General features: G+C 42.8%; 2 protein-coding genes across 19 annotated transcripts; one reads left to right on the top strand and one right to left on the bottom strand.

The window, feature by feature from the left end:
• Positions 1–7,663: 7,663 nt before the first annotated feature.
• Positions 7,664–27,947, bottom strand: ZNF26 (zinc finger protein 26). 5 transcript variants are annotated; one of them, XM_043487942.1, is made up of 7 exons: positions 27,736–27,947; positions 27,495–27,547; positions 26,810–27,054; positions 14,876–15,022; positions 11,949–12,075; positions 11,620–11,715; positions 7,664–9,714 (listed from the first exon to the last, which is right to left on the bottom strand). In XM_043487942.1, the coding sequence occupies exons 4-7, from the start codon at positions 14,927–14,929 to the stop codon at positions 8,363–8,365; spliced, it is 1,629 nt and encodes a 542-aa protein (XP_043343877.1). In that variant the 5' UTR covers positions 14,930–15,022; positions 26,810–27,054; positions 27,495–27,547; positions 27,736–27,947; the 3' UTR covers positions 7,664–8,362. The 5 variants fall into 5 exon arrangements, with proteins under 5 accessions (XP_043343877.1, XP_043343870.1, XP_043343902.1 ...); XM_043487935.1 differs by having other exon boundaries at positions 27,495–27,947; XM_043487967.1 differs by lacking the exon at positions 14,876–15,022 and having other exon boundaries at positions 27,495–27,947.
• A 7,903-nt stretch (positions 27,948–35,850) lies between these two features.
• ZNF605 (zinc finger protein 605) lies at positions 35,851–60,123 on the top strand. 14 transcript variants are annotated; one of them, XM_043487914.1, is made up of 9 exons: positions 35,959–36,138; positions 38,820–38,852; positions 40,450–40,524; positions 40,626–40,747; positions 42,637–42,801; positions 42,902–43,004; positions 51,299–51,419; positions 51,657–51,749; positions 55,089–60,123. In XM_043487914.1, exons 7-9 carry the CDS (start codon positions 51,386–51,388, stop codon positions 56,882–56,884), a joined length of 1,923 nt encoding a protein of 640 aa, XP_043343849.1. In that variant the 5' UTR covers positions 35,959–36,138; positions 38,820–38,852; positions 40,450–40,524; positions 40,626–40,747; positions 42,637–42,801; positions 42,902–43,004; positions 51,299–51,385; the 3' UTR covers positions 56,885–60,123. The 14 variants fall into 14 exon arrangements, with proteins under 14 accessions (XP_043343841.1, XP_043343761.1, XP_043343802.1 ...); XM_043487826.1 differs by lacking the exons at positions 35,959–36,138; positions 42,902–43,004 and adding an exon at positions 35,903–35,952; XM_043487809.1 differs by lacking the exon at positions 42,902–43,004.
• Positions 60,124–71,494: the final 11,371 nt, after the last annotated feature.

Raw genomic sequence — 71,494 nt, 5'->3', positions numbered from 1 at the left:
ATGGACTTTTCCAGGCAAGAATACTGGAGTGGGTTGCCATTTCCTTCTCTACCTCATATCCCTTTAAGCCTCCACCGACAACCTCCTTGAGGATCTTCAGGCTCTTCTAACACCCTTCCAAAGGGCCCTTCAGTCTTTCACTAATATTTGCCTCAGAAGTCTGCCACATTCTTCTCACCACCCAGAGCCAAAGTCAGTGGCAGATGTTTTAAGATTTTGTTTCAGTAGTATCCCACTTCAAAGACCAAACTTCTATTCCAGTCAGTACTGCTGCCTAAAGTATCACCCCAAACTGTAGCATAGATAAGAACAAAGGTGTTACATCTCTTGTAGTTTCTGTGGGTCAGGCTTCCTCATGCATTTGCTGTCCTTATGTAGCTGGAGCTGGAATGTGTGGTGCTGGAGGATGTGCGGGCTGAACGAGCATCTTTTCCTCTCCATGGAGCCTGAGCCCATTCTCTCTCCCGGGATTCTCTGAGGTTTCTCCTGATCAGCTGCTCACAGGGCCACAGAAGCTTCAAGAACACGTGTTCCAGTGAGGAAAGCAGAAGAACTTTCTCCACATTCTTTTAGTTACAGACTAATCACCAGCCAGCAAGACTCTCAGTGGGAGGACTGGCACAATCACACTGTAGAAGAAGATGCAAGATGGGACATATTGTTACAGTCAACTTTGGAAAATAAAATTTGCCACATATGTCAAAAACGGTTCATTTTTGGTAATTTCATATAGTTCAACATAATATAGACATGTACAAACATGTGGGGAAAGAAACCCAGATTCCATTTTATTCAGAAGTTTTTCATCTATTAGGTTGTCCTCTAATTTTTTTCTATTGTGTCTATCCAAGAGACACAATTTTCTATTTGTCTGTCTTTTGGTATGAAGGTTATAGAGGATTGTAAGATGAATTTGAGAGTAATCTATCCTTTAAAAAATTTCTAGTACTGCTTGTATAACATAATGGTGATCAAGTCTTTCAATGTTTGGTAACAGTTTACTGTTCAATAATCTAGGCTTGATGAAAAATTTAATCTAAATTTTCATATTTAGTGGCCTGTGATTATCCTTAGTATTTCCCAATTATTTTTCAAAATCTAAATTACCTGTATTTATGTCCCTTTTAATCTAATATTAGTTAAAAGTACCTTCTCATGAATGTTCATGAATCTATCTGAGAAACAGAAAATTACAAATTACTAATATTTGGAATCTTTGTTTGCTGTTTTTCCTTTCCAACTCACCTCTTCCTTACAGAGGCAGACACTATCCTAAATATTTTGGTTATCATGATCTTGCTTTTTATTTCATCATCTTATCACTTACATATGTGTCTAAGTAATATATAATTCCACTTCACTATACTGGCCTTTAACTGTGGTATTATGTTATACACAGCCATCTGAGAATGACTTTTCTCAATACTGTATATCTAAGACATAAACATATTGTTTACTCAATTGTAGTTTATTTCATAGTTATATAATATCCCATTGACTATTCCATTGACTGTACATAATAGTTTATTCATTCTTCTTTTACATCTCTATTTTAATTGAAAATTTTATTGAGATAATTGCAAATTCACCTGCTGTGTAAAAAACAAAAAGAGAGCTCTTATATAATTTCCCAGTTTACTCCAGTGTTAACATTTTGCAAAACTATAGTATAACATCACAGCCAGAGTGTTGACAGTGATACAATCCACAAGACTTAACTGTTTTCCCCAGTTTTACTTAACACTCATTTGTGTGTGTATTAAGTTCTATTTTATCACCTGTGTGCTTATGTAGGGCTTCACAGGGGGCATGAGTGATAAAGAATCCACCTGCAAGACGCAGGAGATGCAGGTTTGATCTCTGAGTTGGGAAAATCCCCTGAAGTAGGAAATGTTTATGTATTAATGACTACAGTCAAGATACAGAGCAGCTCCAACAGTGCAAAACTTATTTTGTATTCTGATACTTTTGAAAATTAATTCACTTTATTAAATCCTATTTTATGAAAGTTTTGTGGTGTGTAGAAGTATTAATAGAATTGACTTGGATAATCTGATGTGACATCCAAAGACCTTGCTAAAATCATTCTAACTGTATCATTTACAAATAATTTCATGCTATTAAAAAGTTGAATAAATGCTACAGAAACACAGAATTTAAAAAATGGTAAAGAATTCCTAAATACCTTTTATCTATATTTACCCAGTATTTACATTTGACTGCATCTGCTTTCTCTATGCACGCATGCATGCTAAGTTGCTTCAGTCGTGACCAACTCTGTGCGACTCCATGGAGAGCAGCCCACCAGGTTCCTCTGGCCATAGGACTCTCCAGGCAAGAATACTGGAGTGGGTTGCCATGTCCTTCTCCAGCTTTCTCTATAAAAGAACATATTTTTCTTGAACGGTACTAGCATGAGTTGCAGGTGTGAGTCCTCTACACTTCCCAAAACTTCAGTGAGTGTCTTCAACAAGGTCGTTCTATTATCTAATGACAGGAAAGTTATAAAATTGAGGAAATTAATGCAAACACAGTACTATTATCTAACCTACAAAACTTATCCAGCTTCCATCAGTTGCCCAGAAAATGTCAAAGAAACAATGTGGGTTCAGTGTGCAGCACCTTTAACTGTTTAAACTGGAGAAGCCTTTCAGTCCCTGTCTTTTACATCCTCAATATTTAAAAAATTGCATGTCATTGTCATGGTAAATGGCCCAAACTTAGTGTTGGCTAGATATTTCCTCATAATTTAGATTGAGGTTATGCATTTTGGGCTGGAATGATGTATAAATGCTGTTGTGCCCTCCTCTGAGAATCACAGCAACCAGTTCCCTGATATTTGATTGTACCAAAAGTTGCAATATTAGCTTTGTTTAATTAAGGTGGTAAATGCCAGATTTCTTGTTTTCCAAATATAAGCAGTAAGCATTTTGTGTAAAGATGTTCTGAAACTAATGAAACTATCTGTCACCTAGTTTTAACATTCATGGATGACTCTTGCCTTAAAGAATCACTGTGCTGGCTACCAAGCTGTGAGTTTCTAATATGTCATTTCCTTTTGTATGTATTGATACTCAACTTTAAAAAAAAGTTTTCCCTTCTTTCCTAGTTGTTTATACATATACAAATATATATCAATACAGATGCAGAGTACATCATGAGAAACGCTGGGCTGGAGGAAGCACAAGCTGGAATCAAGATTGCCAGGAGAAATATCAATAACCTCAGATATACAGATAACACCACCCTTATTATAGAAAGTGAAGAACTAGAGAGCCTCTTGATGTAAGTGAAAGAGGAGAGTGAAAAAGTTGGCTTAAAGCTCAACATTCAGAAAACTAATACCATGGCATCTGGTCCCATCACTTCATGGCAAATAGATGGGGAAACAGTGTCAGACTTTATTTTCTTGGGCTCCAAAATCACTGCAGATGGTGATTGCAGTCATTAAATTAAAAGACACTTACTCCTTGGAGGGAAAGTTATGACCCACCTAGATAGCATATTAAAAAACAGAGACATACTTTGTCAACAAAGGTCCATCCAGTCAAGGCTATGGTTTTTCCAGTGGTCATGTATGGATGTGAGAGTTGGACTATAAAGAAAGCTGAACACCGAAGAATCGATGCTTTTGAACTGTGGTGTTGGAGAAGACTCTTGACAGTCCCTTGGACTGCAAGGAGATCCAACCAGTCCATCCTAAAGGAGATCAGTCCTGAGTGTTCATTGGAAGGACTGATGTTGAAGCCAAAACTCCATTATTTTGGCCACCTGATGCAAAGAGCTGACTTATTTGAAAAGACCTTGATGCTGGGAAAGACTGAGGGCAGGAGGAGAAGGGGACGACAGAGGATGAGATGGTTGGATGGCATCACCGACTCAATGGACATGGGTTAGGGTAGACTCTGGGAGTTGGTGATGGACAGGGAGGCCTGGCATGCTGCGGTTCATGGGATGGCAAAGAGTTGGACATGACTGAGTGACTGAACTGGAACAGATATATGAATTCTTACTTTATTCTTTGAATTGTAACCTGTTATCATTATTTGGTCCCAGTTTTGACCAAAGCCTTAGAGCTGTTTGTGGTGTCCTTTGGGGCTTGTTCTGTGGCCTAATGTGTAATCTGTGCTGCACAATATTCCACAGTGCTTGGAGAGTATGCATTCTGCTGCAGTGGAGCAGAGTGGCTCACATGTCTGTTAGGTCCAGCTGGTTTGGAGTATTGTTCAAGTTGCCTGTTTCCTTGTAAAGTGTTATAGGTTCAGTTATTTCCCCACAAAAGAGATATGTTGGAGTCCTCACCCCCCACCTCAGAATGTGACCTTAGAGACAGGGTCTTTATAGAGATAATCAAGTTCAAATGGTCATTAGGGTGGGCTCTAAACCAATAAGACTGGTGCATGTTTGTGTGTGTTTTTGTTCAGTTGTGTCCGACTCTGCAACCCCATGGGCTGTAGCCCACCAGGCTCCTCTGTTCATGGAATTTTCCAGGCAGGATCTGGAGTGGGTTGCCATTTCCTTCTCTAATATGACTGATATCCTTATAAAGAGAAAAAATTTGAACACAAATTAGACACACATAGGAGAAAATGATGTGGAGAGACAAAGGGAGAAGATCAATATCTAGAAGTCAAAGAGAGGCCTGGAATGGATTCTTCCCTCAGAATATGCCAACTCTGTTGGCACCTTGACTTCATATTTCTGGCCCCCAGAACTATGAAATATATGAAAAATAAATTTTTGTTGCTTAAACCACTTGTTTTGCAGTACCTTGTTACAGTAGTCTAGCAAATGTATAAAGATTTTGGCTGGAGAATAGGGTGCTGCTTTAGCAAATATGTAAAAATTTGGAAGTGGCTTTGGAATTGGTAACTGATGGAAGTTTTGAGGTACTTCATAGAAAAAGCCCAGATTGCTTTGAAGGCATTACTGGTAGTAATATGAGAATGTTAAGGTACTACTGGTGAGGTGTCAGATAAAAATGAAGGACATGTTATTGGAACTCGGAGAAAAGTGGCAGATAGCTTGACTGACATGTGTTTCAGCGTTTACCAGAGGACAGAACTTGTGAGTGATAAATTGGGATATTTAGCTGGAGAGATTTCTAATCTAGGTGTTGAAGACATGACTTAATTTTTCCTTGATGCTGATATACTAAAATATGAGGACAAAGATAAACTAAGACTGTATTGTTTAGCATAAAGAACTAGATTGCAAAGGTTTGGAAGACTCTCCGCTTACTCATATTGCAAAAGCAAGAAAGCTAGCTCCAGAGATAACATCAAGCATCTGGCCAGACATTGTTTGCTCAAGAGATTATGGGTATGTGACTTATGAATCCAATCAATCATTTCGGCTGAAATGCTACCAACTTGGACTCAAGGGAACAGAGAAAGGTTAAAATGAAGGAACTTTGTCAAACCCCTGAGATTCTACAGGCAGGAAACAGGTTGATAGAGCTATCTAGCTGTGGACACGGACTGAGGGTGGGGCCGCTTTCTTAGTTCCAGAGGGTGAAGCCTCCTTTTCAATTCTAGAGAGCTGCCCCACTATTCAGGATTGAAGAGGCAGGGCCACCATCCTACTGGACTTAAGAGGACAGAGCATTTAGCCACAGAGGATTATTCTCAAACCTTAATGTCTAATGGAATTTACCCTGCTAGTTTTGGTACTTGATTGGGACTCATAATACCCCTTATCCTGACAATTTCTTCCTTTTGGAATGGGAATGTCTATCCCATGCCTATCTGATTATTGTATTTTCGTAGCAGATAACTTTTTTTGGTTTCATAGGTTCACAAATGGAGAGGAATATTGCCCCAGGATGAATCATATCTGAGATTTCACCCATATCTGATTTAGATGAGATTCTGGATTTAGAGTTGATGCTGGAGTAGATTAAGATTTGGGTCAGGGGGAATGTTGGGCAGGGATGAATGCACTTTGCACGTGAGAAGGACATGAATTTGGTGGGGTTGGGGGGAAGGAGGGCAGACTGTTATGGATTGAATTGTATCCTGTCAAAAATATGTTGAATTCCTAACCCCCAGTATCTCAGAATGTGCATTAGAGACAGGGCCTCTACAGAGATAATTAAATTAAAATTAGATCAATAGAATGAAACCTAAGTCAATATGATCAATGTCTTCATAAAAAAGAGTACATTTGGACACAGCTGGTAACTGAGGCATGGGGTACTGGAAGAATAAGCTTCCTCCTACAAAGCATGGTCCACTTTTTTCTGGGAAGGAAGGGCATCTACATCAGGAGTTAGCAGGTTCTGGGGGCAATACTGTCTGCCACAACCACTCAACTCTGCCACTGTAGTGTATAAGCAACGCACAGCCAGATTATGGCTGGCTGTGTTCCAATGAAACTCGACTGATGGACACTGAAATTTTAATTTCAAATAATTTTGTCACTTCATAAAGTAGTTTGGAGCTTTTTAAAACCATTTTAAAATGTTAAAGCTTCTTAGCTTGCCATCCATAAAAGTATCAATAATCTGTATTTGGCCTGTGGTCTGCAGTTTGCAAACATCTAGGCTGTATCCCTGAGTGACAAGCATACAAAGTGTATCATGAGTTTGCTAGGTTGAGTCCTCAGATTCTTCACAAATCTCTCTATTCAAATGATCAATTATCAAGAGACACTTTTTCTAACATGTTTATGTAAGGGATTGGTGCACATTTAAGGTAGATGACTTTGTACTTCAGCAACTGTTTCTTTGATTTCCATCATCTCAACCCTACAACTCTTGAGTAAGCAATTATTTCCACAATGTCAGAGAGCTGCTGACAACACTTCCCTGAGATGAGATTCAGGCCTTCAAGTCTGGCCTTGTGTTTAAGAGCTGACGGAACCAGAACTAGCCATTTCATCTGATGTCCCAGATTTCCTCTTAAGTTTAAAACTTTCTAGGACAATAGATCCTGAGTTTTGCCAGAATCTTACCAATAGAGTCCACAAGGTTCTTGGTGTACATAAGTAAGAACACTATTTCACACTATCAGCTAAAAAGTATCCACTTTGGAATATAAACAGGAATCTGAAAGATTTTCTTCTTGTCTTAGGAATAAACCTAAACCATACACCCCACTTTTCTTTAACAGTTTTCTATCCAACAGTTTACTCCAGCAAAACAACTTACCAATTAAAGCCCTTCAGTTACAAGAAATAGAACTCATTCTTCTTAACATTAGCAGAAAATAATATTTTTATTGCAAATATGAGGCAGCACAGAGAACACCAGACAACCAGGTTCAGAATATCCAAAGTTATTCTGAGAAATTGAAATAGCAGGAACTAATTGATGGTCTTAGTAAAACTGTGGGACAAGAATGAATTCTGATTATTTCCCTTCTGGTTCATGTGAGACTGAATTAGAGACTCAAACTACTGGAAAAGAGGTTACTATGACTCAACCATGACAGAATGCTCACCTATGGCTGGTGGGAAGGACACCCTGAGGGACACACCACAAGGATATGCACAACATAGGAGGGGTATTTCTCCAGAGAATTCCAAGCCACTCTTATCAATCAATGGGGAGCAAACACTGAATTATTAAATACAATCAATCTTCATTACCATGAGCACTCTTGGAAAAGAGTGCTGTAATAACTGACAGACCCATTTACTGAATAAGTAAACTCATTTGGAGTAAGAACAAATCCTTTCATTTATTGAAAGTCACATTATTTTGGTTATATTGCTAAGAAATAAAGAGACAATACTGATACTTAGCATTTAATATGGAGAATATTGGAGGATGTTATTCCACAAATTATCAAATATAACAAGTTACATTTAAAAATAAAATACCAAAATTTTAAAAACTGCTATGCAGTGTTGCTCAGGAAAGTCAAACTCCATGCCCTTGAACCTTCAGAATATGTTCTTTGCTATTTTCCTATTAGTTACATACTAAAAACAAACAAACAAAACCCAACTACTTTATCCTCCACCAAGAAGGACTTTCCTCACTCCAAAACCGCATCAAATTTGGAACATGACTCCCCATGTAACACATCTTCTATGGGAAACTGCTTTCCTGATTTATTAAATTCATACAGACTTAATATGCATTCCCCAAATTAAATCTAATTATGCTACTGTTTATACCATTACTGCTCTTTACTCCTTCAACCATTCTCTTGCGAATAAAAATCTGCATGACTTACTTCTGAAAGTTTTTGCATATTCATTCCAAATATAATTGGTTCCCCTCCCACGTAACTAATTTGATTAGAATGTATTTTTAGGTTTTCCTGCTTATATATCCTGCTTCCATTATCATCTGAAGTCTCCTGAGGATCAACTTCTGTGAGAATGCAACCAACATCTACTCTGTTCTGATTTCTCACTTGTGAGTTTTTCGATGTATACGAAGCCCTGAATTCCAACAGAAGGATTTCCCACACTCAGAGCATTTCCATGGTTTCTCTCCTGTATGAACTCTTTGATGTTCACTGAGAGATGACTTCTGAGTGAATGCTTTCCCACACTCACTGCATTTAAACGGCTTTTCTCCTGAATGAGTTTTCTGGTGTATCTGAAGTGATGCCTTCCTGGGATAGGCTTTTTCACATTCGCTGCATTCATAGGGCTTCTCTGTTGAGTGAGTTCTTTGATGTATAATTAGCTGTGATTTCCCACAAAAGGCTCTTTCACAAAAACTACATTCATAGGGTCTTTCTCCTGTGTGTGTTCTCCTGTGTATAACGAGGTATGATTTGCTGCTGAAAGCCTTCCCGCACTCACTGCATCCATAAGGTTTCTCTCCTGCATGCGCTCTCAGATGTGCAGTGAGCTGTTCCTTCCTGCCAAAGGCTTTCCCACATTCACTGCATTGATAAGGATTATTTCCTGTATGAATTCCCTGATGCACAACAAGTTGTGTCTTCATATTGAAGGCTTTGCCACAGTCACTGCATTGATAGGGTTTTTCTCCTGTGTGCATCCTAATGTGAACAAGGAGGTATGACTTACTCCTAAAGGCTTTCCCACATTCACTGCATTTATGGGGTTTCACTCCTGTATGAGTTCTCTGGTGCACAACGAATGGTGACTTCAAACTAAAGGCTTTCCCACATTCACTGCATTCATATGGTTTCACTCCTGTATGGCTTCTCTGGTGTAAAATCAGTTGTGATTTCCAGCTGTAGGCTTTCCCACATTCACTGCAACCGTAAGGTTTCCCTCCTGTGTGAATTTCCTGGTGGACAATGAGTTGTGACCTGAAAGAAAAGACTTTCCCACACTCAATACAGGAGTAGGGCTTTTCTCCTGTATGGACTCTCTGATGAGCATTGAGGTTTGACTTGGCACTGAAGGCTCTTTCACATTTAGTACACTCATATGGTCTCTCTCCTGTATGAATTCTGAGATGTACAATGAGCTGTGATTTACAACGAAAAGCTTTCCCACATTCATTACATATACAGTTTTTTTCTATACTATGAGTTCTTTGATGCTTAATAAAATATGATTCTTCATACCCATGAAACTGATCAGCATTCTTTCTTAGGCAGCTTGTGGCTGAAGTTAAATTTTGTGTCAAACTTCTTCCATGTGTGTTATATTTAAGGAATCTTTGTCTTGAAGAAATGTGGCTTTTGCTCAGATGAAGTTTTCCAAATGCATTACAAGCATAGCTTCTCTCAACACTTTCAAGTTCATCATGATTTTTCTGGTACCATTCTTCCCAACCATCTAAGAAAAAAAAAAACACACTGTAACTTAAAAATCATAAATAAACCTGATACAGAGCTAAAGTGCTTTAGAACTGCTATGTAATGAGTCTTTTTATTCTGGTCCAGGCCTCTGACACTGGTTCAAAAGAAATACTGGCCAAGTGCATACACACCATATAACCAAGTGAGGGGGCAAAGGGAAGTGAATCAAACCAAAATAAATCCCTCTACAGAAATGGGTAGCTGGTTAGCAGTAATCAGAAGTGTTTTTTAAATAGAAGTTTAAAAAATTTAGCCTGCACTTATTAATAGAAGCCATTGCCAACTATTTATGCCAATTTTATAATTTCAGGAGTTTACTACAAAGGTGAATTAACAGGCACGTAAAAATGTACAACGTTTAGGATGGTACAATGAGATATTAAAACAGGGATTGAGTCATAAGAAAATTAAGGCAAAACATTTTAGACAGAAGCAAGAGAAACTCCTAGATTTGAGACTTGAGAAGCAGGAGGTACTGCTCTTTGAGACTGAAAACACTGGGAGAGAGACATGTTTGGAGAAAGACAAAGGACTTTGTTTTGGATCTTATTATACTGGAGATCTTCATTAAATATTCAAACAGAGAAACAGGTAGACAGTTACACCTAAATTCAGTGCTCAGTAAAAAGCAGGAATCAACAGCACATACAAGGTATTGAATGACATGAGGGATGAGGTCTTCCAGGGCACATGTGTGAATTAAAAGGGATGCCAAAACAGCCCTGGAGAAGGCCACATTTCAGGTCGGACAAGAGATGTAGAGAGAATGGGAAAGTCCATCTGTGAGGCCTGAACAGTGTGATGATGAGAGTGATAGAAAGGCAAGGTTAAAGGAAAGCAGCAACAGCAGGGCAAGGTCTCGACAGCCCTCATCAGACACAAGCCTCAGTCACCCTAGGACATGACTGCTGTACTGGGGACCTCAGTTGCTGTCCTGCTTCCTCAGAACTGCTTGCTAAAAACATTTTCTTCCCCAAAGAAGAAAGTGGTGGGAAAACTGAAGAGGAAGAGCAATTTCAGAAGGGTCTTCCAATTTCTGCCACTAAGAAAGCAGAGGAAAGCAGAGTGGCAGACCAAGACCTCTGTCCTGAAGCATATAAAGCTGGGACCAGAGTGCAGGAAGAAGGAGATGGGGAGGTTGGCAGCTCTGCTGTTACAACACTGGGAGGGAAAAGTTTCAATTTTCAGGATGGAAGAGGTCTTCCAGAGTTACAATATAGACAAGAAGCCCAAACTTGGACAACTTGAAAGGGAAGGGAAAGAGGAGTCAGGGAAACAAATTTAAGGTGATAAAAACCACTTACGGCTAGGTTGCAGAGTTCTTTTCTGAAAAGTGCCCAAGGGACTTTCTCAGTGCCCAGGGCTTAAGACTCCATGTTTCCACTGCAGGGGGCATGGGTTCTATCCCTGGTTGAGGAACTAAGATCCCGCAAGCCATGAAGTGTGGCAAAAAAAAAAAAGAAAGAAAAGCGCCCAAGAAGGTAGCAGTTGTAGTTTCCAAATGACTAGTTGAGAAGAGTGAAGGAAGCAATGAAACTTCCTAAGACGGTCAAGAGAAGAGAAGGAAAAGACTGCAGGTAAAGTTGAGGGAATTAACTGCAGAGGCAAAAGGGAAAATAAGGCCCATGACCACAGTAAGGAATGTGTTCAAGGGAAGGAAACTAACCCAGAAAGCAACCTTTGAGCAGTGTGCAGAGAATGGCCCACCAACCTCTTGCAGTCATGGGAGGAAAGTGATAGCCCTCATTTGAGGACTCTTAGGCTCATGCCAAGCTGCTCCAATGGTGCAAGGGGTTAGAGAACAGTTCCCACACATGAAACTGCCTGAATGCCAACCCAGTTTACTCCCCACCTCCCAGCTTCATGGTATCTGCTCACCCACCTGGACAGCTCTGATGGGAAACTTTCGAGTTTATGATCCATGGCTCTTTTCCTTGCTCCAACTTGAAGATTAAATCAGGTTTGTTACCATGATACCCTGTTAAGGGAAAGTCAAAGAGGATGTAGTCAGACTGCTGGAGATTAACGAAGGGGTCAGGAGGGAAGCAGCTTGTTTGCACTTGGGGAAGACGACAGCGAGGAGCTGAGGATTAAGTAGGGGCTAAGAACATGTGATCTCCAGAGGCTTCAGGATAGATAAACAAAAGAAAAGGCAATGGTGACTTATGACTCAGGATCTGGGCTCATACAGGCTCACTAAGCTGTACTTACCTATAGCCACCAGGTTACTATAGTTTTCCAGAGTCACATCCCGGTACAGGTGTTTCTGCACAGAATCCAGCAGCTGCCACTCTTCCCAGCTGAACTGCATAGATATATCCGTGAATGACAACAACCCCTGTAACAACACACACATTACTCAACAGGCTGCAATTACAGTTGGAGACATGGAAAAGACGTAGAGGACCCAGGAAAGGAGAATATCCTCCACAGTCTGCCTCCTGTGCCCAGGCCGCCACTTCTTTTGAGAGAGAATTAAAAACATTACTAATAATTGAGCCTCCATATGCCACACATTGTTTTGGGTTCGGAAGATTTCAGGATGAGTGAAACCCATTCTGGCCTCAAGAAGGTTTTAGTTTTGTAGAGGGAAACAAACATCTACGTTAGGGCTGTGGGGGGTGGGCAGTCAACCAGCAGCCCTATTTTAAGCCTTTTACTATTTTTAAGCTTGATAAGAATAAAAATAAAATACAAAAGAACTATTAAAGTTTTTTAATTGGATAAGCATAATCAAGAAATGAGGAAAAGAAAACTATTACGACCAAGACAGGGTGCATAACTCTACGATAGAGAAGCAATCTTAAAATCTGTAAGTGATCACTATACACAGGCAGTTCTGCTGTAATGTGATATGGATTTACAAAAAAAAAAAAAAAATCACCACTATGAAAAGTCTCAGGCTTATAGGAAGAACAGGGCTGGGATGTAACACCTTTATCACCACACATGAAAAAAAGAAAATAAAAAATCTTAATAAAAACAGTAGAGTTTTATACATGCTTAATGGTTAAGAAATATACAAATACCACCATAAATATGGCACTGTACCTTATAAAAGACCCAATGTTTGTGTCAGAAGCACTCTAGTTTATTATAAAATGGTGAAAAGAGGCCTGCCTGAAATCAGAAAGCTCACAACATTCCCTAACATATTGAAACAAATTTACATTTTTAAAGCAAACATGACAGCAGAATTGTATTTATACATTTGTTCCAATAAATATGAAAACTTAGAAGAAATAGAAACTTTCCTAGGAAAATGAAAGTAGCCAAAATTTTCCCAGAAAGGATTAGGAAGACAAGATTGATTAGTCCATGATCATAAAATAGTAATGAGAGGTATACCCTCTCCATAAAGTAAACCGCCCCACACTATCTATAAAAGTAAGTTTTATCAATATCTGAGAAACAGAAAATTTCTTCAATTAGATGTAGAGCCAGGAAATGATGAGAAACTCATCATACAAACGTATAATCTCACAGAGAAGGCAGGACAGCACAACTTGCACAATTTCATTGCTTAAAAATACCTAGGGCTACTCTAGGCGACCACTGGTTAAGACTCTGCCTGCCAAAGTAGGGGACACAAGTTTGATCCCTGGTTTGGGAAGACTGACATGCTACAGGGCAACAACTACCGAACCCATACCCTAGAGTCTGTGCTCTGCAACAAGAGAAGCCACCTCAGTGAGAAGTCCAAGCACTGCAATTAAAGAATAGCCTCCAATTGCTGCAACTAGAGAAAGCCCAAGAGCAGCCATGAAGACCTAGCACAGCTAAAAATAAATGAAAAAATAAATCCTAAAAAAAAATCCAAAACCTAGCGGGGACCTCCCTGGTGATCTAGTGGTTACGACTGCACTCCCAATGCAGGGGGCCTTGGTTTGACTCCTGTTCAGGGAACTAGATCCCAGTGGTGCAGGACTTCAGAGAACAGTTACCACACATAACACTGCCTGAGTGCCAGTGCAGTCAAATAAATAAAATGAATATTTTTAAAAAACCTAGATAAAAATACTAATGAATATTTAGATAAAAACATTAAAATGAATCCTATATGTGCATAAACAATACTCTATGAAGGAAATAGATCTAAAAAATTAAAGAACAGCCCAAATTCTTAAAAAACAAAACTGTAACAAAGAAATAAGTAACATTAGTACATTAATGGAGAACAATCATCTCTATAGATGAAACAAAGTACTATGATGAAATTTAACACTTTCAAAAATCAGAATTCAGTTTGTTACAGGTAAAAGTAATTTCCCTAAGCCTATAAAAAATATCATACTTTGTGTGAAACATTAGAAGTGTTCCCTCTAAAATCAGGAACAATTTGAAATTGTTCTTCAGAAACAAGTTGAAATCTTCGTATCAACTCTACTAGTCAGCGCTGTCCCAAAAGGCCTGGAACAGTGGGAACAAAGCAAAATACCAGTGGTAAACACTAAGCAAGGAGGAAAAACTACTCTCGTTATCTAAAAACATGTGATTTTCTGACTAAAAATCCTAAGAGAAACAGCTGGCATAACATGAGAATCAAAAAGGTTCTACAGGGCAGCAATTTTTTTTTTTTTAACAAAATCAATATGCAATAGCTCTTTGATACATCAACAATAACCAACTTGAAAATGTAATAAGAAAAACCACAACACAAATTGACATAGAGTACTCAGGAATAAAGGTTAAAAATAGAGAAAAACCAAACCAAAAATACATTTGATAAAATACATAAATGTAAAGGAAAAGAAAACACAATAGGGAACAAGATAGCAGAGGAGTAGGTGGATGTGGAGTACATCTCTTTCCACAGATACATCAGGAATACACCTTCAGACACAGAAGTGCTTGCAGAACACCAGCTGAAAGTGGACAGGAGTACCTGACCACCAGAAAAGAATATAGAGAACCACGCAAAACTTGGTAGGACAAAAGAACTAGGGGGAGAAACAGGTGTATTAGTAGGATGGGACCTGCCCTCTGTGGGTGGGGGAACTGAAGCAGAGATCCAATCCCCACATCGGGGCAATTGTCTGAGTCAGAGGAGAAACATTTAAAGCTGAAAGTGAAACAGCTGATCTGCGGCAGCTTAAATGAAATGAGAATCAGACAGTCCTTGCCACATCCATACCTACCCCGGACAGGGAAACAGGTCCCCTAGAAGGCACAGTGGCTGGGAGCTGGTGCATAGGATTGTGGAGCAATCCCAGGGCAAGGGCTGCTGTTGACTGCAGAGAGACAGACTGCGGGGACGTGAGGGATGAGATTGCGGTGGGAAATACCTGTGGAAGAAAGCCAGGCAGCCATGGAAGCAAGGCGATACTGCTGAATCATGTGTAGGGGGTGGAGTCATCGCCATAGCCTCTCTCTCCCCACATGCCAGCATTGGCAGCTGAACAATAGAGAGGCTGGCCCATCAAGTGCCTGACGCACTGAACTACAGAGTAGGACCTCACCCAGGGTGCTCCTATAAGGGACTGATGCACCAAACTACAGAGTAGGACCCCAGGCAGGGGGGCCCCTCTATGTGCCTGATGTGCCCAACAACAGAGAAGGACCCCAGGCACGGGAGTCCTGTAAGTGCCTGAACAGGCAGAGCTATGGAGAAAGACTGGCCAAAGAGGCCTTCTGATCACCAGCTATCAGAGGCTCGAAAAAAGACTCTGTAGGGCCAATAACTGCTGCTGCTGAGGCAGTCCGTGTCCCTGCACACTTGGCACCACCAGGGTCCCCATGACCCAAGCAGCTGCGCCACCTTCACGTTCAACCCTCACTGGGGCAGAGCTGCCACAAGCAAAAAGAGTCTTGCATCTATGCATGTGAGATCGCTTTGGCCATGTCCAACTCTTTATGACCCTGTGGACTGTGGCCTGCCAGGCTTCTCTGTCAGAGGCAAGAATATTGGAGTGTATTGGCCAATACTGGTTGCCATACCCTTCTAGAGCACTATATTTCCTGTTGCTCTAGCCGCCAACCCCCCCTGAGTACCTGGTGCTTCCAGAACCCCTGTGACCCAAGCACCTGCACCATCTCCACACCTGGCCCTCACTGGGGCAGACCCAAGCCCCCCAGGGCAGCTTCAGGAGCAAATCCCAGTGGACAACCCACATGCAGAGGTGGAAATAAAACCACAACTGAAACCCAGGAGCAGTGTAGCTAAGGAAGAGGACCCAAACCCCTCCCATCAGCTATACAAGCTGCAGATTAAATCCACATGATCAGCTAGGCAGACACTGTGTCTATGGAATATATAAAAGGACATTGAGAGTTCCCACAAAGAAAACACACTAGTTCTGATAGCTGTGGACATTGGAGACAACAGTACACAGGAGTAGGACCAGATTAGAATCTGAGCTGCCCCCACATCAGGTCCAGAAACCAGTGCAGTGTTGGAAGGCACCCTAGTGGGGTGAGGTGGACTGTTACTCCCAGCAAGGTAAAGAATGCTGGCAGCACTGACTCAAGAAAAATATTTACTATTCTTATGTTTTGACTTGTTCTGTAGTTTCTTTTGTATTTCTTTCTTTTTTTTCCTTCTGTTGTAGCTGTCAATTTTATTAGCACTATGAAATCTAATTAAGCTTTTGAGATTTTTTTTTAATCATACTTTTTATTGTTGTTGTAAAACTGCCTTTACGTTGGTTTTTTGCAGTTCTGCGGTGCTTTCCTTTTATTCTTTTCTTCTTCTTCTTTCTCATTTTAATTTTAAAAGATTTTTAAGCCTATTATTATTTTTTCCACATTTATTCACTATTTGCTTTCCCTATTGTTCTTTTCCCCTTGCAGTTAATCTTTAATGTATATAAATCTTCCTTATCTACCCCTATTTAACTTTACATATCTATTCTTTCTTTTCTTTCCTTTTCTCTTTTCATATTTGTAAGTTTTGGTTTCATTGTTTTATTTCCTACTTGGCACCTTGCTTTAGTTTCGTTTTCAAGTTTGTGCTTTAGTTAGTTTTGCTCTTAACTGGTAGATATCATTTTTGGTTTTCTTTGTTCACTAGGTCAATCTATTGTACTTAATTTTTGTTGGATTGTTTTGATTGTGCTTATGGGTGTATAGGTATGTGTGTATATTCCATTATTTTAATTATTATTTGCCTGATTTTGTAACTGCCATTTGTCTGGGGTTCATCTTTGGTTTCTTGTTTTTGGGTATTTGTTTTAATCTCACTTAATGCCACAACAGGGCTTCCCTGGTGGCTCAGAGGTTAAAGTGTCTGCCCGCAATGCGGGAGACCTGGGTTCGATCCCTGGGTCGGGAAGATCCCCTGGAGAAGGAAATGGCAACCCACTCCAGTATTCTTGCCTGGAGAATCCCATGGACGGAGGAGCCTGGTGGGCTACAGTCCACGGGGTCGCGAAGAGTCAGACACGACTGAGAGACTTCACTTTACTTCACTTAAATGCCATAACAAACCACCTATGGAATCTTCATTCCTGGCCAGAGATCAAACCCCGAGCCTTTGGAGTGGAGCACTGACTCTAAGACACTAGACTACCAGAGAACTCCTAACCCTAGGGAGTATCAAATAGTGAGGACTCACACAAAGGAAACCACTTGAATACAAGACCCAGCATCACCCAACAACCAGTAGCATCCTGTGTGGGATGCCTCATCCAAACAAACAAGACAAAAATACAAACCAAGTCATCAGCAGATAGGATTACCACCTCACTCAGCCCTGGCAAGCAGAGGAAAAAAAAAAACAAAACTGCACAAATGTCACCCTATACGAAGCTTACACATGCCACTGGACCAACCTTAGGAGGGCAGAAACCAAAAGGAAAAAAAAATTCAACCTTGAAGCCTGGAAAAAGGAGAACTCAAGCACAGTAAGTTAAAAAAAAAATAATGAAAAGGCAAAGAAATACTACACAAATAAAGGAATAAACTAGAAACACAGAAGTCCAAACAAATAAAGAGGAAAGAGGAAAACTACCTGAAAAAGAATTCAGAAAAATGATAGTAAAGATTATCAAAACTCTGGAAAATAGAGTTGAGAAAATGCAAGAATCAATTAACAAAGACCTAGAAGAATTAAAAAATAAACATACAGAGACAAACACAATTACTGAAATTAAAAATACTCCATAAGGAATCAATAGCAGAATATCTGAAGCAGAAGAACAAATCAGTGAGCTGCAAGATAAAATGGTGGAAATAACTTCTGAAGAACAGAGTAAAGTAATAAAAAAAATGAAAAGAGCTGAGGGTAGTCTCAGAGACCTCTGGGACAATATCAAATGCACTAACATTTGAATTATAGGGCTCCCAGAAGAAGAAGAGAAAAAGAAAGGGTATGAGAAAATTTTTGAAGAAATTATAGCTAAAAATTTCTCCAACATGGAAAAGGAGATAGTCAATCAAGTCCAAGAGGTGCAAAGAGTTCCTTACAGGATAAACCCAAGGAGAAACATGCCAAGACACATACTAATCAAACTAGCAAAGATTAAACACAAAGAAAGAATATTAAAGGCAGCAAGAGAAAAGCAACAAGTAACATACAAGGGAAGCCCTGTACGTTTTAACAGCTGATCTTTCAGCAGTAATTCTGCAGGCCAGAAGGAAATGGCAGGATTTATTTAAAGTACTGAAAGGGAAATACCTACAACCATGACTACTCAACCTGGCAAGTATCTCATTCAAAGTTGATGGAGAAATCAAAAGCTTTTCAGACAAGCAAAAGTTGAGAGAATTCAGTACCACCAAACCAGCTTTACAACAAACGTTAAACAGACTTATACAGTCAAGAAATACAACAGAAGAAAAAAGACCTACAAAATCAACCCCAAACAATTATAAAATGGCAGTAGGAACATATGTATCAATAATTACTTTAAATGTAAACGGATTAAATGCTCCAACCAAAAGACACAGACTGGCTGAATGGATAAAAAAACAAGACCCCATATATATGCTGTCTACAAGAAACCCACTTCAGACCTAAAGACACACATAGACTGAAAGTAAGAGGATGGAAAAATATATTCCATGCAAATGGAAAGCAAAATAAAGTTGGAGTAGCAATCCTCATATGAGACAAAATAGACCTTAAAATAAAGAAGATTACAGGAAATAAGAAAGGTCACTATATAATAACCAAGGGATCAATCCAAGAGGAAGACATAACAATTGTAAATATCTATGCACCCAACACAGGAGCACCTCAATACATAAGACAAACACTAACAGACATAAAAGGAGAAACTGATGGTAACACAATAATAGTAGGAGACCTTAACACCCCACTCACACCAATGGGCAGATTATCAAAACAGAAAATTAATAAGGAAACAAAAGTCTTAAATGATATATTAGATGAGATCGATCTCACTGATATCTTCAGGGCATTCCATCCAAATGCAGAATAATACACCTTCTTCTCAGGTGCACATGGAACATTCTCCAGGATAGACCACATCTTGGGTCACAAATCAAACCTCAGTAAATTTAAGAAAACTGAAATCGTATCATGCATCTTTTCTGACCACAATGCTATGAGAATAGGTATCAATTACAAGAAAAAAACTAACAAACACAAGGACATGGAGATTAAATGATATGTTTCTAAGTAATGAACAGGCTACTGAAGAAACCAAAGGGGAAACAAAAAAGTTCCTAGAAACAAATAACAATGAAAACATGACAACTCAAAACCTATGGGATGTAGCAAAAGCAGTTCTAAGAGGGAAGTTTATAGCAATACAATGTTACCTCAAGAAACAAGAAAAACATCAAATAAACCACCTAAATTTATTCCTAAAACAACTGGAAAAAGAAGAACAACCCCCCCAAAAAAATTAGAAGGAAAGAAATCATAAATATCCGAGCAAAAATAAATGAAAAGGAAATGAAAGAAACAATAGTAAATATTAATAAAACTAAAAGCTGGTTGTTTGAGAAGATAAACAAAATTGACAAACCCTTAGCCAGACTCATTAAGGAAAAAAGAGAGAAGAATCAAATCAACAAAATTAGAAGTGAAAAAGGAGGGATTACAACAGACAATGCAGAAATACAAAGGATTATAAGAGACTATTTTGAACAACTATATGGCAATAAAATGGATAACTTGGAAGAAATGGACAGATTCTTAGAAAAGTTCAATCTTCTAAGACTGAACCAGGAAGAAACAGAAATTAGGAACAACCCAATTACAAGCACTGAAATTGAAGCTGTGATAAAAAAATCTCCCCAGAAACAAAAGCCCAGGACCAGATGGCTTCACAGAATTCTATCCAACATTGAGAGAAAAGCTAATGCCCATCCTTCTAAAACTCTTTCAAAAAATTGCAGAGGAAGGAACACTTCCAAACTCATTCTATGAGGCCATCACCCTGATAACCAAAGCCAGACAAAGACAACACAAGAAAAGAAAACTGCAGGCCAATATCGCTGATGAACACAGATGCAAAAATCTACAAAATTTTAGCAAACAGAATTCAACAACACATTAAAAAGCTCACACGCCATGATCAAATTGGGTTTATTCCAGGGATGCAAGGATTGTTCAACATATGCAAATCAATCAATGTGATACGCCATATTAACAAGTTGAAGGATAAAAACCATACGACAGTCTCAATAGATGCAAAAAAAGCCTTTGACAAAATTCACCTATTTATGATTAAAACTCTTCAAAAAACGGGCATAGAAGGAAACCACCTCAACATAGTAAAGTCCATATATGATAAGCTCACAGCAAACATTATTCTCAATGGTGAAAAACTGAAAGCATTCCTCCTAAGATCAGGAGCAAGACAAGGGTGTTCACTTTCACCACTATTATTCAACATAGTTCTGGAAGTCCTAGCTACAGCAATCAGAGAAGAAAAAGAAATAAAAGGAATCCAGATTGGAAAAGAAGAAGTAAAGCTCTCACTGTTTGCAGATGACATGATACTGTACATAGAAAACCCAAAAGAGACTATCAGAAAATTACTAGAGCTAATCAGAGAATTTAGCAAAGTTTCAGGATACAAAATCAATACACAGAAATCACTTGCATTCCTATATATCAACAATGAAAAATAAGAGAAATTAAGAAATCAATCCCATTCACCATTGCAACATAAAGAATGAAATATCTAAGAATAAACTTACCTAAGGAGACAAAAGAACTATACACAGAAAATTATAAGACACTGATGAAAGAAATCAAAGACGACATAAACAGAAAACAGATGAAAATATATTCTGGGTAGGAAGAATCAATATTGTGAAAATGACTATCAATCTACAGATTTAATGCAATCCCTATCAAATTACCAATGGCATTTTTCTCAGAACTAGAGCAAAAAGTTTCACAATTCATATGGAAACACAGAAGACCCTGAATAGCCAAAGCAGTCTTGAGAAAGAAGAATGGAGCTGGAGGAATCAACCTTCCTGAATTCAGATTATACTACAAAGGTACAGTCATCGAGACAGTATGGTACTGGCACAAAAACAGAAAAATAGACCAACGGAACAAGATAGGAAGCCCAGAAATAAACCCATGCACCTATGGGTACCTTATTTTTGACAAAGGAGACAAGACTATACAATGGGGCAAAGACAGCCTCTTCAATAAGTGGTGCTGGGAAAACTGGATAGCAACATGTAAAAGAATGAAATTAGAACACTTCCTAACACTATACACAAAGATAAACTCAAAACAGATTAAAGACCTAAATATAAGACCAGAAACTATATAACTCTTAGAGGAAAACACAGGCAGAACACTTGATGACATAAATGAAAGCAAGATCCTCTATGACCCACCTCTTAGAGTAATGGAAATAAAAACAAAACTATACAAGTGGGACCTGATTAAACTTCAAAGCTTTTGCACAGCAAAGAAAACTCTAAGCAAGGTGAAAAGACAACCCTCAGAATGGGAGACAATAATAGCAAATGAAACAACTGACAAAGGATTAATTTCCAAAATATATAAGCAGCTCATACAACTCAATGCCAGAAAAACAAACAACCCAATCAAAAAGTGGGGAAAAGACCTAAACAGACATTTCTCCAAAGAAGATATAGAGATGGTTAACAAACACATGAGAAGATGTTCAACATCACTCATTATTAGAGAAATGCAAATCAAAACTACAATGAGATATCACCTCACACAGGTCAGAATGGCCCTCATCAAAAAGTCTACAAACAACAAATGCTGGAGAGGGTATGGAGCAAAGGGAACACTCTTGCACTGTTGGTGGGAATGTAAATTGATACAGCTACCATGGAAGACAGTATGGAGATTTCTCAGAAAACTAGGAATAAAACCACCACGTGACCCAGCAATTCCCTCTTAGGCATATAACCCGAGGAAATCAAAATTGAAAAAGACACTTGTATCCCATTGTTCATTGCAGCACTATTTATTAATAGCTAGAACATGGAAGCAACTTAGATGCCCATCGAAAGATGAATGGATAAAGAAGTTGGGGTACATATATACAATGGAATATTACTCAGCCATAAAAAGGAATGTGTTTGAGTCAGTTCTAATGAGGTGGATGAACCTAGAGCCTATTATACAGAGTGAAGTGAGTCAGAAAGAGAAAGATAAATATCGTATGCTGCTGCTGCTAAGTTGCTTCAGTCATGTCCAACTCTGTGCAACCCCATATATGGCAGCCCACCAAGCTCCTCTGTCCCTGGGATTCTCCAGGCAAGAGTACTGGAATGGACTGCCATTTCCTTCTCCAAGGCATGCATGCATGCTAAGTTACCTCAGTCGTGTCCGACTCTGTGCAACCCCATGGACAGCAGCCCACCAGGCTCCTCTGTCCACAGGATTCTCCAGGCAAGAATACTGGAGTGGGTTGCCATTTCCCCCTCCAAAATATCCTATACTAACGCATATATAGGGAATCTAGAAAGATGGTACCGAAGAATTTATTTGCAGGGCAGCAATGGAGAAACAGACATAGAGAACAGACTTATGGACATATGGAGAGGGGAGGAGAGGGTGAGGTGTATGGAGCAAGTAACATGGAAACTTACATTACCATATATAAAACAGACAGCCAATGGGAATTTGCTATATGTCTCAGGAAACTCAAACAGGGGCTCTGTATCAATCTAGAGAGGTGGGATGGGGAGGGAGATGGGAGGGCGATTCAAGAGGGAGGGGGCTGATTCATGTAGAGGTTTGACAGAAAACAACAAAATTCTGTAAAGCAATTATCCTTCAATTAAGAAATAAAAAAAGAAAACACAATAGCCCAGATACAGGAAGCAACGTTGTCTACTGACAGATGAATGGATAAACGTACAACACACATACACACACACACACACACACACACGAATATTACTCATCCATTAAAAGAAAACCCAAAGTCTTGTCATCATGATAACACGGATAGAACTAGAGGGTATTACACCATGTGAAATAAATCAGACACAAACACAAATACCATAGGACCTCTCTTACATGTGGAATCTAAAAAATTAAAGGAACAAATAAACAGAACAAAAACAGACACATAAATACAGATACCAAAAAGGTAGTTGCCGGAAGTGGAAGGATGGTGAAACAGGTGAAGGGGATTAAGAGGTACAAACCTCTAGTTACAGAACAAATTAGCCATGGGGATTCAGCATAACAAATAAGGTCAATAATGTTGTATGGGGACAGATTGCTAAACTTGGGGCAGATATCATTTCATAATGTATGCAAATGTCAAATCACTATGTAGTATATCTGAAAATACCATAATATTGTGTAGCAACTATATTTCAAATATATTCATATTTTTTTAAAAAAAGAAACAAGAAACCAAAGGACCTGAGTAATTCAGTAACATTTATGATATATAGATTCAATATGGTATAAATATATTCTCAACAAATTAATTTTTAATTTCAAAGAATTATCAAAATACAAAGATGTTATATTTTATTTCATCTAATGGTATTTTCTAATACTCATTCACAATAAAATCATACATTTGGACTACAGCTGCTACAACTAGAAATTAATGGTAAATTACAATCCATGAACATCAGAGACCCACGGATGAAAGGAGAACTAAATGAGCCAAATTCCAGAAAGGGGAGAGCTCTTCCCAGATGAGCTAAGAGTGCTTCTGGCTGTTTACTTTACCGAGGGCATTTGTCCAGCCTGAGAACAGGCAGGGCAGGCTCAGGTGAGATAGAGGATGACATCAAAAGAAAGAGAAACCAGTAGAGGCTTTGGTGCCCACCCTGGACAGCAGGCTCTCCCCACCCAGTGTTTGCTGAGTGTGGTCAGTGCAGAAACTGGGCAGGAAAGGCAGACTGATTCTCTCATGGTTTTAAGGCACCAAGGATACAAAGTACGCAAGGAAGGAGCCTGCGATCAGTACACCCCTTGAAAACAAGGTGATCCAAGTTCAACTAAAGCAGCAATCCAGTCCCAAATCAGCGTGATGCCTGTTTAGATGAAATGATCAGTCACTCCCCATCTGCACAACAAAGCAAAGGGGAAACAGGCTCCGGTAGAAAGTAACACTGAACTTTAGTCTCTGTGGTTCCTTTTGTACCAGTTCACAAACACACACATACACAAGTAAAGAAAGAATAACAGAGCTAACTTGGCAAAATAACAATGGGGGAATCTGGGTGAAAGGTGTTTTTCTTTTTTTTAATACAATACAGGAGGTTATTTTATTCTACTTTTGCCACTTCTTTAGTTTTGAAATTATTTCAAAATAAAACATAAAATACAATAAGCTCCTTGGGCTTTCCAGATGATCATTTGCATACTTAAAGGGCCCTTCACAAGCTAGCCCTGCTCTCACATGCTCCCTGTTCTGGCCATATGCCTTCTTTCCACTACACAATGCATCTGCTGGTTCTCACTGCAAGGCCACCAACTTAGCTGTCTCCAAAGCCTGGAATGCTTCATGTACTGTGCCTTCATCTGCCCATGATCATCAAGTTGTCATTCAGATTCTGCTTAAATGCTGCCCCAAGACAAGTAGCCACCCAGCCACTGTCACATGCACAAACACCCACAGTTTTGTTCATGATGTTCCTCTGATATGTCTTATCATCTCCATCTCCCGTATCTTATATGGGGTATGGGTCCCGTCAGTCTTGTTCACCTCTGCAACCCTAAAAAATTACCTGGCATAATAGTCAATGTTTGCTAAATACATGTACTCAGAAATAAGGAAATACTGTTTACATTTGTTAAAGTCTCTTACGTCCTAAGGGCAATAAGAGCACAGGCTCTGAAGACACTCTGTGTGGGTCTGAATCTTAGCTCTGCCACCCTTGTCTCGTTTCCCTTACTAGTTTGGGACTGTGGGCAGCCTCCCCAGTTTCCTCAGCTGTACAATGGGGACATACTTGCCTCACAGGGCCCTGAGACTTTAATGATGTCACACACACAAAGTGCCTAGGCCAAGAGTGGTGTCTATTAATGTTATTCAATAGTGGTAAACTCTTCTTTATTAATAGGTCCTGTAGACTTATAATGTTCATTTATTTTATATTCCTTAATTGCTATCACAAATACATTCTCTTATTGTACTTTCTGTATAATTATTGTTTAAAGACAAAAAATTCACTGATTTTTAAGGTTAATTGTATCCCTCAGGCCACTTCAATGAAATCCTTTCCCCCTGACACCAAAACCCTTCCTGTCATACTTGATCACCTAAAAAAATACTATTACTATACTATTACTAATTGCTTCTTTACATCCTGATATCCATGTGCTAAGTGCTAAGTCACTTCAGTCACATCTGACTCATTTTGACCCCATGGACTGTGGCCCATCAGGCTCTGTCCATGGGATTTTCCAGGCAAGAATACTGGCGAGGGTTGCCATTTCCTTTTCCAGGGGATCTTCCAGACCCAGGGATCGAACCTGCATCTCTTATGTCTCTTGCACTGGCAGTCAGGTTCTTTACCACTAGTGCCACCTACACTCCTAAAGGAAATCAACCCTGCATATTCACTGGAAAGACTGATGCTGAAGCTGAAGCTCCAATACTTTGGCCACCTGATGTGAAGAGCCGACTCACTGGGAAAGACCCTGATGCTGGGAAAGACTGAGGGCAGGAGAAGGGGGTGACAGAGGATGAGATGGTTGGATGGTATCACGGACTCCATGGACATGAATTTCAGCAAACTCTGGGAGGTAGTGAAGGACAGGGAAGCTTGGTGTGCTGTAATTCATGGGGTCGCAAAGAGTCAGACATGACTGAGTAAATGAAGAACCACCACCACCACCTATACTATTACTAATCATTTCTTTACATCCTGCTGTCCACAACCTAATGCAATTCCTTCACCTCTTAGGAAGTGAATATCTGTAGCACACCCAACATTCTGTTTGCTCTGGAAAAACTGCTTAAGACCTATAAATTCTGAAATCCAAGAAGCACCTTTTGGCCTTATGAAATACTTTCAAGACAATTCACATCATGGCTTCTAAGAAGTTCTCTATTCTCAGCTTTGTAGGGGAAAAACCACTCTCCAAATGTTCTCTCACCTCTCCTGCACCCCAGCTCCTCTTTAACGCAGCCCTTGTCATTGTCCTGAGGCCTCTACTTGGTCCTTTTGGGGGCTCTACTCCTATACCTATAACTCTGTAGTTAAAGGCACTAACATAGGTGCCTTTAATCGGTACATGTTAGTTGAAAACTCCCACCTGAGCTACAGACTCAACTGAAGGCACCACATATTCAATACCTACAAAGCTAAACTCTGAGGTCTAGTGGCAAAGAATCCACCTGCCACTGCAGGGGACACGGGTTTGATCCCTGGTCCAGGAAGATCCCACATGCCTCGGAGCAACTAATCCCTTGCACCTCAACTACTGAGCCCCTGCTCTAGAGACCAGGGACCATAACTACTAAGCCCACGTGTTGCAACTACTAAAGCCCGCTTGCCCCAGAGCCTGTGCACCACAAGAGAAGCCCAGACACTGCAACTAGAGAGTAGCCCCCACTCACTGCAACTAGAGAAAGCCGGAACAGCAAGAAAGACCTACCCCCACCACCACCACCCCCAGCCACAGGCACAGGCAAAGATAAATAAATCTTAAAAGAAAAAAAAAAAAAAAAGCTACATACACTCTGTCCCTGGATACTTCTTCCAACAGTGTTCTCAAGACTGGACACATCACCGGTGTGCCAACAGCTCAGGAGTTCAGCATTCGCTGTTAAGTCTCCCTCTGGTTCAGTCCTTCAACCACCTGCACGGTCCAGAGGGTCCACTGGCTCTCTCCTGTCACAACACTGCTCCTTCCTGCTTTGAATCCTTAAACTCCTTCCCCGCCATCCTGCCCAACGACTCTGTGCGCCAGACCACAGCTCCTCTAAAACAAGAAACGTACGTGATTTCTTTGCACTGCCAGCATCAATGTCTGGATCCAGCTCACGAGGGTACTCAGTATACAAGCATCTGAACAGCTAATGAACAAAAAGGAGATAAATTTCCCTGCTGATGCCCTGAAAATCTGGACGCGAAGACAACTCAGAACTTGTGCGTGTAAAACCTGAAACGATAGAGGTTCATTTCCTTCACAAGGGCCCTCACTGCCCTAGGAATTCAGGGTCCGCTGTAGACAACAAAGCAGAGTAACTGCCCACGGACAGGGCACCGGACACCAAGTGCCAGAAGACAAGGGACGTTTCTGGAGACTCAGGGGGATGGCGGGGAATATGTGAGTTCAGGCCCTGGTGTGACCGTGAAGGGATGAAGAGGTCCGCCCTCACGGCCAAGTCAGCTTTCTCAAGTGAGAAAGTCTCTACTTACCGAACACGAAGCTGTCGGGAACCTGGTGGCCATCCCGGGCTGTTTCGTGCAGGCTGCGGAGGAAAGAACCGAACTCTGAGGATATCCCTGCTGGTCCCACCCCGCCCACCAAGACGGGGTTCGAGCCCGACGGAGAGGGTCCGCGGGCACCAGGCACCTGCCCGTCCGGGGCTGAGTCCCTCCCTCGTAGGGAAGGGGCCTCCGGGCCCGGGCAGAGGGAACTTGGACAATGAGTTTGTACCGCTCCGCAGCCCTGATGCGGGAGGGACCGAGGCCGGGCTGGCTGCCTCTACGCCGGGATCGACCGTGGGGGCTCAGCTGGTCAAGATCCTGGTTCGCACAGGATGTTCTGGGCCAGGGTAACTTCGCGTCTGAGCTAGCTCCGCTGTCTCTGAAACAGAACGCCCCCGCCCCGCCCCTGAGCACAGAAGCCCTGCCGGATACAGCCCGTTAGGCGCGTATTCCTCTACGGCCGCAGGGCGGCGCAGACGGAAGTACGTCACGTGACGAACAGCGGCTGGCAGAAAACTACATCTCCCAGAACCCTCTGTGGAGGAAGAGGGCTTGGATAGACGGGCGAGGCCTGATGGGAAAGGCGGGCGGGCTGTACTAGAGTCGGTATCGATCTTTTCCTCCGCTGCTCAGGGAAGCGCTAGTGTCTGGGCAGTGGCCAGTGGTTGGGTCTTGAGGCCAAACCAGGTAGAGTACGTAGAGGAAGGCCCAGCAGAGAACGACACCGTGTGAAACTATGAGGTGCAGTGCACAGGGTTATAAAACAGTACTGAATATCAATGCACCAAATAAGTTACCAACTTTATAGAGGAGAAAGTATAGTAGATGAGAAGTAGAAGGACATCATTATTGGGACACACAGACGTGTGGTTGTCCAAGACAGAGCAAACAGTAGTCAACTGGAAAAAAAATGCACAACCTGAAAGTTGAGAGTTCTGTTTTATTCTGTGGGCAAAACTGAGGACTTAAGCCTGGGACATAGCAGCTCAGATAACTCTGAGAGGGGACTGCCCTGAAGAGGCAAGGGGGAAGTCAGGATAGGTAGGAGTTTTTGCAACAAAGATATAGTAGTTGGAACATCAAAAGATTATTGATTAAAGAAAACTAGATAGCCCAAGTTAAGGGATTTACTGCTTTTCCTTCTATGGGAAGATACAAGAGTCTAAGCTTACTGAAATCATTCCTTTGATATGTACCTCAGCTATCTGGGGCCAGTATTCTGTGTTTTCTCATCCTGAGACCCCCTCAAGGCTCACAGTCAGGTGGTTGTAATCTGATGGCTTGAAGGCTGCAACATCCTTTGTTTACTGATATGGTAGGCAATATTTAGCTATAAATTAAAAGCATAATTTAAAAAGCTCTTCCTGTCTGAAAAAAAATTGTTTTTAAAAAGTCTTATCTTCAACTGACAGCAAATGAAATAGGGAAATACAGACAAAACTGTAGACAACACTATGCATTAATTTGTGGGAGAAACTAAGCAATGATGACAGGAAATTTCATAATCTTAAGTAATTATATGGAGTAGGAAATGGCAACCCACTCCAGTATTCTTGCCTAGAGAATCCCATGGCCAGAGGAGTCTGGTGGATTATGGTCCATGGGATCGCAAAGAGTTGGACACGACTGAGTTACTAAGCATAGCATAGCATAAGTAATTATAGTAGTTATAACAGTAAAAACAAAACAATAAGAGTTGAATTCTCAAAAAGCTAAAGAACAAAGTAAACCTAGGGCTTCCCTAGTGGTCCAGTGGTTAAGAATCTGCCTTACAATGCAGAGGACATGGGTTAGATCCCTGGTTTCAGGAAGATCCCACATGCCTCGGGGCAACTAAGCCCAGGCGCCAGAACTATTGAGCCTGCACTCCAAAGGAGGCAAGCGGCAACTCCTGCCAACACCTGGGGAAACTACTGAAGCCCAGGCACCTACAGCCGGTGCTCTGCAACAAGAGAAGCTACTGTAATGAGAAACCTGTAAACCACAACTGGAGAAAGCCCCACACAACAATGAAAACCCAGAGCAGCCAAAATAAATAAATATATATATATATTTAAAAACCCCAAACAAGGTAAACCTAAAAAAGGAAATACTAAAGATTAAAGAAAAAAATTATCCAAAATTAGCAAGGACAGGAAAAAAAAGTGAAATAATACTGTGAATCCACTCAAAGTAACTGACATATATAGAACACTGTAACTAAAGATATTAAATATACATAACTTATACATGTGCATGGGGCATTCTCCAAGATAGGTCCTATGTTGGACCACAAAATAAATCTCAGTAAATTTGAAAGGACTGCACCCACAAAAAGTGTATCTTCTGACAATGGTAGAAGTAAATTAGAAATAAACCCTAGAAATATGTAGGAAGTCCCCAGGTTTTTGGAAATTAAAAAACACAGTTTCAAGTAATTGCTAACTCAAGAAATCACAGGAAAAGTAGAAAACACTTTGAACTGAATTGAAGTGAAAATGCAACGTATTGTAAATGTCTACATCACTAGAAATCCAAATCCTGAGCTTGCTCTTTTATTCCACTTACCTCCAATTTAATCTTCCCTTTCTAGCTGAATCCAGAACTGCTCAGTCCCTATTATGATCTCATAAAATTCCCAAGCAAATTGTATTCTTAACAAATCCTTAACATGCTCTATGCCCTGTTCTCTGATGGAAGGAAACTCAGCACTTAAGATCTTTCTTAGGCTGGTCTCCCATCTGAATTGTCATTTAAGTAAATTTAAATGAATAACCCCTAATCCTACTGTACTTTTTTTTTTTGTGGGGGAAAAAAGCATTTTTAATAGCTTCATCTTATTAGGCTGGGAAATAAACATTGGATTTAAGGCAGCAGGGAGAATAATATCCCATCCTGGCAGGAAAAAAATAAGTACATTTTGATTGGAAGAAAAGAGTTAGTATCTAATTTCCAAGGACATTTGAAACCTACACCTCATTTAGACCTTTGGGAAAAGGAAGATGAATATTAGTGGGCTCACTTTTAGGGCATACAACAATCCCATACTTAAGACAGAGTTCCTTCATATCTTTCAGTCTGAAGAAAATTTGGACATAGGGGATCTCTGTCCATTTCCCTTGTCTTTTGCAGAATAATTCTAATTGCAGGATGGTATTGTAATTTAAAGTCCCATCCTCGGGCCAGTGTTCCTCGTCCCCCAGTGGATACCGTGGTCATGCAGTGGCACAAAAGAATTTCAAACGACGCTTCCTCAGAGCTAGAGGATCGAAAAGCTTCCAGTTGTCAAGGATGCATCTCAAGGGCGTCTGCCGGGAAGTGGATGGGTTATTTCCCATCTGAAAAACAGTCATGTTAGGGAGGAAAAGGAAAAGAAAAAAACTAATAGGCGTTTTGAAGCTTATCCTACCCAGTACTGTCGCAACCTGAGAGCCAGGCGTCCCCGGGTCAGGATGCAGATCTCCAGGCAGGCTGAGGCATGACAGCCTCCTAGAGATCGAATCCCTGGGCAGGTCGAGGCATGATGGCCTCCCAAGAATTGAGCCCCTGGGCAGGTCGAGGCGTGACGACCTCCTGGGGCCCTTGGGACTAGCGGATCCCGAAAGGCTGAGGCGTGACAACATTTCAAGGACCAGATCCCTAGGCAGGTCAAGGCGTGATGACCTCCTGGGGCCCCTGGACTGGAGTTTGGGCGTCCCCAAGATCTCCAGTGTGACCAATGCTAGGTAGGACTAAGAGGTTGGATATTATACAGTACTTCCCTCCCAAGGCCAGCTATTTTTTGGTTATCCCTCTAGAAGATTGTAGAGGCAACATTGTGGGCCCGGATGCGGCTGAGGAAAGGAGCATGAAACAGGAAGGAAGGGGGGCAGAGTACAACCTTTGGAAGAATGACATAGCATCAGGGCATAACGTAAACCGATTAAAGTCAATTGGGTCAAAAAAAAAAAAAAAGTCAATTGGGTCCATCAGGACAAGTCAAATTCGGGCAAACTTTAATCCCCAATCTGTAAACCAAAAGACACACCCAGAGGTGGCAGAACAGCCCTAAGGCACTGTCAACAGAGGGAGGAGTGGGTGGTTCCCCAATGGCTGGGATGATCCTCCTGCTCATTAGCATATGAATTCGCCCCACTCACTAAACTTAGTTAGGTCACATTCCATGGCTGGTACCCTGTAGAATGGGCGCTTTTCTCTGAATCCTAGCAAATCCACCTCCCACTTATCGCTTTGTTTATCACTGAATTTTTGTAATAAGACCTCAGAGCCTGAGCCGGGCATCCTGGGTTTTGGTCGGGCTCGCATCCCAGGAGAAAGCTGAAGGAAAAGAAGGAAAAGCAGTGGGGAAAATGTGCCAAGGAATCCCCTTCATAGCCTACTGGAAAATTTGCTAGATATCTGGCCGGTGCTCACAGTTTTCATTGGCCTGATTTTTGGCACAAAGAGTAAGAACAGAAGAACCCCCACCGGCTTGGGTAACCGCTACTGGAGCCCAGCAGATAGTGCCTTTGGGACAGACTGAAGAATAGCCTCTCCAGAGTCCCTCAATTGCGCCCACTGCCGCCTGCCTGTACATGGGGAGTTCAAGGAAATGAGAAACGGGAGATTGTAATTGTTAGGCATGTCCTTCCAGCCATAGGAGCGAGGACCTCCTACCTTAACCAGAGGTCTGCTGGAGTCTGAGGCTGAGCCGCTTGGGCTTTCTGCCGAGTTCGTTTTTCACTGCACCGGTTTCCAGCACGACGGACCTTCCCCTGCGCTGGGTTTTCTTCGCGTTCCGCTTCTACCGCAGGAGCTTCTCTGAGTTGGGCTCCTGCTGCGCTTGGCCTCTTCAGCATGGAGGTTGTTTCAGCCAGGTTAAATCCGAGTCACGGCACCATAGATGTCACGCGAGTGTATGCTCCTCAGTTCTTTGTCTCGTCACAACAAAAATTTGGAGTGATGGACATTGAAGCCCCTTGGTGGGTCACAGCTCTCGGAGGACAGACCGTGTTATAGCTCTTAAATAAATCAGTGTTACAGCTCAGTGTTACAGCTCTATTTATTTAGATAATAGCAGGAAAATCCATCTTTGAGGCGTGAGGGCACGTCGACCCAAAGACGCGAAGAGAAGAGCACCCCATCGTGTGGGAGAGAGAGAGGAGAGAGGGGAGAGAGGGGAGAGAGGGGAGAGAGGGGAGAGAGGGGAGAGAGAGAGAGAGAGAGAGAACCTACCGTACTGTCTTTTGAGATCTTATCATATTGGACCTTAGTCTAATTCTAAGGGGCACTGGATTAATTCCCCTTATTCATAATTTTGAAACTTTTGTTATGATCTAAAACTGCTACTGCCTTAAAACAGTGCAGAACTATTTTTAGGGAAGAGGGTCTAGGATTGATATTGGTTTACAGTGAAATGGCAGGAAGTCTTGGGAAAGTGTGTGACAGAAATAGACAGCTGTAAGAATAATTAATGACAGTGTATAGCAAAGAGGAAACTAGGGAGGACATTAGAGTGTGTAAGGTATGATAGAATAAAACACAGAGATAACCATTCTGTTCATAGAAGATTAGGGACAGTGATGGGGCAACTGCATGCAAAAAGGAAGTAAAACTACAACAATGAATACATGCATACCTATTTGTTTTTATATTTTTCAGCGATTTAGCTTAGGTTTTTGTTATTGTTGTTTGTTTTAATTGGCATGGGAATTGATGCTGAAAATGAAGTAGAAGGTAGATGTGCTACAGGGCTGAGCAGCTGGAATTTGTCAAGCTGAGTAAATTGGAGTTTTGTTTTCCTTGACACTGAAAAGGAAACAGTTAAAGGCAGGAGCCTAACTCTGCTGGAGTAAATAGATAAGACGACCACATCTATCACTTTTGAGATCAAGGAGACCTGCCCTGACCACACATGCATAGAAAGACTCCTCTGGGGTCAAAAAAGAAGGGGGTGCTATCCCATAATAGGCTAACAGATGCACATGCACATTGGGGATAGCCCTGGTCCAGGTCAGATGGGGAGAAGGAAGCGAGATAACTGGCCAGAGAAAAACAAAGACCCAGAAGAACTATCCTTGGATAAGCTATCACCTGTCTGGCACACTCCTCATTAAGGAGGATGCCCGCCCTCTTCTCTGGGTGCATATTTCTGCCCTATTTTTGTGTTAAATAAATAAAATGCTTCTCTTTGTGCTCTCTCACACGTTATGCTGTGTCCCTAATAATAAACTTTGTGCCTGTTTTCAAGTTTTGTCTCCCTGAAACACTTGTTTTCAACAGGGACAAGAGTCAGAGAAGCTTCAAATCTAGCTTCTAGCCTCTGGTAGTTAGAATTCCTGGTTTTCACCCCAGCTATCCCAGGTTCATATCTTGGGCAGAGAACTAAGATTCTGGTTCAAGCCACCACTCACTGCTGTCTTCCTGAGATCAGAAAAACCATGCTTAATTAATGCATTAAAATTTTAATTTAAGATTCGTTTGAATGCAAATGCCAGAAATATAGCTTAGATTAGCTTAAACTAATAGAGAAAATGTATTAGCTCTCATATATAAATGTATATATACATAATATACAAATGTATATGTAATGTATATAAATGTCTTTCCCCCTCACCACCTGGGAAGATATCATAAATGTATATAACATATGTATTATATAATGTATAAATGTGTAAATTATAAAATAAATGTATAGCTCTAATATAATAACTGAAAGGAACAGGCAGTAGGCTTCAGGAATGACTTGACTCAAAACTTCAATCAGCATTACACTACTTTCTCCCTTTCTTCATTCTTTCCAGTTGGCCTCATTTTCAGCCAAGCTTTCATCATGAAGTAGCAGAGGAAACTGACATTTCTTTCATAATAGTTCTGGAAAATATGTGGGGACTGACTCTCACAGAGTCAGTCTCCTTTCCCTGAACAACAGTCACCGTGACCAATGATCTAGCCCTTGGCTTATTGTATAAAACCAATACTTCATTGTCTGGACCTCCACTGAAACCACATAGATCAAGCATAGGAGAAAGTTTGTTTCCTAAAGAGAAATTGAGATAAATTATCAGAAGAAAGGGAATGGCTATAAGGAAGGCAAAGATAAAATTTCTTAGGTCCTCTATTTCTAGAATCACTGACTCCCCTGATACATGAATTCACTCTGGGACAGTCACAGCATGAGGAAACACTGTGTCACATTTTCAATGCTCAAGTCATATTGCAAAGCCTCCAAATTCATTTTTGCCTACCCCACTGAATTTTGATCTCACCATATTTATGAACTGTGGTAGGACTTGTAATCTGAACCATATAAATTATTCTTATGGCCTTTATAGAACATGTCATTCTTTGTTTCCTCCTTGCATACCTTTATTATTATTATTTTTTTTCTACTTAAGTTGTAAGCTTTGGGTAAAAAAGTGCTCCTATTTATTTTATTCCCAATCTTGGAAACAGATTCTTTTAGATATTGAATTGGTTGGTTGATTTATATGGAATATGCCTAGAAAAATTAATTCTCCATTTTAAAAATTGTCTTTTTCATAACAATTTCTTCTCAGTCTCAGTTTCCCTGATCCTCCATTCTCCTTCTGTGGTTTTGAAATGGAACAGGACCCCATGGTCCTTACCCACCATGTCCTCTGCCTGCCTTTTGTCTGTGGACAACTTTAGCCAAAGAATAAGTTTAATTGGAGAAATGAGAAATACAGAAATAAAGGAAAACAGTCAAAGGAGGTCAAATAATAATAGTATAGTCATTAAGCATAGTCAAGGACCTTCAGTTCTTTCTCAAGGGCTATAGATAACATTCTGAGTCACATCCTGGGAGCAGTCTTATAGATACCAAAACCACCAGGGTGACCAGATTGTACCCACAACATAATGGGTCCTGTTGCCACAGTTCTGAGAACTGGCCTCAAAGAAATGGGAACAAATGTACCCTGAAACTGAAGACTAACTGTACCTAAAACAACCAATGGAGAAGGCAATGGCAACCCACTCCAGTACTCTTGCCTGGAAAAATCCCAGGGACGGGAAAGCCTGGTAGACTGTTGTCCATGGGGTCACTAAGAGTCAGACACGACTGAGCGACTTCACTTTCCCTTTTCACTTTCATGCACTGGAGAAAAGAAATGGCAACCCAGTCCAGTGTTCTTGCCTGGAGAATTCCATGGACGGAGGAGCCTGGTAGGCTAAAGACCATGGGGTCACAAACAGTCAGACATGATTGAAGCGTCTTAACACTCACGCATGATCAAAAATGAAAAGGATGCTGCGCAGATTATAAGAGGGAAGCGCCCCCTGTATCCCACAGCCGAGCCACAGAGCATTTTGCAACAGGAAACCTCACACCTGTCCCTTAGGGAGGCGCGCCGCAAGCCCCTCTGGGAAATGTAGTTCTAAAGCGAGTGGGACTCTGGGAAATGTAGTTCTGCGTGGACACTTCCGCGGCCCAGCCGCGTCCGCCTCGGCACTGTGGACCAGAGGGGTAAGGGTGTGGGGGGCGGGACTGCGGGCTGGTGGTAGCCTCTGCGTCCGACTGGGGCCGTGCAGTGACCCCGGCGCAGACTGGCTTGGGGCGACGCCGGCGTGTGTACGAACCAGCTCCGGAGCCGGGTACGGGGGGGAGGCTCGGAAGGACTGTCCTGCTGCGCAGGCGTCGATTCCGGTCCAGGTGCGGGGGTACGTTGCGGGGGGGTGGGGGTGAGGCTGTGGGGGAGGGGCATAGGGCAGCATGGAGTGGGGCGCGGGGTAAGGGCTAGAGGTGGCAGAACAGCGCGGAGGCGGGAGGGAGCGGGATGAGGGGCAGCGTTTGGAGGACTGGGGTCTGTAGGGCTGGGTGTAGGTGGCGGTGGTGTGGGAGTCTGGAGGGAGATTTGGGGGTCCGGGCGAGGCCTCCGGTCGTGGTGGGCGATGAAGGGACTATGAAGGAGACCGTGAAGCTGATTAATTTGGGGGTCACTTGAGGGTTGAGATATTGGAATGTCTGTGGAAATCAATAATTGGGGTTAGGGAGGCGTGAATTGTTGTGAAACCAGTGGAGGGAAGGATTTTTTTTGAGGGGGGAGTGTTTAGCCTTGTGGGTGGCGACATTAGGAGCTGGGAGAGAGGGAGCCCAGAGGTCACCCTCCGGAGTGAATGAAGGGCAGCATGGGGTCATTCATTGTGCACTGGGGAAGTGGATTGAGGGTTTGTAGGAATAGTTAAGGCTCTAGTGATTCATGATATGGGTGCCTTGGATTGGGGATTGGAGCCAAAGGGATGAATGATAAGGCCCTTCAGGGGAGCCTGTTTGGGCAGCGTTTAGAGGGCTCCAGGTGGTTGAACTGAGGATTTCGTTGACAGGCCTGTTGGTTGCTGCAGTGTTAAACTTTGTTCCGTGTGCTCCTGGAAAACAGGAAGTTTAAGAAGTGTCCCCCTCTACAGGTTTCAAGGAAACACCTTCTTGCAAAGAACCCTGTTCCCTCCACAGGACTCCCTTGTTTACCGGTGACAAGGCCATAGATAAATACGATACCAACTCCTCTCATCCTTTACCTCATCAATGATTAGCTGAATTGTTTGTCCTCACCCGTCAAAGCACTTATTAACCAAACTTTGGTTCAGCTTCTCTTCCTCCTGCAGTTTCCTGAACTTTGGTGCGCTGCAGCTTGAGCAGCCTTACAGCCCAGACTCACCGCCCGCCCCCCCACCGCCACCCCCACCCCCACAGAGAAGTGGCCAGCCTCTGGTGAAATGTCCTGTCATCTGCCATCTGGTCACCCTGCCCTTTGATCCAGCATCCTGACACCTTGCCGAGATGCTTCTACCTCTTAGGGCCACAGCATTCTCCCTACTTCAGCACCCCGCACCACCCAAGCTAATAAATTCTTGGAGTGAAATATTTCTTTGCCAAGTCTGCATTTTTTAAAAGATTCACTTATTTATTTTGGCTGTGCTGGGTCTTCGTTGCTGCATGCAGGCTTTCTCTAGTTGTGGCGAGTGGGAGCTTCTCTTCAGTTGTGCTCAGGTTTTTCCTTGTGGCTTGTCTTGTTGTGGAGCCTGGGCTCTAGAGCACATGCTTCACTAGTTGCCCTGAGGCATGTGGGATCTTTCCCCACCAGGGATTGAGCTGGTGTCCCCTGAATTGCAAGGCAGACTCTTAACCACTGGACCCCCAGGGAAGCCCTGAATTTGTTTTGACCTGACAGTTTAGTGGTAGCTTTTTCAGTGGAGGGGAGTGACTAGGGTGGCCTGGGCTGGTGAGTGGTCCGGGTCCGTGTTTGGGGATATGGTGACTGAGACGTCAGGTTGGAGGCTGTGTATCAGTGTTCGGGGTCTGTGCTTAAGTTGATGGGTGGCCTGTTGAGGGTTATCAGTGAGTGGAAAACGGGGGTGGTATTTGGCATTGTTGGAGGGGCTGGGGGTGTTGGTGTTTGTGTGGCGCTGGAGGCCCTTGCAGAGTGATGAGCTGTGGGGGTGTCAGCAAGTGGTGGGTGAGCACAGGGTGGACTAGAGAGTGGATATCAAGGAGCTGAGTGGCTGGCAGCCCTATGTGATGAGGGGCTGAGGACCACTGGGGCTTTAGTGATGGGGGCTAGTTTAGGTGGTAGGTGGTGATGGGAGATAGCAAGCCTGCAGGGGATTCTGTGCAAGCACTGATGGGGCACCTGTGAAGGTGAGTGGGTGGGTACCCATAGAAGGGAGTGATGGGAAGTCTGCAGGTGTCCTTTGGGACTCAGCATGTGATATTCCAGTGACAGTTTCTAGTCAACGAGTAGACTGGAGATTGTTGAGTGGGGTTTGGAGGAGCCAGTGATGGGGTTTCTTGGTGGCGTTGAGAAACCTGTGGGAATCGGAGGTAAGTGGCTCTGGGGTTGTAGTCAACTAAGGGGTCTGTCGGGATACCTGTGGCTATGTGCAGGGCCGAGTGAGGGAGCGCCTGCTGTGACCAGGAGCAAAGGGTTCAGTACTGTCTGATTGGGGATCGAGCTGTGGTGAGAGACTTTGGGATTCGTTGATTGACATACTTCTGTGGATTGGTTTTGTCACTGATGTTTGGTGGTTGGGAGCTTTGCTAGAAGACTGTTGGCGACCCACAGTGTGTGTAATTGATGGCCCAAACACCCTAGAGGGATGGTGGACACGTTGGGGTCAGTGGTTGTGTGTTCAGTTGTTGGGGCTGGGGACTTCTCAGGTGGTCAGTTAGTGTGATTGAGGCGGTCTTTGGAACCTGTGTTTGAGAGGCTGTGGGTGTTGGTGATTGCAGGGCCTGTGAGCGTGGTGTTTTGGGGTTTGGATGGATGTGTGTGGGCTCAGGCAAGACTCTCAGGTTGTGACTTCTGTTTGATGACTATGTTGTCTTTTATTCTTTAGCCCTTCTCATCCAGCACGTGCGTGGCTTTGTTGGTGAGTGATAGCTCCTTTTACTTGATGTTTCCTTGTTTAAGAATTCTCAGTGACCCCATTGACTCTGAATCCTCCCACTTGTGTCTGATGCACCTTCACTGGTGTGGTTGGCCTCTGGCCTTCCAAAGGGGGCTCCACCTCCTCAGGGCTCAGCTAAGAGTCATCTCCAAGGAGTATCCTCTATCCACCCGCTTGTCTGTCGCATTTGAAGTTTCTTCTGAGCACTCTGACAGTCAGAAATTATTTTGATGTCTCTTTCCCACCTGAGAGGGCAGGGATCATCTGTCTTATTTCATGGTCTCTCCCATCTGTCCAGAGCAGGGCCCAGTAGTAAGAGACCCTTAAGAAATTGTTGCTTTCCTGGGCCATAAATGAGACTGTGTGTGTATATTCACTGGTGTGTGTGTGTGAGAGAGAGAGTGTGAGCATGAATGTGTGAGAGAGATCTGATGTGGATGTGAGAGCAGAGTGCAGGAGTATGTTGGATCCTGGGGGAGAAACAGAATGACTGTTTTGGGTGTTAGTACAGTCAGCACGTCCCCTTTTCCAGAGAAGCTGCAGGAGGTCTCCTGTGCATCAACCCAGAAGGGGTTCAGATGAGATAGATGCTTCCAGGGCAGGTGGGCCTGCATCTCAAGGACCACAGGCTTGGAAAGCATTGACTCTGGAGTCTCTTCCCTTGGCCTCCTAGACCACTGGGACCTGCTGTCACCCAGGAGCCCCAAGGAGCTCCCTGCATGTCCCAGGAGGAGGTGCTTTTCCTTTGGGTGTCACTCTCTGCTCTCCCAGGATGCTTTTCTTGAGAGACCTGTTCTCAAGCACCACGCTTTTCACACTGGACTGAGGAGAGTCCAGTCTCACTGGGGGATGTTGATTTTTGTGTCTGCTGCACCCACACATGGGCAGAACCCATGGCATTACTCTCCTTTCCCACCAGTAGGAGTTCTTCCTGCCCTGGATGCCCTTGCTCTGCCGTCTACCACTGTTTTAGTCAAAATTCAAAATCCAGTCTGTCTTTCCAGCCTGGCTGGTTCTTGACTCACTGCGGGTCCTCTCTGCACCTGGTCCACACTGGGACCTGCCTTCCCTCCCTGGCCCATGTCGTCTCTCGATTCTCTCAAGGCCCTCGATCGATGATGCTGGGAGCTGGTCTGTGGTCTGGCTGGCATTGAGCAGTGTTCCTGGGTTTCCTTTCTTTTTCTCTTGCCAACTGAGCAGTTTGGGGCTCCTGAGCAGGTGGTGATGAAAGCAGACTTCCTTTGTCTGATTCCAGCCCTCAGCCCAACCCTGAGGGTGGCAGGAAGGGCCTCGAAGGGGCCAGTGTTCTCTCCACTCTTGTTAGTGGCCCTGGAGCAAAACCTGGTGGTGTGCTGACACCCAGGCATAACTTTCTGCCCTCATTTGTGGAGGACAAGTCCACACATCTCTCTCTGTTCACCTGAGACACTCAGGATGCCTCCTTCCCCTCCCCGCCATTCTTAGTAGAACAACAGGCTCCTGCTCTGAATCTCCTTTAGGAATTACGTTCTCTTCTTGCTCAGTTTACTTTCTGGAAAAGTGTCCATTGATTGTCCATCATGTCTGGTCTTCCTTGCAGCCTGTCAGCCTGTGGGGACCAAGCCAGGAGCACGAACAGCTCAGGGGGTGCCCAGCAGTCACTCCCAGACCACAGGTTTGGATCACAGCACTGGACAGACCTCAGTTGGGAGGTGGAGCTTGTCCCTCATGTCCCCAGGTTTACCAGGAACTGTGTTTTTGGACACTTCCTTTCAGGTGTACCCTCATGAAGGAAGTCACATCCCTGTGTGACCCCGCCCCCGTGGCGTCCTTGGCTCTGATCCAGTGTCTGCCTGATGTCAGTGACCTGGCTCATGAGCGGTGGAGAAATTGAAAGTGTAAGTATTTGTGTGCACAAAGATGTAGTAGTATTTGTGATCATGCTGATCTTAACTGTTGGTCCATCTGTTCCGATAATTCTGCCTAAGGTGATCTCTGTTATACAGTTTGTGATCTTTTAAAAAGTTTTTAAAGTAGTGGTTGTGTTTATTTATGTGGTTATTTGACTCTTTGTGGATAGAGTTTAACAAAGCAATCCAGAAAACTTCTCTACAAAAATAGAAGAGAAAGAATAGTTTTATTGTTGAATAAAAATTAAACCAGAATGTGATGCCCACTTTAGACAATCTGCTAAAATCATTTCAAGAGACAGGAAGAGATGGTGTTCTTTTCTGTAGCCAGGCAGGTACAACCTGCTAGACAGACCTGCAACACAGTCTCAAGGGATTATTTGTCACACAGAGTTCATCCTAAACTTACCTGGTAGTTGGAGTGGCCACTGTATTAGCTGCTTGCCTTCACCCAAAGGAAAAATACACTTCTCATGTCTTTATGATGGGAGGTAATTTTCCAGCTTGGAACTGGGTGCCGCAGTCAGGCCAGTCAGGCTGCTGTCCTCCCAGAGACCAGGAGATAGGGATGTGTCTTCCTGGATGATTTCAGAGACACCTCCCAGGTCCATAAGAGACCTTGTTGAGACATTGTTGAGTTGTTAAACTTGGTTTTAAAGAAGATTTACGTACATCCCAAAGGGGCAGAGAAAGATTTTGTAATTACACATTTTCTACAGTAAATGCTCTTGAAATAGGGATCTGAGAGGTCTTTTTCTTTTTGTTTGCCCTCACAGGCTCTGAGCTGGATCCCCCTAAAGGTGTTACCTGTCTGCTCTCCTTTTCCAGTAATTGCATTAGAGAAGGGCTGGGACCAGGCCTTGGAAGCAGAGGGGAGGGAAGGGGCCCAGGGCCAGCAGTGTGGACCTCAGAACCACTGGGTAGCCCCATCTCACCCCCTCTGCAAGCAGCTCTTCTGAGCAGGGATCAGAGACCTTAGAAGCAGGCTGTGGAGCAGTTTCTCTGGGGTACATGGGAAGGTGGGAGATGCAAATGTGCCTGAAGGCAGCTGGGATCCTTGCCAGTTCTGTGATGCCTAAACTCAGCAGGGATTTTGATCTGTCTCCTGTCACCCCTTGGAAGCCCGTGGCCTGGGCTGTTGTGCTGGTTTCTGAGGGAGGAGCAGGCAGTGTTTGCCCCAACGTGAGGTGAGAAAGAAAGGATGGTAAAGGTTCCTTTAGGTCTCTCTTCCTGTGGCGTCTACCCTGCGTTGTAACCCTGTGGATCAGCTGCAAACCCACACCCGAGTGTTAGCCTCCCCGAGGCCTGTCTCCCCTTGAGGTCTCACCCCTTCTTTTGGCCATTTCTTTTAGTTCCTCTGATCTATGCTTTCCTTTGGCTCCAAGACTGATTTTGGAGTAGAGGGCCAACACCCCAGGCTGCTTCACCATCTTGATCTAAAAGCCCTTTCCTGTCCCCTGTCCTGCCTGGAAGTGAGTTGCATTTTATTCTGTAGCACCTGTGCCAGGCATTTCATTTAAATGCCCCCGGGAAATGATGCTGCGGGGTCAGTGAGCCAGGACTGTCTTTCCAGGCTTTGTTGCTGCCCCTGCAGAGTGGTTTGAGGTGTTAGGCTCCCCTGGGGCCTTTGGTTGAACCAAGAAGCAGGTGGCTCCCATCAGGCATTCCCAGGTGGGAGCTGGGCTGCAGAGCACAACGTGTGCTGCAGGCCTGGCCTGGCCGTGGTTGGCTCGACGGACATGTGCCAGTAGCTCACTCTCCATCTTGTCCCTTAGCACTAGCAGACAGCCCGTCTGAGTTCCCCGTTATAGAGAACCAAGATTGAGGTCCCCAAATGAACGACATCATCTGAAATAAGATTCCCATTGCATCTCTAGGCCATGGGTCTCAGGAACAAGAAGACTTGCGTGAGATAAGAAAGAAGAGGCCTCAGGACTTGGGGTGCATTCACATCTTTGACCAGAGGTTCAGAGCATCAGGACAGAGAGAAGTCACAGAGAGAGCAGATTTCCCAGGACTGGGGGAAGATGATCAAGTCACAGGTAAGTTGTTTGTCCTCCAGTCGTTTTATCTGTGGGTGTGATGAGGCTTCCAGGCATTTCTACAATCAACAGGAAAGGTTTAAATACATTTAAATTGCAGCCAGAGAAAACGTAAACCTGGAAAGGAAGATGGTCAAAAGAAACACAAGGTGGACCATAGAATCATACAGAAGTCTTGAAGCTGGGACACAGACATGTGAGAAGTAAGGCCCTGCACTGCTGGAATTGAGCTGCAAGCCTCCTTAGGTGTCCCCAGAAGCCTCCATAGAAAGAAAAACAGGAATAGCTGCGTGGTTTCCTCTGTCAGAAAGCAGACCATTATTGACTTAGCAGAAGCAAACGTTTCCTGATGATTACATGTAAAGAAAACACTTGGGTAACTGTTTATGTAGATGGCGTGGTGAATGACGTCCCGGAATGGGTGAACTTATTTCCGAGGGCTATTCCTTGCGGGGATCCTCAGTGTAGGTGGAGGACGTGGGAGCGGGCAGCGGGCCTGGGCACACACCCTACTTGTGTTCTGCTTCTAGGGAAGAAAACCTGAATCATCTTGCAGAATTGGTTGTTACAAAACCTTCAAGTGGCCTCCATAAATATTCTCTCGGTTGGAAAAAAAATTATTTACTTATTTATTTATTTTTGGCTGTGCTGGGTCTTCACTGTTGCACAGGCTTTTTTCTAGTTGTGGAGAGCGGGGGCTAGTCTCTAGTTGTGATGCACAGGTCTCTCACTGCAGTAGCTTCTCTTGTTGAGGAGAAGTGGAGTGGCTACTATATTAGCTATTTGCCTTCACCCAAAGAAAAAATACACTTCTTATATCTTTATGATGGGAGGTAATTTTCCAGTGTGGAACTGGGTGCCCCAGTCAGGCCAGTCAGGCTGCTGTTCTCCCAGAGAACAGGAGACAGAGATGTGTCTTCCTGGATGATTTCAGAGACACCTCCCAGGTCTATAAGAAAGACATTCTTGAGTTGTTAAACTTGGTTTTAGAAAAGATTTGGTTGTCAACAAAAAAAAGGTCTGGGGCATGCGGGCTTCAGCTGTTGTGGCACATGGACTCAGGAGTCGTGGCTCCCAGGCTCTAGAGCATAGGCTCAATAGTTGGGGCACATGGGCTTAGCTGCTCCGCAGCACGTGGGATTTTCCCGGATCAGGGATCAAACTGATGTCTCTTGCATTGGCAGGCGGATTCTTTACCACTGAGCCACCAGAGCCCTCAGTCCATCTTAGCTAGGAGTTTTTTGGCTTCTGTTGGCAAAAGCTGGACAGGAAGATGTCTGGTTTTAGCTCCTTTTCCTGGCTTTTTTTGATCTGTGTATATGTGATTTACAGTGTTGTGTTAGTTTCTTCTGTACACCAAAGTGAGTCAGTTACACATTTATATATGTGTGTGTGTGTGTATGTGTATGTATGTGTGCTAAGTCGCTTCAGTTGTGTCTGACTCTCTGTGACCCTGTGGACTATTGCTTGCCAGTCTCCTTTGTCCATGGGATTCTCTAGGCAAGAATACTGGAGTAGGTTGCCATGCCCACCTCCAGGGGATCTTCCTGGTGCAGGGATAGAAACTGTGTCTCTTACATCTCCTGCACTGGCAGGCAGATACTTTACCACCAGCACCACCTGGGAAGTGCACGTGTGCACACACACGCACACACATTTTTCATATTCTTTTCCATTATGGTTTATCACAGGATATTGAATATAGTTCCTTGTGCTAATCAGTAGGGCCTTGTGGTTTATCTATCTTATATATATAAGATATGTATATATAGATATCTGTCTATCTATCTATATATACATATGTAATAGCTTGCATTTGCTAATCCAAAACGCTAACTTCATCCCTCCCTACCCCTTCTTCCTGACTTTGTTGACTCAAGAAACAGGACTGCAGTGTCCCTTCAAAGCGATTCCTATCCAGCTAGCTAACCTCCATGCTCTTTTCCTCCCTCCCTTTCTTTCTTTTAAAAATTCTGTTGTTTAAACCACTGTAGGCTTTTCTCTGTTCCTGCTGTGTTCTGAGTCAGGAGTTCAACAGAGCTGAGAGGGGTGAGCTGCTGATAACCGCAGTACCAGGGTGATGGTACCAAAGCCTCTAATCACTGTGATGGCACAGGTGAGAACCAGATGCTGAGGAAAGTGCCAGCTTCCCGTTACCTTTTCCTGAGGAGTGAATGGTGCCTTGGCCATGCGTGGGTAGCTCAGCACGGTTGTGGAGGTGTCTTGTCCTCACTGCCCGGGGAGCCGTGAACAAAAGCTTCTGGCAGGTTTATGGACTTGGGGGTTGGAAGGAGGGGAAGAGGAGGTGGAAGTGGAAAGTACAGGATCCTGGGTCAGAGTAGGGACAGTGTGTTCAGGTTCCCTGCCCCCCCCATCCCACTTTGCCCTGCCACCACACGGGGATTTTAGTGAGGTACCCAAGAAAGGCTTGTGCCAAAGGCTCCAGGTAGAGACATAGGACGCCCCTCACCCCTCCAGTCTGTGGGGAGAGCACAGGTTGTGCTTCAGGTCTGGAGGTGGAGGTGGGGGCAGCATCACCCAGGAGGCCTGGGGATAACCCCTTGTGACCTGTGGTGAGACCTGAGCTTTCACATGTAGGTTTTTAACTAGGAGCCAGACTCTTCAGTTCCACTGCTGGATTTTTCCCACCTGTGTGAGAAACAGGCTCCCCCATCATGTACCTGAACAGGTCAGACTTGGAAGGACTGAGACAGGAACCAGGGAATTAACCTGGGGCAGCAGCAGACAGGGCCCTGAGGAAGACCCTGGAGCAGGGTGGTCGGGACTGCCTCCCAGCTGGTCTCAGCTGTTTCTGAATCAGGAAGGCTTGTCTCAGTCCATCAGGAGGCTTCTTGAGTTGCTTTGTGAGTCTTTTGTGATCTGGCACAGGACAGCGGTTCACTTAGTACAGCCCGGGAAGCAGGTGGAAGCTGGCTGGAATGCCTGCCTGCCGGGGCTGAGACAGTGGCTTTCCCACGGCTCGGGGTACACACCAGGAGTGCAATCCCAGAGTCCCCAAGCAGGATACATTTTCATCAGGCAGTGAGGTTAAACAGGGCCTTTCTGTGGGCCTCCCAGGACATCAGCCTTGTCTGAATAATTTAGTTCAGTCCTTGGTTTGTGAGGGACTGTCTGGGGTGCTTAGTTCCAAACTGTTTGTCCCAGACCCACCACCTCTTGGGGTGCCAACCGTGCCCAGGCTGTGGTGTCTGGGAAGTGCGGGGGCCAAGGTCAACCTGTGCGGCTGGCCAGCAGCCCCATCAGGACAGGAAGGCCAGGAAGGTGTCAGTCTGCATCCAGACAGAGCAACACAGGAGTTGTTTCTTTGTTTTTTTCCCCAGGAGGAAGGAAAAGCTCTAGGAGCAAGTCTGAAAAACAAAGATCATTAATATCCTTCTCCCGCCCCTGTGCCTCTCCTGGTGCTGGGCTTTATTTTCTTTTTTCTGTTATCAGTGTGTCCCATTTGATAATCAAAACTTTAAAAGAAATCATCTTCTGTTTTCATCCAGACTCTGTCTGGAAAGACCCTGTGTCCCTACACCGAGGGGCAGATATTTTTATATAATTTAACTGGAGTGATCATGTTTAAGAATTGGTTAGCAGAAACTCCTTTGGCCACAGCAGTCAGAGGAGAAAAAGAAATAAAAGGAATCCAGATAGGAAAGGAAGAAGTGAAACTCTCGCTGTTTGCAGATGACATGATCCTCTACATAGAAAACCCTAAAGACTCTACCAGAAAATTACTAGAGCTAATCAACGAATATAGTAAAGTTGCAGGATATAAAATTAACACACTGAGATTTTAAAAGATTTAAAAATGGTTTTACATGGGTACTTCCCTGGCAGTCCAGGGGTTAAGACTTCATGCACCCAATGTAGGGGGGGCACAGGTTTGATGCCTGGTCAGGGAACTGCTAAGATCTCACATACTGCACAACATGGCATACATTTTTTTAAATAATGTAAATTAAAAAAAAATTAAATAAAATGGTGTTACATGATCTCCCACTTGTTGAGCCTTCCGGACGGCGTGGTAGGGAGTGGAAGGTGCTCACAGTGGCTCCCACAGAGCCTGAGGTATCAGTGACTGTGAAAGGAGGACGGTGATTGCAGACGGCCTTTCCAGGCATCCGGCACAGTGAGAAGGGCCCTCGTGGGAGCTGGGACACTGGGTCCCAGGCTGCACTTCTGAGCTCTGTGCTCCAGACTGGGGTTACCTTGACTTCTCCCGTCAGCCCCTTAAGTCTCTCCTTAAACTGTTTATTAAGACACTCACTGAACCCCACAGCAAATCTGGGGCTGTGATCAGATGCAGTGAATTTGAAACCCAAAAAGGAAGTAAACTTGGTAAGGTGGAGCCTGAGTGTGTGACTTGCATTGGGGGAACCCATGAGGATGGCCAGACCAGACCCCAAGAAAGTGTCAGGGTCCAGTGAAACCCTCTGGATGGGATGAGAAGCCCAGGGAGATTCACCTGTTGAGTACATCCTGGCACAGGAGCCTGTCCTGGGCAGTGTTTTCTACCTTGTCCAGCATCTGGAAGGCGGGACAGCTTTCCTCAGTATTTCGGCCCCTTCTGACAACATGGCAGCACATGCATGTGGGCCCAGCCTGGGACAGTGTCAGTCTCCACAGCATCCTGTCCTGGATCCGGAAGGGGTTGAGCATGTCTCTTGCTCTGGACGGGGACAGTTCCAGACTCTTTTTGGTGAGCATCCACACAGCTGACATCAGTCTTATTAGGAACAGAACTTGGTTCCGTCCAAATGTGTCACCCCCATGGGGGGCTTGTTTTATATGTTTGAAGCTTGCTGCGGGGTCAACTGTAGTTCATGAGGTGAGAGACTCAGCGTCCTCAACATGCCTCTGTGTTCCAGCCCTGACCGTGGCAGTCTCCACAATCTCCATCATGGCTGGGGGTGGAGGCCAGCAGGGGCACACAGACACTGCATCAGTGCCAGTTGCACACTCAGTAATGGGGCCCAGGATAGTTGTCTTTGGAACTGGTGGCACCCTTAAGGCTGGGTGTCGGGTTTGGGGTGGGAGGGCAACTTCCGCCCTACGACCTGTCAGGTAGAGCCTTTGTAATTGCTTGTGGTTAAGCCTGAAAAATTCTGAGCCAGAGTTCTTACACGAGTTTTAAAACATGTATAAATTCATGTAATTAACCTCACAGTCAGGACTCAAAATAGTTCTCTCTCTCCCGAAAGAGTCTTGGGTGTCACCTTCCTGCATCCCTAACCTCTGGCAATAACTGATCTGTTCTCTGTCTCCATAGTCTTGCCTTTGCCAGAATGTTAGATAATCTAACCATGAGTGTATAACCTTTCATACTGACTTTTTTGCTCATTCTTCAGTAGTTTGTCCCTTTTTCAAAAGATGCAAACTCCCTGATGGATTTCAGGGAAAAGCTCTTTTTTTTTCTTTTAGCTGTGCTGGGTCTTCGTTGCTGCAAGGCTTTTCTCTAGTTGTGGAAAGTGGGGGCTACTCTCTAGTTGCAGGGCAAAGACTTCTCACTGTGGTGGCTCAGAGCACAGGCTCTAGGCGCACAGGCTTCAGCAGTGGCAGCTCCCAGGCTCTAGAGCACAGGCTCTGTAGTTATGGTGCACGGATTTAATTGCTCCTTGGCATATGGGATCTTCCTGGATCAGGGATCAAACCTGTGTCTCGTGCATTAGCAGGCAGGTTCCTTACCACTGAGCCACCAGGGAAGCCTGAGTTTGTCCCCTTTCATTGCTCAGTGGCTTCACACAGTAGGGCCCATGTGTGGAGACCCTGGTTTCCTTCTCTGTTCACTGGTGCACGACATCCTGGTTGCCTCCAGTTCTTAGTAGGCTGTGTTCATCTGCATATAGGTTTGAACATAAGTTTTTGGGTGAGCATAAGTTTTCAGTTTGTTTGGGTAAATACCTACGAATGGTCTTGCTGGGTTATGCGGTAGGTCTACGTTCAGCTTTATGAGAAGCTGTGAAAGTGCCAGGGTCCCTGCCCTGTGTTCCCACAGCATGAGCGGGAGTTGTTGTAGCTCTGCGTCCTCACTGTCATTTGTCAGTTCTGTTCTGTTACTTTTTCATTTTAGCCATTCTGATAGGAATGTCATAGCAACTCAGTGTTATTTTAATTTGCATTTCCCTATTGACAGATGATATTGAACATTTTTTCATGTATTTTCCATCTTACATCTTTTTTGGTGAAGCATGTGGTAAGATCTTTTGCCCATTTTTTAAATGATGTTGCAGTTTTAGTGCTGTTAAGTCCCGTTAACATGCTTTCTCAGATAAGTGATTTGCAACCATTTTCACCTAGTGTGCGCCTTGTCTTTCCTTTCTCTTAACAGTGCCTTTCATAGAGAAAAAAATACTAATTTTGAAACAGTTCAGTTTTATTAATTATTTCTTAAATGGACCATGTGTATTCAGTGTTATATCTAAAAACTCATTGCCAAATCCAGTCACCCAGTTTGTCTGTTGTTTTCTCCTAGAAATTTCATTGTTTTGTGTTTCACATTTAGGTCTGTGTTCCTTTTTAAAAAAATCTGTTTATTTGTTTTGGACCATGCTGGGTCTTTGTTGTTGTGTGGGCTTTTTTCTAATTGTGTTGAGTTGGGGCTACTGTGTAGTTATGGTGCATGGGCCTCTCATTGCGGTGGCTTCTCGTATTACTGAGTACAAGCCCTAGGGCTTGTAGGCTTCATAGTCTTAGCACGTGGGCTCAGTAGTTTCAGCTCCTGGGATCTAGAGTACAGGCTTTATATTTGTGGCACACAGGGTAGGCTGCCCCATGGCATGTGGAATCTTCCTGGATCAGGGATTGAACCCATGTCTCTTGCATTGGCAGGCAGATTCTTTATCACTGAGCCACCAGGGAAGCCCTGTGATTCTTTTTGAGTTGATTTTTTGATAAGGTGTAGTGTGTGTCAAGGTTTGTTCTTTTGCTTGTGGGTATCCACTTACTTTAGCTCACGTGCTGAAAACTCCTTGCTCTGAGGAATTGTATGTGCACCTCTCAAAAGCCAGGGAGCTTGCCCGTGGGGGTCTGCTTCTGGGATTTCCATTCTTTTCTGGTCACCTACATCTGTAACCTCTCACTGATACCACCTTGTTATTGTGTGCATTTATAGGAAGTCCTGAAACCAGGTAATGTGAGTCCTGCAATGCTGCTGTTCTGTTTCCAAATTGTTTTGGATATTCTGGTTCCTTTGCCTTTTATCCTCATACCCTGAATGTACTTGTATCATGGCCTCTGTAATGCCTTATTGCCTCTGGCCAGGAAAGACTGAAAAGTATAGGAGAATATGATGTTTTTCTCCTTATCTTTATATTTCTAGCACCTGTCATAGTTCCAGGCCCCTTAATTGCTGAAAAAACATGCATTCTAAAGTATAGCTAGTTCCTACTTCAGACCAGAACTGCTCAAAGGGAGGAGAGTGTTCTAGAAAGGTAGATGTGGTTTTGGTTCTGACAGTGACTGAGAACCATTCCTGTCACTTAGCAGGTAGTGAGCTGGCATACTGTGAAGGCCTTGCAGCATATGGGGCAGATGTGCTCAGCCAAGTGGTTTAGTCGCTTAGTCGCTCAGTCTTGTCCAAGTCTTTGTGACCCCATGGACTGTAGCCCACTAGGTTCCTCTGTCCGCTGGAGTGGTTTGCCATTTCCTTCTCCAGGTAATCTTCTCGACCCAGGGATCAAACCCACATCTCCTGTGTCTCCTGCATTGCAGGTGGATTCTTTACCCATTGAGCTCTTGGGGAAGCCCTTGCTCAGCTAAGAATTGTTCCCAAATCCCAGTGGCACTTTCTTTGAGAAACACTGCTTGTTTAAAAACAGCCTATTCCAACTTCTTATCCTATGGGTAGATGGATGGATAAGTTTATGAATTCATAATGATGAATATTTTAATAACTCTTTTGTTTTCTCTCAAAGTATGATAATGCAAGATTAGGATATCATTTTACTGTGTCAAGAAAATTATCCCAAATCTCAGTAGCTGAAATTTAAACATTTATCTCAGTTTCTGTGAGTTAGGAATCTGCTGGTGGCTCACCCATTTGGTTCTAGTGGAGAATCTCACATGACCCTGTCTTCAAAATGTTGAGAAGGGCTGTGGTATGAAGGTGACATCCTCCAAGCTCACTCACATGGGTGTTGGCAGACCTCTGGTCCTTGCCATGTAGGCTTGTCCACAGAACTGCCTCACCACGTGGCCCCTGGACTTCTCCAAAGAGAGCAGGAGAGTGTTCCCAAGGTAGAAATCACGTTCTCTTACAACCTGGTCTTGGAAGGGAGATCCCTTACTTCCACCCTATTCTATTCAGTGGAATTGAGTTGATAAATCCAGCCCATATTCAGGACAGGGGCAGTGTGGATTAAACAAAAGCACAATTCCAGGAGCTGGAGATCATGGGTCCAGCTTTCAGGCCACCTGTTGCTATAGAAAAGAAAGCCTACATTCAGCAAAGAGAATGACTTCAGATTTAACAGGGATTATGCTTTTTTAGATATCGTTTGAAGATGTGGCTGTGAATTTCACATTGGAGGAGTGGCAGCTGCTTAATCCTACTCAGAAGACCTTGTACAGAGACGTGATGTTGGAGAACTATAGCAATCTAGTTTTATTGGGTAAGAACATTCTTACGTAGTACAGTGTGTACCTGGTAACTGGATATGCACATACCTCTAAAATATTACTGACTTTGGATTTAAGTTTCAGATGTCAAAGAGTCTTTGATTTTGACACCCAAGTGAAAGGTTTTTATTTGCTTGCTTTGTTTTATAGCCTCTGAGGTGAAATAGTCTTCATATTTAAGAGTCCCCTCAGCCCAAGCGATTGGGACTCTCTGTGTTTCCAATTGACAGGTTATCAAGTTATCAAACCTGAGATGATCTTCAAGCTGGAGCAAGAAAATCCATGGTTATTAGATGAAGAAATCCTAAGTCAGAACTTCTCAGGTGAGAAATAATCAGCTTAGTGGCAGACAGAGAAAATTAAATCTCAGGTTTTTGATGATACGTTGGTACTTTTGAAATGTTATTTGTAAAACTCCGGTTAAAGCTTCTCCATCTTTGGAGTTGACTCAGGACTCTGTGTCCTGGTCTCCACATCAGGATGTGTCCCCTTTGGTGGAGCTGGTCATGAAATGTGCTTGCATTCTTGATCAGACCTTTCTTTGAGTTTCCCCAGTTGACTTTTTCTTCTCTCCTGCCCCAGTCCCACCTGCAGAGGTAGGCTTCTTTTCTCCTCTTTAAGAATTCATAATTTTTTTCCTGTTTTAGATGATGCTGTTACCTTTGAATTTCCTTTATTGTTTTTCTTTTCTCTCCCTAATTTATCAAATTTCTGTTTCAAACCCACATAGAGTAGACGGTGAATCCATGGACAGAGGATAGAAGTCTAATGCCTAAAAGCATTCTTCTTGCCTCCTTGCAGATAAGAACTTCAGGGTCAGTGTCCAGGGCGTCTTTCTGGTGCCTTTGGTATTTAGCTTCTAAAGCTTCTTGTTTATCCCTTCAAATGGTCTGTGGGGGTTTAAGACTTGCTGTGTGATATTTTGCCTCCGTTTGAGTTGAGGACCCTCACAGTATGGCAGCATCTTATCTGTGCAGTTTTTTCCTGTGCCCAGAGGTCACAGTTGACTCCAGTTGAAGAAATTCCTTCCTTGTGTCTTTCACATATGTTTCTCTGAATGTAGGCTTTTGTGCGCACTTTTTCAATTAGACACCCTCCCCCTCTTTAAGCTCTATTTTTTCACTTCTGTGGGGTTTCTTGACTCCCAGCCTTTTCTGAAATCTCTACCTACTGAGCAGTATTGTAGGAACCTGGGCCTGATCACACAATATCTATAATTTCTTAACTAATTAGGTCTTGAGGTTTTTTTTCTACATAGAAAGATGATAACTAACTTATTATTCTCAGTTCTCTATGACATTTATGCTGTGTAATTACTAAATATTTCATTAATTGGTTGTTGTGAGGCCAGGTAAAGCAGGATCCTACTTATTTATCAAATAATTTCTTTAGTACAAAGGTTTTCATCTAAGTAAGTGTTTCAGCTTATTTGGGAAAATACTTCAAATTACAGATGTCTGGGCACCATTCATATGGATAATTAGGACTGGATATGCATAGTTTGGAAAAGCTGTCAAGATAGACTTTATGTTCCTCCATTAATTTAGAACCACTGCTGTTTTGTGAAATGAGAGGAGTTGAGATAAAGTATGAGTCATGAAATAACATTGCAGGACCAGGGAATTTTAATTTAGAAGAAAATACAAAATAATTCATTGTTTGAACATGATGCATTTGTGTCAAAATGCAAAGTTAATTATCAGGATTAACTATATAGAAAGGAATTGCTTTAGAAGTTTAATAATAAGTGAATAAGGTTGTATTGAGGGCTTGTTATATACTATGTAGTGGGAGTACATCAGTGAAAAACTCAAGTCTGTTCCCTACCTTCATTACATTCCAGTGGGAGAGACAGAAGTACCTATCTGATAAGTGCTATGAAGAGAACAAATAGAGTGTTTGTTAGTGTGCCCTTAAAATGATATGAAACAGGCATACTGGAAGCTGGGCAGGGAGAGGCTTTCGGGGTCAGTGGGGCAGGGAGGAGCTCAGTGTTGTGAGAGGAAGTTGAGGGCTAGAAGGAGTCAGGCATGCAGGGGTGTGTATGCTGTGTTAATAGCACAGATTTATCAAAGGTTTTTAAGCAAGAGGTTTAAGCAAAAGGTCAGAGTACATTTTCTAAAGATTGCTGTGTGGAGACTAGAATTGGGAGGGCGTGAGCCTGGAAGTGGGAATATCAACTGAAAAATAGGATTAAATGAAGGCTGAATGGATCAGAGTGTAATGGAAACAGAGATATGGGGAAACAGACCTGTACCCTACCAAGGGTGATACTAGTAAAACATGGTCTATGTGTTTACCAAAGTGCCAAGATTTCTAAAAAATTTCTTTAATGTTTTTTTGGTACAGTTTAACCTCAGTATGGTTTTATATCATTTAACTTATTAATTTGGATATATATCTTAATCTTATTTCTTGATTTGAATTAAAATTTATTTTTCTTTACTCTTACATTTCATGAAACAATTTTTTATAAACTCTTCAAGAGTATCTCACACTTACATGTCTGTGAGACATATAAGTGTCTCACACTTATATGAGATACTTATACAAGTGGTATCTAACTTCCCTTTCTAGTCTTTAAAATGCCCATGAACAGTGTTATCATCTTGTACTCACTGAAGCTCAAAACGTTGAATCTTTTTTTTCTCCTCCATATCCACAGCTCTAGTTAGCTCTTCTTCTGAAATTCTGATATATCTGAGAGTTGTTAGATGGGGCTTTTTCCCTCCCCAGAGAAATTATCCTACAAAAAAGGAGTGATTGCTTTATATTTGAGATCTTGCCATATTTTTTTCATCTTGAGAGTATTACCTCGCAATTCCTAGTAAAGAATATCATAAAGTAAACAGGCTTAAAAGATCATTAAGGGAGATCACAGATAACTGTACTTACAGGGTAAAAAAGAAAACTGTCCTAATGTTATGCAAAGCATACTTGTGGTTTCAAGTAATTTACATCATATACAGATTCAGTATATAGATGACGATTCATTTAAAGTATCAGAAACCTTAATAAAGGTGTTGATGGTGAGCTCTGGAGAACTCTTAGATAATTCCAAAAAGTAGTTCTCATGATGGTGAAATTAACAGATATCAGTGATTTGGGTGATGATTTTGAATGAGGATGCTTTTTGAATGTGCTGGTAGTACAGAAAACTAACATATCTCACCTTTTAGACATGAAAGTTGATATCCTGTGTTTGCTGTCATTGTATTCAGTGTTTCTTCCTGTGTGACATTCAGCACTATGTACTAATCTTGCTTTTCTCTGTCCTGTGATACTCAGTCTTCTCTCATGGGAGTACCTACTTGCCTTTTTCTGATTTCTGCTAATAATGTCTGGGCGTGTAGAAGATAATCAGGTTATTGTGGAATGAGTACAGTGTTTGATTAGAAATTGCTTGTCTTTTTTATCTCATCATGATCACTTGAATATATTTCACCTTTGTTTTAAAGTTTGTGTTTATAAACATTTGTAATTTCAAAATCTGTTTTCATTTCTATTAAAAAGTTCAATGCCTAATAAGTAGATATTGTATTTGGGAGAATTTTTTTTTTTTTTTAATGGACTGGGCTCTTAGGTTCCATTTCCGAAGATTTGTTCAGTAAGCTTAATGATTAGGGAAATTTACACAATATGGTTCATTTTTTCCTTTTTAGAAAAAGTCTGGCTAGATAATGATCTCAAAATGTGGCACCAGGATAATCAAGACAAGCTTAAAAGTTTGGAGAGAGGCCATGAATATGACATCTTTGAGAGAATGTTTCATTTAGGCATTAACTTTGATCATTTAGGAATGAGATCCCATAAATGTGGCACAGGCGAAAAAAGTTTGAAACATCCTTTTGATTTTCTTATTCCAAAAAGTAACTGTGAAAGAAAGAAACTTGATGAACTTAATAGGAAATTATTATTTTGTATTAAACCTGCCAGAATTTATGGTGGAATAAAATACTCTGATGGCAATACATGTACAACAGTCATCAGTAAAGAGCCAGGACTCATTATGAACCATATACCACTCACAGGAGTCTGTTTGTGCCTGGAATGTGGCAAGGTTTTTAATAAAAAGTCACAGCTCATTATACATCAAAGAACTCATACAGGAGAGAAGCCCTATGGATGCCAGGACTGTGGGAAAGCTTTCTCCCAGAAGTCATTGCTCACTATTCATCAAAGGACGCATTCAGGAGAAAAACCATATGGGTGTGGGGAATGTCAGAAAGCTTTCAGTAGGAAGTCACTGCTCATTTTACATCAGAGAACTCACACAGGAGAGAAGCCCTATGGCTGTGGTGACTGCGGGAAAGCCTTCAGCAGGAAGTCACAGCTTAAAAGACATCAGATAACCCATACGATAGAGAAACCCTATGGCTGCAGTGAGTGTGGGAAAGTCTTCTCCCAGAAATTAAAGCTCATTACACATCAGAGGACACACACAGGAGAGAAGCCCTACAGATGTAGTGATTGTGGAAAAGCCTTCTTTTGGAAGTCACAGCTTATTACTCATCAGAGGGTTCATACGGGGAAGAAGCCATATGCATGTAGTGAGTGTAAAAAAGCCTTCAGCAGGAACTCACTCCTCATTAGGCATCAGAGGATCCATACAGGAGAGAAACCCTATGAATGCAGTGAATGTGGTGAAGCCTTCATCAGAAAACCACAACTTGTTAAACATCAAATGACTCATACAGGAGAGAAGAACTATCAGTGCAGTAATTGTGAGGAAGCCTTCTTTAAGAAGTCAGAACTAATTAAACATCAAAAAGTTCATTTAGGAGAAAAACCCTATGGATGTGTTGAATGTGGAAAAACTTTCTTTGGAAAGTCACAGCTCCTGACACATCAAAGAACTCACACTGGAGAGAAACCTTATGAATGTAGTGCCTGTGGGAAAGCCTTCACCCAGAAGTCCAGCCTGGTGTCCCATCAGAGGACACATACAGGGGAGAAACCTTATGAATGCAGTGAATGTGGGAAAACCTTCAGTGAGAAGTCAAGTCTCATTCACCATCAGAGAACCCATACTGGAGAAAAACCGTTTGAATGTGGTGAGTGTAGGAAAGCTTTTGCCTGGAAGCCACAGCTTCTTAGGCATCAGAGAATTCATACAGGGGAGAAACCCTATGAATGCAGTGAATGTGGAAAGGCATTTGTTCAGAAAGTACAGCTCATTAAACATCAGAGAAATCATACAGGAGAGAAGACCTATGGATGCAACGATTGTGCAAAAGCTTTCTTTGAGAAGGCACAGCTCATTATACATCAGAGAATTCATACAGGAGAGAGACCCTATAAATGTGAGGAATGTGGGAAGTCTTTCACTAGGAAGTCACACCTTATGAGGCATCAGAGGATCCATACAGGGGATAAGTACTATGGATGCAGTGAATGTGGGACTCTCTTCCACAGAAAGGCTCAGCTCCTGATTCATCAGAGAAGTCATGTGCTGTAGACATGGGGTGAGTGTGGGGAGTCTGCCATCAGATGGCAGGCCCCTGACACTCCAAGGACATGTATGGGAGAGAAACTCTGTCACTGCAGTGATAGTCTCACCACATAGAGTTTAGAAAGAGAACCTTTTTTTGTTAAGTAGATGATATAGGAAAGTCTCCTCCCAGGAAACACAACTTGTGACTTATCGATGGCTCCTCAGTGTGGAACTCTTATCAGTATTGTGATAAGTATAGACCTTTCAGTCAAAAGTGCTGGGCTATTAAATTTTAGAAGACTGAAACAGGAGAAAAACTCAATTGTAACAAGTGAGTGAAAATTTCATTGGGAAATGGTAGCTCAGAGTACACTAGAGAATACATACCCAAAGGAAATAACTGAGTATTATATACTAGAGGTCTCATGCAGAGGAGTAGTCCTAGTACTTTGAAGAATTTGATAAGCATGATCCCTGTTGAAATAATTCTTTAAGGAGGTTATGTTTACTGTATGTAAGTTATTGTAAGAAAATAGGCATTTTAAAGTGGTAGCTGTGTTTGAAGTGTGAAGGCTTCTGCTTTCTGCTAGGGTGGTAAAATAAGAACCACATAAAGTCTCCTGCTTTAAACAGCTAGAAACTACCATTTATGAAATAGTGGTTTTTAGACGTATGTCAAGTGCAAGTTTATGATCCCTGGCAGGAGGTGGACAAAGTGAGGACAGCCCCATGACTGCCCGGCCTACTCCCTGGGGGCATTGTCAAGGCTGCAGGTCAGGGAGTTGAATGAACATGGTCTTGCTGAACTGAAGAGGGTTTCTGAGTTGGCATTTGAGGAGCCTCGGTAGCTAGAACTTGCAGATGAAGGGTGCTGGGTAAGAAGGAGCTTCCCAGAGAGGAGGCTGCATAAATCCTCAGTGAGTCCCTCTTGAGTATTTGGCTTTAGTCCTTATTTGCCTGTGTGTGGAAGAAAACTGAGACTCTGAGAGCAGCTGCGCAGCAGGGAGCTGAACAAGCCCTGGGGCTTAGCATAGGCTGGCACAGTCTGTGTTCCCACCAGCCACTTGGAGGCAGCGTTTTGCACAGGGTCATCAAGGGGAGTTCCCAGAACAGTGTTGTCTTGGGGAGGGTGGAGAGTCACTTAACCTAGATTAAAAGCTACTCTGGACCCGCAGTGTCTGACATTCAGAAACTTACCTGGCGCACCAAGAGGCGGGAACATATGACTTGTAACTACAAGAAAAATCAGTCAATATAAAGAGGAAAGACTGAATTGATGGGAATTAGTAGACAAGTATGTTCACATAGCTATTGTAAGTATAAAGTAGAAGAAAACATGAATTTGATGAAACCCGAAGTGTAAGATATACTTTTAAAAGCTCAAATGGAACTTCTCAGGTTGAAAACAACTCTGAAAAATAAAAAAAACAAAAAAACGCAAATGGAATTAAGAACATATTAGACATAGAAGAAGGAAAGAAATCAATGGATTTGAAGAGTAAGAATGAAAATTATCAAATGATATACACAGAGAAAAACACTGTGGGGGGAAAAGGAGCACAGGAAATTAGTTAAAGTGGTGTAATATACATGTAATGGAAGGTCTAGAGGAGAGACGTGAGAGGGGGCAGAAAAGGGATTTGAATAAATGACGGCTGAAAAATACCCACATATGATGAAAAGTATAAACGCACATATTCAAGAAGTTCAAAGAACCCAACACAGAAGAAGCATAAAGATGCCAATGAACATCACAGTCAGTTGATGAAAACTGGAGTTAAAGAGAACAATTGTTGGGAATTCCCTGGTGGCCCAGTGGCTGGGAGTCTGCCTTCCAATTCAGGGAGTGAAGTTTCGATCCCTTGTCGGGAAACTGAGATCCCCCATGATGTGTGGCACAGTCAAAAAAAAATTTTTTTTTAATTGAACAATTGTAAAATGCCTGGGGTAAAAAGGACAAGACACACCCACAGAGCAAAGAATAACAATATACTTCTGGTCAGAAACTATGCAAACCTATAGGACAGCAGAGTGACACTGTTAAATTACAAAAGAAAATAAAGAACCTTCCCTGCCCCACAGCCTGGAGTTCATTTGCCTGTCAAAAACATCTTTCAAAAATGAAAGCAAAAAGGACTTCAAAAAAGCAAAATCAGAGAGTTCCTGCCTTCAGGAAACACTGAAGGAAGTTTGGGGACAGCAGGAGAACACTCTGGAAATGAAAGGTTCTGGAAATGGTGAATGCATGGGTGAATATGAAAGATTTTTTTCTTTACTTTAAAATTCTTTAAAAAGGTAATGAACTGCTTAAAAACCAAAGTAATGACAGCGTACTTTGGGTTAAGATCTACTTAGAAGTAAAGTGCTATAGTAGTACTTAAGTACGAATCTATAAAGAACGTTGAAGAGACTTGTGTTGTCTGAGTCAGAGATGTGGGATGACTTGTATCTATAGCAGCTACATGATGAAAAGTGTCTGTATTATGGATCTGTACATGTGCTCATGTTCTGAGTGTGCTCCATGTCCACACCATTTTCCTCCTTTCTCTGTGTGCCCAGAGGGAGTGCACTGCTTCCTAGGATTTCTGCTTAGGTTTGGACAGGCGAGGTCTGTGTCACCCCTGCCTCTCTCCTGCTGGCACACATCTGGGGGTGTCTGTCCATGTGGCCGAAGCTCCCATGTTCACCACAGACCCTCCCCCTGCTCATCAGACATAAGGGTGTTAACTCTTCTGGGGGCTTCACCATCCCTGGTTGATTTTCTTAATTCTGGACACAATTCTGTAAATAGTCTGTTTATTAAATACTCTTGAGTTAATAATTTTGAGTATAATGTTTGTTACAAATGATGAACGTTTGACCACATTTTGAGTATCAGTTACTGGTCCATGGGGCATAGGCTGACATCTGTTGAGATTTCTCACACTCAAGATCAGTATTTTCTCTTTGTGTTTTAATAATTCAGTAAAAATTATGAATTCTTTATGTGTTTTGTTTTGCTGCAAACATAAATGACTCTGGAGATTGTTACCATCTGCTCCATATGCTGGTGGTCTTGCAGCGATAGACTGAAACATCATGAGGTCTTTGTGCTACCTCTGGGTTGGTTGAGCTTACAAGAAAGCATTATTATTTTTGTTAAATATGTATGGACAGGAAAAAGGTAACCCATTACTGAGTGAAGAAAGAAAGGAATGATGTACTATACTTCCCTGTACTCATTTAAAAAACTTGTGCTGTGCAATTAAAATACTCTTATTCCATATTTGGCTTTTTTTTTTTTTATTATGTATAATTCACATAGTCTGTCATCTGTACACATGATTTCCCATTTCAGGATTCAGAATCATCACCCCCAGAGAACCTCTTCAAAGGCTCCATACTAGATTCCATCACAGACACCATGCCAAATTGAAAATCAACTTTTCTAAGATTAAAAGAGAGGTTCTTCAGGTATAGATTCATGTGTTCGTGTGTATGTGTGTGTATGTGTGTGTGTGCACACACGCATGTGTGCGCATGCTCAGGTGTGAATCTTTGTGACCCCATGAACTGTAGCCTCCCCAGGCTCCTCTGTCTGTGGGATTTCCCAGGCAAGAAAACTGGAGTGGGTTGCCATTTTCTTTTCCAGGGGATCTTACCAACCCAGGGAGTGAACTGGCATCTCCTGCATAGGCAGATGGATTCTTTATCACTGAGCCACTTGGTAAGCCCTACATGAAGCATAATAAATTAGGCTGAAGTAGACTGTTAAAGAGGCCAGCATAGACCCAATGTAGCACCCTCCCTGTCATTTATCAGATATCCTTTTTCGCTCAGTCATTCTCTCCTACTGCACACAAATGGCTTGTCTGTAATAGTGCTCTGTAATCTGTTTATGATAGTGAAATGGTTTCCCCCATTGAGATTCTCCCCTGACCCCTATTGGCCACATAGTGAAGGGAAAAGCCCTTCTCACTCTGATTATTTTAGAAAATTCTGTCTCCTGATGTCTGTCTATAACTTAGAAGCAGGCAGTGTGACCTTGATATGTCATGAGTAGTTCAGAAGAATGAAATGTAAGTTAAAGTATGCTTTTCTTCCACATGGCATGGATTCCTCCCAACACTGCAACCTCAATCTCCATATCAAGTCACCTTGGTAAGTACTGGATTTGTTCCAGGGCCAAGTCTGCAGATTTGGTGATGCTATATGATTATTCTTTATTTTCTCTGTGGGCTCTTTGTAGCTTTTTTCACAGTTATTACACAATTCATCCAGGCAGTCTTGACATCTTATTATCAAGACTCTTAAAATGCTAAGATGAAATACATTAGGAACAAATTTACTTAATGCCTGAATACCTACATCATTATATTTAGATATTTGTGCATGTGTGCTCAGTTGCTCAGTCGAGTCTGTCTCTTTGTGACCCCATGGACTGTAGCCCTCCAGGCTCTTCTGTTCATGGGATTATCCAGGCAAGAGTACTGGAGTAGGTTTCCATTTCCTCCTCCAGGGCATCTTCCCGACACAGGGATAAAACCCGTATCTCCTGCATTGGCAGGTGGATTCTTTACCCCTGAGCCACCTGGGAAGCCCCCAAATCATTAAAGGTGCCCGGCAAAGATAATGTTGCTGTGAAGCAGTGACTGGTGAGATGAAAAGGAGAGAGAAACACAAGTGAGGTGATGTTTGTAAATTGAGGGTCCCAACTAAAGCACTACTGTCATTTAAATTGTTCATTAAAAAAACACATCAAGCTCAGACTCACAAAAAGATGTGCAAAGTGGATTAACTTTCATATGCTTGTTAGAGACCATGTGAAGGGAACAATGAAACCAGAGATGCCGGCACTGCAGCCATCCAAAGTGGTATGGATGTGTCCCCAAACCGTGACATCACCAGACAGTTCTGAGTGCCAAAGCAAATCGTATACTTTTGTCCTCCTGGGTATCACAGATGAGTAGAAAGCAGAGTGCATCCAGTGATGGTGATGTCTACAGTCAGGACCGTGTGCTCCGGTGTGAGGGGGGGGTCAGTGGTTGATGATGAAGCCAGGCCGCTGCCCCTTGTTGAGGAGCAGGCTCTGCCCTGGCTTGGGGCATCCAGAGATCAGGGCACATGGCTTTGTCAAATCATGCCTGCTGCTGACACTTCCTCAGTGCTGCATTTGAAAGGAAAACATCTGTACCCATATATATACTGAGTAAACAGTTTGATGAATTAATATGTGTGAGTGTGATCATTGGGAACAGTAAACTCTAGTTTCCTTGCCAACGAGGTATTCCAAACAGTCTGAACTTGCACCACTTTCAAACCTGTCATGATGCGGATACACTTGTCACAGAGAAAAAGCAGTTGGTAGTGATGGTACGAGTTCATACTCTGCCCGGAGCTTAGCTCACCTGCGTGGGACCTGGGGTCTGTACAGAGGAAAATAGTCTTTCTTTCTTCCTTCTTCCTTTTTTTAAAAATAGTCTTCCTTTTACAAACTAATCTGGGGACTCCTCTAATCCTCTGAGTTTTAAAAGAGAAGGATAGGGCTTCCCTGGTTTGTTAGTGGTAAAGAATCTGCCTGCCCATGCAGGAAACATGGGTTTGATCCCTGATCCTGAAAGATTCCACCTGCCATGGAGCAAAACCTGTGTGCCACAACTATCAAGCCTGTGTTATAGGAGCTTGGGAACCACAACAAGAGAAGCCACTGAAATGAGAAGCCCCCACTTGCTGCAACTAGAGAAAAGTCCAAGCAGCAACAAAGATGCAGAGCAGCCAAAAATAAATATTTTTTTAAACAAGCTTAGAGCTTAGCCATTCCAAGAGCATAACTTTCAAGAAAAAAGAGATGAGACATATATAAGAAGGTTCACCCACACCTACCCTCCACCTTCTGAAGAGGACGGTCTGGATAGGGCCATAGACAATGCAAGTTGGAAACTCATCAGATGCCAAATCCACATCCCCACTAAATATAGGGTAGTCTTGCCAGAGATGTCATAGCTAGGCCCAGATCCCACATCCCACATCTGGTGCTGTCCTGTCTTAATTTCCTTGCTAAATGCAAAAAGGCAAAATGGTTGTCTGAGGAGACTGTACAAATAGCTGAGAAAAGAAGTGAAAGGCAAAGGAGAAAAGGGAAGATGTGTCCATCTGATGGCAGAGTTCCAAAAAATAGCAAGAAGAGATGAGAAAGCCTTCCCAAGTGATCAATGCAAAGAAATGGAAACAATAGAATGGGAATAACTAGGGATCTATTCAAGAAAATTAGAGATACCAAGGGAATATTTTATGCAAAGATGGGCACAATAAAGGACAGAAACAGTATGGGCCTAACAGAAGCAGAAGATATTAAGAAGAGGTGGCCAGAACACACAGAAGAACTATACAAAAAATGATCTTAATGACCCAGAGAACCATGATGGTGTGATCACTCACCTACAGCCAGATATACTGGAGTGTGAAGTTAAGTGGGCCTTGGCAAGCATCACTGTGAACAAAGCTAGTGGAGGTGATGGAATTCCAACTGAGCTATTTCAAATCCTAAAAGATGATGCTGTGAAAGTGCTGCACTCAATATGCCAGCAAATTTGAAAAACTCGGTAGTGGCCACAGGACTGGAGTCAATTTTCATTCTAATTCCAAGGAAGGGCAATGCCAAAGAATGTTCAAACGACCACACAATTGCACTCATCTCACATGCTAGCAAAGTAATGTTCAAAATTCTCCAAGACAGGCTTCAATAGTATGTGAACCGAGAACTTCCAGATGTTCAAGCTGGATTTAGAAAAGGCAGAGGAATCAGAGATCAAATTGCCAACATCCATTGGATCATAGAAAAAGCAAGAGGATTTTGGAAAAACATCTACATCTGCTTCATTGCCTACGCTAAAGCCTATGACTGTATGGATCATGACAAACTGGAAAATTTTAAAGAGATGGGAATACTATACCACCTTACCTGCCTCCTGTGAAACCTGTATGCAGTTCAAGAAGCAACTGTTAGAATTGGACATGGAGCAGTGGACTGGTTCCAGATTGGGAAAGGAGTACATCAAGGATGTATATTGTCACCCTGCTTATTTAACTTATATGCAGAGTATATCATGTGAAATGCCAGACTAGATGAAGCACAAGCTGGAATCAAGATTGCTGGGGTACATATCAATAAACTCAAATATGCAGATAACACCATCCTTATGGCAGAAAGTGTAGAGGAACTAAAGAGCCTGTTGATGAAAGGAAAGAGGAGAGTGAAAAAGGTGGCTTAAAACTCAGCATTCAAAAAACTAACATCATGGCATCTGATCTCATCACTTCATGGCAAAGAGATGGGGAAACAGTGGAAACAGTGAGAGACTTTATTTTCTTGGGCTCCAAAATCACTGCAGATGGTGACTGCAGCCATGAAATTAAAAGATGCTTGCTCCTTGGAAGAAAAGCTATGACCAACCTAGACAGCAGAGACATTAAAACAGCAGCAGAGACATTACTGCCAACAATGGTCCATATAGTCAAGCTATGGTTTTTCTAGTAGTCTTGTATGGATGTGAGAATTGGACCATAAAGAAAGCTGAGCACTGAAGAATTGATGCTTTTGAACTATGGTGTTGGAGAAGATTCTTGAGAGTCCCTTGGACTGCAAGGAGATCAACCCAGTCCATCCTAAAGGAAATCAGTCCTGAATATTCACTGAAAGTACTGATGCTGAAGCTGAAACTCAAATACTTTGGCCACCTGATGTGAAGGACTGACTAATTGAAAAAGAGACTGATACTAGGAAAGATTGAAGACAGGAGGAAAAGGGGATGATAGAGGATGAGATGGTTGGTTGACATCACCAACTCGATGGACATGAGTTTGAGCAAGCTCCAGGAGTTGGCAATGGACAGGGAAGCCTGGTGTGCTCCAGCCCATGGGGTCACAAAGACTAGGACATGACTAAGAGACTGGACTGAACTGAACATCAGTTAGGTCCCATCTTTTGAGTCATGCCTGAGTATGGGTGTTATATGTCACTCATTTGCCTTGTTGAGAGCTTTCCTGATGGAAGCAATGAGAAACCACCTACTCTGGCGCAGTCAGTGTTGTGCTGGTGACAGGTGAGCTGTGTCTGGTGCCTCCCTTGTGTCTTCTATGTCTATCTATTTAGCATTCTGCTCCACACTCGCTCTAAGCTATTTTGAGACCACAGTCCCACCAGGTGGCAGGATTGGGTGTGAACTCCTCCATCTCCCTAGACATGAAGTGCTCTCTGTTATACTACTGTTAATTATGCTGTTTTCATCCCTGTATAAGTCAGCTAATTTATTCAGATACCTCAAAGTCCTTACTGGCATTTGTCACAAACTAATGCTGGAAAGGGTGAGGTCTGAAAAAATTAAGATCACAAAAGGTGGATCTCATTTGGATTATTAGCCATTTTACTATTGCATCAGTTCAGTTCAGTCGCTCAGTTGTGTCCAGCTCTTTGCATATTGCATAGTTTTTGACAAATTAAACTTTTTTGAGCTTCAGTTTCCTATCTATAAATTAAAATGGGGTTGTGGAGTCTTGCAGTGTGTGTCCAGTCCATTCATCCTATTCTGGGGCCTGGAATCCTGGCACACTCTAGTTACCTTTGGGCAGCACTCTGGCTTGCCTGGCTGCAGCCGTATTCTATTCCAGTGGCCAGTGACTGCCCAGGTTTTGGGCAGGTGACTCAAGAAGTGTATTTACCAAAACCAGATAAACAGGTGCTGAGAAGTGACCTCTCTCTCTGAGGGCAGAGCTGCTCTTATCCATCCCCTCTCCTTGCAGGGAGATTGAGCCATCAGCCGGGATGGAGAGTTCTAAGACTTAAAATGAAGCAGAGCGCTTCCCTGGTGTCTTAGTGGTAAAGAATCTGCCTGCCAATGCAGGAAACACGGGTGAGATCCCTGATTCAGGAAGATCCCACATGTCATGGAGCAACTAAGCCCATGTGGCACAACTATTGAGCCTGTGCCCTAGAGCTTGTGAGCCACAACAAGAGAAGCTACTGCAGTAAGAAGCCCACACACTGAAACTAGAGAGTAGCCCCCACTCACCGTAGGCAGAGAAAAGCCCACTAGCAAAGCCAAATAAATAAACAAGTAAAATTATTAACAAGAAGGAAGCAGAGATGTGACTCTAGGGAAAGTCCCTACAGTCATTTGAGGTTTGGACCCACTTTTCCCTGAGGTAGCTACACTCCAATTCTCTGTTTCCTAAGTTTCTTTTCTGCTTTAGTTGCATTTTGTCTCTTGCAATCAAGAGAGTTTTGACTAAAATAGGTATCACACCTGCTTTCACTATTTCCAAGATTCTTCATAAGACTGAGGTAAAAAATAAATAGTGCATAGACCTCTTACTTTTTTATGTGTAAAAACTGTGCTAACATACATACAATATAAAATGTACCACCCTAACTATTTTAAGTCTGAGTGTGGAAGAATTGATGCTTTCAAATTGTGATGCTGGCAAAGACCCTTGAGAGTCTTTTGGACTGCAAGGAGATCACACCAATCAATCCTAAAGGAAATCAATTCTGAATATTCATTGGAAAGACTGATGCTGAAGCTCCAATACTTTGGTCATCTGATGTGAAGAGCCGACTCCTTGGAAAAGACCCTGATGCTGGTAAAGACTGAGGGCAGGAGGAGAAGGGGTGACAGAGGATGAGATGGTTAGATAGTATCTCTGACTCAATGGACATGAATTTGAGCAAACTCCAAGAGATAGTGGAGGACAGGGAAGCCTTGCATGCTGCAGTCCATGGAGTTGCAAAGGGTTGGACATGACTTAGTGGTGAAAGTGAAAAGTGAAAGTGAAGTCGCTCAGTTGCTCAGTTGTGTCCGACTCTTTGCAACCCCGTGGACTGTAGCCTACCAGGCTCCTCCGTCCATGGGACAGTGATGCCACAACAACAATTCCAGTGTGTTAAGTATATTCATAATATTGTGAATATAGTACCACCATTCATCTCAATAGCTCTTATCATCTTGCAAAACTAAACTTCTGTACCCATTAAATGTCCCAAGTCCCTTTCCACCAGCCTCTGGTTACCACCCCTCTACTTTCTACATTAGGTAACATTCAAGTGAAATGGTACAGTATTTGTCCTTATGTGACTGCCTTATTTCACTGAACAGTGTCCTCAAGGTTTATCCATGTTGTAGCAAATGTCAGAATTCCCTTTCTTTTAAGGCTGGATAATATTCAATTGTATATATACATCCCATATTGCTTATCCATTCATCCATTGATGGACACTTGGGCTGTTTACCCATTTTAGCTGTTGTGAATGATGTCAGTGTTAACATGGGTGTACAGATGTTGCTTTCAGGCCCTGCTTTTATTTATTTATTTTTTGGCTGTGCTGGGTCTTTGTTACTGCATGGGCTTTTCTTTAGTTGTGGCAAATGAGGACTACTTTCTAGTTGTGGTGCATGGGCTTCTCATTATGGTGGCTTTTCTTGTTGTGGAACACAGACTCTAGGGCACATGGGCTTCAGTGGTTGAAGCTACTGGGCTCTAGAGCACAGGCTTAGTAGTTGTGGTACATGAGCTTAGCTTCTCTGAGGCACATGGCATCCTCCTGGATCAAGGATTGAACCGGTGTCTCCTGCATTGGCAGGTGGATTCTTTACCACTGAGTCACCAGGGAAGCCTCTTGAATGTTGAGTTTTAAGCCAGCTTTTTCACCATTGTCTTTCACCCTCATCAAGAGACTCTTTAGTTCCTCTTCACCTTCTGCCATTAGAGTGATATCATCTGCATATCTTTGTTGATATTTCTTCAGGCAGTCCTGGTTCCAGCTTGTAATTCATCCAGCCCAGCATTTCGAATGGTGTACTCTATGTAGCAGTTAAATAATCAGGGTGACAATATCCAGCATTGTCATACTTCTTTCTCAATTTTGAACCAGTCTGTTGTTCCATGTCTAGTTGTAACTGTTGCTTCTTGACCTGTGTACAGGTTTCTTAGGAGACAGGTAAGGTGGTCTGGTATTCCTATCTCTTTAAGAATTTTCCACGGTGTGTTTTGATCCACACAGTCAAAGGCTTTCATGTGGTCCATGAAGCAGAAGTACATGTTTTTCTAAAATTCCCTTGCTTTCTCTGTGATCCAGTGTATGTTGACAATTAGATCTCTGGTTCCTCTGCGTTTTCTGAACCCAGCTTGTACATCTGGAAATTCTCAGTTCATTTACTGCTGAAGCCTTGCTTGGAGAATTTTGAGCATAGTCTTGCTAGTATGTGAAATGAGTGTAATTATACAGTAGTTTGAACATTCTTTGGCATCGCCCTTCTTTGGGATTGGAATGAAAACTGACCTTTTCTAGTTCTGTGGCCACTGCTAAGTTTTCCAAACTTGCTGGCATGTTGAGTGCAGCACTTTAACAGCGTCATCTTTAGGATTTGAAATAGCTCAGTTGGAATTCCATCACCTTCATTAGCTTTGTTTATGGTAGTGCTTCCTAAGGCCCACTTAACTTCACACTCCTGGATGTTTGGCTCTAGGTGAGTGACCACACCATCATGGTTATCCAGGTCATTCAGACTTTTTTGTATAGTTTTTCTGTGTATTGTTGCCACCTCTTCTTAATATCTTCTGCTTCTGTTACTGTTAGGTCCTTACTATTTCTGCCCTTTATCATGCCAATTCTTACATGAAATGTTTCCTTGATATCTCTAATTTTCTTGAAGAGATTTCTAGTCTTTCCCATTCTGTTTTTTCCCCTCTATTTCTTTGCATAATTCACTTAAGAAGGCTGTCTTATTTCTCCTTGCTATTGTCTGGAACTCTGCATTCAGTTGGGTATATCTTTCCCTTTCTCCCTTGCTTTTTGCTTCTCTTCTTTTCTCAGCTATTTGTAAAGGCTCCTCAGACAACTACTTTACCTTCTTGCATTTTTCCCCCCTGTGGGATAGTTTTGGTCACCACCTCCCATGCAGTGTTACGAACCTCTGTCCACAGGTTTCCAGGCACTATGTCTACCAGATTTAATCCATTGAATCTATTTGTCACCTCCACTGCATAATTATAAGGGATTTGATTTAGGACATACCTCAGTGGCCTACTGGTTTTCCCTCCTATCTTCAACTTAAGCCTGGAAAAAGAAAAAGAAAAAATTAAGTCTGAATTTTGCAATAGGGAACTGTGGGCTTTAATAATAATAAATATATCAATATTAGTGCATCAAAGGTAGCAAATATACCACAGTAATTGTTGACTGTTGTTGTGTGTTGTTTAGTCACTAAGGCTTGTCTGATTCTAAACAACCACATGGACTGTAATCTGGCAGACTTTTCTGTCCATGGGATTTCCCAGGCAAGAATACTGAAGTAGGGTGCCTTTCCTTCTCCAGGGGATCCTCTCTACCCAGGTACTGAACCTGCATCTCTTGCATTGGCAGGCAGATTCTTACCTCTGAGCCACCAGGGAAGCCCTATATTTCAGTAATATAAAAGTGTAAATATAGGGGACACTGTCTGAAGATGGGGGGTGGGGGATGGGTTATAAAGGAGCTCTTTGTACTTTATAATCAATTTTTATGTAAAACTGACACTGCTGTAAAAAATGGTCTAATGATAAAAAAAATACTACACATGGGCCTTAAAAAAAGAATTTTACAAGTTTGCCTTTGTCATGGATATTTATTTTTAAATCCTCAAATGTGAACAGAAATTGATCAGGCAATACACATGTGATTTTATATGTACACAATAGACACTTTTATGTACTTGCATAAATATATATTAAATAAATAACATATTAAATAAAGACTTTCTGTAAGCCTATAAGCAAAAGTCAGATAACCATATAAGCAAAAGTTCTTCACAGAATGTGTGAACATTGGACTAATGGGAGCTCTTATCCATTGCTGGTAAATATACATCTTTATTTAATATATTTAATATTAATATCCCTGGATACTAATTCTGTGTAATTATTGTAAATTCCTTCTGGTGTGTTGCTAGTCTTTCCATTTTGCTTATGCTGGTTTTTCCCTGGTGAATACACGTCCATGGACTTCCCTGGTGGCTCAGATGGTTAAAGAACCTTCCTGCAATGCAGGAGAATGCAGGAGACCAGGGTTCAATTCCTGGATCAGGAAGATCGCTGGAGAAGGCAATATTCTTGCCTGGAGAATTCCATGGACACAGTAGCCTGGAGGCCTACAGTTCATGGGGTTGCAAAGAATCAGACACGACTGAGTGACTAATACACACAGAGACACACACACATCTACAGGAGGATAAGGAAATGTGTAAGATTGTTCCTGGAAACAGTGTTGAATCAGTTGCAAAAGTAAAATTTAGAACAAGATGGTGGAGGAGTAGGTGGACATGGGGTACATCTCTTTCCATGGATACATCAGGAATACACCTTTAGACACAGAAGTGCATGCAGAACACCAGCTGAGAGTGGATAGGAGTACCTGACCAGTGGAAAAGAATATATAGAGCCACGCAAAACTTGGTAGGACGAAGGAACTAGGGAGAAAAACAGGAGTGTTAGTAGGACTGGACCTGCCCTTGGCGGGTGGGGGAACTGAAGCAGGGGTCTGATCCCCACAGCAGGGCAGTTGTCTGAGTCAGAGGAGAAACGTTTAAGGCTGAGAGTGAAACAGCTGATCTGTGGCAGCCTAAATGGAATGAGAATCAGACAATCCTTGCTAAAGCCATACATATGCCGGGCAGGAACACAGGTCTCCTGGAAGGGGCAGTGGCTAGGAGCTGGAGTTTGAGATTGTGGTGTAATCCCAGGGCGAGGGCCGCTGTTGTCTGCAGAGAGAGAGATTGAGGGGATGTGAGGGAGGAGACTGTGGTGGGAAATGCCTGTGGAGGACAGCCAGGCAGCCATGGAAGCAAGGTGATACTCCTGAGTCACACATAGAGGATGGAGCCATCACCATGGCCTCTATCCATATGCCGGCATCAGCAGCTGAACAATAGAGAGGCTGGCCCATCAAACGCCTGACGCGCTGAACTACAGAGTAGGACCCCACCTAGGGTGCCCCTTTAAGTGCCTGGTGTGCTGATCTACAGAGTAGGACCCCAGTCAGGGGGCCCCTCTATGTGCCTGATGTGCCGAACAACAGAGAAGGACCCCAGGCAAGGGAGCCCTCTAAGTGCCTGAACAGGTGGAGCTGCGGAGAAAGACTGGCCAGAGAGGCCTTCTGATGGCCAGCTACGAGAGGCTCGAAAAAAGACTGGTAGGGCCGTAACTCCTGCCAGAGAGGCAGTCTGTGTCCCTGCACACTTGGCACCGCCAGGGTCCCCACACGCCAAGCAGCTGTGCCACCTTCATGCTCAACTCTCACTGGGGCAGAGCTGCCAAAGGCCAAAAAAAAAAAAAAAAAAAAAAATTTGTGTTTATGTGCGCAGGGTCGATTCTGCCCTGTCCGACTCTTTGCGACCCTGTAGACTGTGGCCTGCCAGGCCTCTCTGTCAGAGAGGGGGTTTTCCAGGCAAGAATACTGGAGTGTATTGGCCCATACTGGTTGTCATGCCCTTCTAGAACACTATATTTTCAACTACCCTAGTCACCAATCCTCATGAGTACCTGGTGCTGCCAGAACCCCTGCAACCCAAGCAGCTGCACCACTTCCACACCTGGCCCTCTCAGGGACAAACCCAAGCCCTCCAG

The sequence above is a fragment of the Cervus canadensis genome, chromosome 1, assembly GCF_019320065.1.
Source record: "Cervus canadensis isolate Bull #8, Minnesota chromosome 1, ASM1932006v1, whole genome shotgun sequence".
NCBI lineage: Eukaryota > Metazoa > Chordata > Mammalia > Artiodactyla > Cervidae > Cervus > Cervus canadensis.
Note: the sequence above shows the minus strand (reverse complement) of the source record. Positions and strands in the feature narration are given on the sequence as shown.

Excerpts from the sequence above, each read along its gene's own strand:
- ZNF26 (XM_043487935.1), bottom strand. The coding sequence starts at position 14,929 with ATGCACCAGCTCCCAGCCACTGTGCCTTCTAGGGGACCTGTTTCCCTG. Across the intron at positions 12,076-14,875 it reads GACCTGTTTCCCTGTCCGGG|GGGTTGTTGTCATTCACGGA; the intron begins GTAGGTATGGAT and ends GTGTTGTTACAG. Across the intron at positions 11,716-11,948 it reads TAGTAACCTGGTGGCTATAG|GGTATCATGGTAACAAACCT; the intron begins GTAAGTACAGCT and ends TTCCCTTAACAG.
- ZNF605 (XM_043487906.1), top strand. Across the intron at positions 51,420-51,656 it reads TAGCAATCTAGTTTTATTGG|GTTATCAAGTTATCAAACCT; the intron begins GTAAGAACATTC and ends TCCAATTGACAG. Across the intron at positions 51,750-55,088 it reads CCTAAGTCAGAACTTCTCAG|AAAAAGTCTGGCTAGATAAT; the intron begins GTGAGAAATAAT and ends TTTCCTTTTTAG.